Raw genomic sequence first — 67,332 nt, forward strand, 5'->3', positions numbered from 1 at the left:
GATTCCCCAGAGGAGAAAGGATAAAGCTGAGATGAAAATCAGGCCAGCGCTGAGGGCTAAGAATTCGAATGTCCAAGGTTAAATTCAACCTGCTAATTCCTGCCTCGCCTCCACTCAAGGACTGCCAAGAGGCAGTCCAGCAGCCCACCAGTGTGGACCACTGAGCCTCCATCTGTTGTTGACCAACACGATCCATTTGGCCTCAGGCCAGGAATTTGACACACGCTGCTTCCCAGGTGGCTCAGCAGTAAAGAATCTGCCTGCCAATGCAGGAGATTCCGGTTTGATCCCTGGGTGGGGAAGATCCCCTGGAGAAGGAAATGGCGACCCACTCCAGTATTCTTGCCTGGAAAATTCCAAGGAGAGAGGAACCTGGTGGGCTACAGTTCATGGGGTCACACAGAGTTGGACACGACTGAAGAGACTAAGCACAGCACACACACAGCTCAGCACCTCCCCAAAACCAGCTGGAAGGAAAGGGTCTTAGAGCTCTAGCAATGGGAGCTTCTCTTTGCAGTAACTTCCGTGATCTTGAAAATTAAACATGGCAACAACTGATGCTGAGGCTGAAACTCCAATACTTTGGCCACCTGACTCGAAGAGCTGATTTATTAGGAATGACCCTGATGATGGGAAAGAGCTGAAGGCAAAAGGAGAAGAGGGTGGCAGAGGATGAGATGGTTAGATAGCATCACCCACACAACGGACGTGAATTTGAGCAAACTCCGGGAGATAGTGATGGACAGGGAAGCCTGGTGTGCTGCAGTCCACTGGGCTATGAAGAGTTGGACCTGACTTATCGATTGAACAACAATGACATGGCAGGACCTGCAGCTCTGGTCTCCTGTTCTCAGCCCCCACAAAGTCAAAAGTGAGAGCGCAGTGCCTTGCCAAGGCCTTGAATGAGCTGTCAGCTCCTCAGGGGCAGCTGGAAGGTTATGAGGGCATCCTTTAATGACTGTTCGGGGATTCCCAAACCAGCTTGGTCCCTTACAGACCCTTCCCGGCCCTCCCGTGGTTGGGGCTGAGTAAAGAGTCTCAGCCAGGTTCCCCCTCCGGCCAAGCCTAAGCCTGGGGAAGAGAGTCAGAGACGCTGGGCTGGAAGGAGGATGGAAGGAAAACCCTTCTGTTGCATGTAAGATGCTGGGAGAGCGGCCTCAAGGGTCCCGAACAGCCTCTGGGGGCCTGTCTGGCCACTCTCCACAGCAGCCCAGGTGGAATCCAGGTGTGTCCACAGACAAATCACTCCCATCGTGGATGTGGCTGACAAGCTGCGGAGGGCTGCAAGCCTCTAGGAGATGGTAGAGTCTCACTAGAAGTTAGGCCACAGGGCATCCCACCCCTGGCCATCATCCTGGATGGGTCCAATGACACCTGATTCTTGCCATTCCTTCAGCTTCCCTCCACCAAAGGAATTCTACCTCCTTCCGCTTTGAGGGGCCCACATGCTCACCTTGCTGTCCTAGAGCCTTCAGGAGAGAATCCTTGCCAGCCCCCTCTGGCTCAGCTGTTTGCAGACAATCCCTGGTGTTGTTTGGCTTGTGGCTGTGTAACCCCAGTCTCTGCTTCCTCATCACATGCGCTCTCCCTGGGCTTGTGTTTCTATGTCCACGTTTCTCTCTTCTTACAAGGACACACTGGTCATCTTGGAGGCAGGGCCCACTTTAATCTAGGATGTTCTTACCGTCACTTGATCACATCTGCATAGACACTATTTCCAAAGCAGGCCACATCCTGGGGCTCCTTTTGAGACCAGAATTTTACGAGGATACTACTCAATCCTGTAAAAGAAGCCAGAACATCTAACTTTGCAGGTAGAGCCCACTTTTATTACATACCCCGTCGTCCTCCCCAGAGCACTCTGAAGTGACCAGGGGTCTCCCCTTTCCATTCCGTAAATCTGGTCCAACACAGACAGAGCTCAGCTTTCACATAAAGGGGATTTTCCAGAGTGACTGCAGGCAAGGACCTGTGTCAGCAGTGGCTACTGGCCAGGCCCGTGGAGGGTGACTGTGGGAAGCCTTTCAGGACTTCTTCCGGGTGAAAGGGTGCATTGGCGTAACTTCCGGCTCTCTGCACATCCCTCACTTTCCTTCCTGGATGGTGTGTGTGCCTGGAATGGGCATGGGCAGTGAGCGATCCCCTCTTTGGAGTGAGCTGTACCTCCCCAGCACACTCCAGGTGGCTCAGTGGTAAAGAACCTGCCTGCCCACTGCAGGAGCTGCAGGAGGCGTGAGTCGATCCCTGGTTCGGGGAGATCCCCTGGAGGAGGGCATGGCAACCCACTCGAGTATTCTTGCCTGGAGAATTCCATGGGCAGAGGAGACCGGTGGGCTACAGTCCACGGGATCACAAAGAGTTGGACACAACTGTAGTGACTTAGCACACACTCATATACCTCCGTGGGGTAGGCTAGGGACTGCCCAGATCCACCACGCACCCCTCTAAAGTTGGACTTCGGTATTAGAAAAACTTACTTGCTCACAGCTGGTCTTTATCAGTTATGAAGGTGGTCTCTGGGGTCCCTTACCTTTCATCTCATCTCTCAACTGGTTCAGAACGTGGGCAGGAAGGAACACGCCGTTTGTGGGGGAAACCCCAGACAGAGACACACACTGCTCAGTTCTGTGTGTGTGTGTGTTAGTCACTAAGTTGTGTCCAACTCTGTGTGACCCCATGGACTGTAGCCTGCCAGGCTCCTCAGTCCTTGGGATTCTCCAGGCAGGAATACTAGAGTGGGTTGCCATTCCCTTCTCCAGGGGAACTTCCCGACCCAGGGATCGAACCTGGGTGTCCTGCACTGGCAGGCAGATTCTTTACTGCCTGAGCCACCAAGGAAGCCCACTTTTAACATCAATCAACCTAGCACTTTACACACAGTCCACTCACATCAGTCCTTAACGTGCCAAAAACTATACCTGAGTCTGAAAAGCATAGGGCCCGACCCCAGGCAAGCTCGAAGGCTCCATAAAGGGCCCAGGAGGGAATTGATTTCCCCTCCTGTATTATTACTCCACAATAGCTGGTATGCACTCCAAAGAAGGCAACAAAGGAACCAGGCCACGTTGGGGAAAGGAGTTTAAGGGAAAATCTGCCAAATACCAGAAACTCTCAAAGGAGAGGAAGTAGCTGGCCACCCCCTGGGCTACAGTTCACCGTCACAGGGCCGGTTTCTATACACCAGGCTTCCACGATTATCTCTCTGCAGAAATGTACAAACACAGCCAGCATACTCTGTGCCCATGGAAAGACCTGGATCAATAGAAGTAACAGGAGAATGAAGGAAAGAGGAAAAAAAGATTTTATCAAACCTATTTGCTTTAAAGATGCCCTAAAGACCTGCACAAACACACCTGCTTCTTCAGCGCCCAGCAGGAACAGAGCAAACATCTCTCCTTTAAAAGAAAGGGCAGAGAAAGAGAGACACTGCAGCTTCAGAGCCGGTCTCCCGGGTTAGGCACTCCCATCTCAGCAAGTGAAAGCGAGAAACCTAACCTTCGGGTCATAACGTGTTAAACATGAGCCGTGATCACTGTAAAAACCCTGATCACTGAAGGCTTCTGAGTTAGTTCTACATCATACTGGGGACACTGTGGTGCTGGGGAGTGTTTAGCAACTGAACCTCTTGAGGAAAGCACCCAGATCTACAGCATCTGCCAATTTCTGTGGTGTAAATACCCCGCAGTAGCTGATTTCCAGCTCCCAGTGTGACTCGTGGAAGGGGGATTTGGAAATGCTGCCGATCCATGTAGACACAACAAACACAAACCACATCTCAGCACAGGGAACCAGAAAAAGTACTAAATGGTTAGGAAGTGATACGTTGTAAGGATTTATGACCTGTGTTTTAAATATCATTTATTTAATTGTAAGCATATACATTTTAATTTTTAATAGTGACTGTCTAACGATCAACTCACAAAAATCAACTCTAGTTGAAAGAAGACATTCAGCACATCACTGCCTAGGGACCTTTTTGGAAATACCAAGACTCCACCCCTACCCTATAAATGCTCAAGACCCTGGTGGGGACCACACAGAATTTTAAAAGCTCACTAAGGTGGTTCCAATGGGCATCCTCCACTGAGACATTCTGATGCATCTCTACAGAAAAGGAAACCGAGGTTCAGAGGTTTAAATGTCCTGGTTGATGCTTCACCAAGGTGGAGAATGACCATGACCATGAGTGAGGTGTCATGTCTTCCCCCAGGCCTTCCCACGACGGTTATATGCAGGGAGGAGAGGGGCGACAGAGGATGAGATGGTTGGATGTCATCATCGATTCAATGGACGTGAATTTGCGAAAACTCTTGAGATACTGAAGGACAGGGAAGCCTGGTATGCTGAAGTCCATGGGGTCACAAAGAGTCAGACATGACTGAGCGACTGAACAACAACGTGTGTATACATACATATGTGGCTTTCCCTGGTGGCTCAAGTGGTAAAGAGTCTGCCTGCAGTGCAGGATTTGCAGGTTCAGTCCTTAGGTTGGGAAGATCCCCTGGAGGAGGAAATGGCAACCAACTCCAGTATTCTTGCTTGGGAAATCCCAAGGACAGAGGAGCCTAGTGGCTACCATTCACGGGGTCACAAAGAGTCGGACACAACTGAAGTGACTGAGCATGTGCATGCATACATATATATGTGTGTGTATATATATATATGATTGAATATAGTTCCCTGTGCTATATGGGGGGAGCGGTGGCCCTTGTTGGTTATCTGTTTTATATATAGTAGTATATACAAGTTAATCCCAAACTCCTAATTTATCTCTTCCATCCTTTCCAGTTTGGTAACCATAAGTTTGTTTTCTATGTCTGTGACTCGGTTCAGTTCGGTTCAGTCGCTCAGTCGTGTCTGACTCTTTGCAACCCCACTGACTGCAGCACATCAGGTTTCCCTGTCCATCACCAACTCCTAGAGTTTGCTCAAACTCATGTCCATTGAGTCAGTGACGCCACCCAACCATCTCATCCTCTGTCGTCCCCTTCTCCTCCTGCCCTCAATCTTTCCCAGCAGTCAGGGTCTTTTCCAGTGAGTCAGTTCTTCACATCAGGTGGCCAAAGGACTGGAGCTTCAGTCTCAGCATCAGTGCCTCCAATGAACACCCAGGACTGATCTCCTTTAGGATGGACTGGTTGGATCTCCTTGCAGTCCAAGGGACTCTCAAGAGTCTTCTCCAACACCACAGTTCAAAAGCATCAATTCTTAGGCACTCAGGTTTCTTGATGGTCCAACTCTTTCATCCATACATGACCACTGGAAAAACCATAGCCTTGACTAGACAGACCTTTGTCAGCAAAGTACTGTCTCTGATTTTTAAAATGCTGTCTAGGTTAGTCAAAGCTTTTCTTCCAAGGAGTAAGTATCTTTTAATTTCATGGTTGCAGTCACCGTCTGCAGTGATTTTGGAGCCCCAAAAATAAAGTCTGTCACTGTTTCCATTTGTTTCCCCATCTATTTGTCATGAAGTGATGGGACCAGATGCCATGATCTTAGCTTTCTGAATGTTGAGTTTTAAGCCAACTTTTTCACTCTCCTCTTTCACTTTCATCAAAGGCTCTTTAGTTCCTCTTTACTTTCTGCCATAAGGATGGTGTCATCTGCATATCTGAGGTTATTGATATTTCTCCCGGCAATCTGGATTCCAGCTTGTGCTTCACCTAGCCGTGCATTTCGCATGATGTACTCTGCATATAAGTTAAATAAGCAGAGTGACAATATACAGCCTTGACATACTCCTTTCCCAACAGAGTGACTCTGTTACTATTTTGTAAATAAGTTCATTTGTATCACATTTTTAGACTCCAAATGTAATTAATGTCATGATATTTGTCTTTGTCTGACTTTGCTTAGTATGATCATCTCTAGGTCCATCCATATTGCTGCAAATGGCATTATTTCATTCCTTTTTATAGCTGAGTAGTGCAATATTTGAGTAATGCAATTTTTTGAAGTATTGAGCCTTATGTTAGGAGTCATGCAGAAAAATCTCACTTTTTAATTATTTAACAAGAGCAGAACTAAAGTTTATCTTTAGACTGCCTATAGATGACAGAGGATGAGATGTTGGATGGCATCAACGACTTGATGGACATGTGCTTGAGCAAGCTCCGGGAATTGATGATGGACAGGGAGGCCTGGCATGCTGCAGTCCATGGAGTCACAAAGAGTTGGACACAACCAAGCGACTGAACTGAACTGAACTGATTTGTAAAAAAAAGGGAGTTTAACAAAGCAATTCATAGGTAAGGAGACTAAAAGGAGACTTCAAGCATATTTTAAAACCAGCTCTGTATCTATCTTTATACAAACCATTTGTTAATAGCAAATGATTCTCATCTGCTCACCCACAGAGGGCTGGCTGAGTTTGTAATGTTCAGTTAGTGGTTAGTTTAAGTTATTCTTTTTACTGAAAAAAATGAAATTTACTCTGGCTAGCAAGATTATGGGTGATTTTTATTCATGATGATTTACTCTTCTGCATATTTTCCTGAATTCTCTTCAGCAAGCAGAATGTTGTAATGCCAGCATAGATTGATACTTTTAAAATGTTTTTATGATCAGGGGGAAGTTGACATTATTTTTAAAAGAAAGAAACTAAATCTACTCTGTTACTTTCTGCATCCAGGCTGTTCACCAATGCAGTCTGATTTCTCCCCCAAATACCCTAAAGAGAAGAGTGAGAGGTTTTAACTGAGCCTGCAGCTCCTTCAAACTTTCAGGACTTCTCCTGACTCTTCCTGGGGCGTTGACGAGAACCTCCCTGAACTCCTGTGGGGTCCCCATGGGACAGGACACGGTTACTGGCAACAGGTCCCAGGCCAGTTTCTCCCTCTCCTGCTGTGGGTTGAGAGAACGTCGCACTGTGAACTCCTCCAAAGAGACGAAACCTGAGTTTCAGTGGCAGTGGGTCCAGTTAAGCTGCTAAGAATGAGATCTGCTGATTCCAGCATCTTCCCTGGTCCATCCTGAGAGGACAGCCTTGCCTCATCCTGTCCCTGCAGAGGAAGGGGTTGGGGGTGGGGGGTGACAGGGCTGGGGAGCCAAGTGGTCAGGGCAGTGGATGCTGGCCTGGGCTCGAGGCTCCTGCGCTTTTCCTTAGAAAAGTGCACACCTTTTGTCACTTTCTCTTCCAGCTGGGCCAGGCTCCTTGAAAGCCATTTTCTCCCTACACCCTTAGCAGCTCTGGTCTCCGGAGCCACACAGATCTTAGCCCCCTTCTAAGCCTCACTGATTAAAGCCCAATTCTTTTTTTTTTTCCTAAAACTTTATTTTTTACTGCACTGAGCCTTCTTGCTCGTGTGTGGGCTTTCTTTAGTTGCGTCTCTAGCTGTGATGCGCGGGCTTCTCATTGAGGTGGCTTCTCCTGCGGCAGAGTACATCCTACAGGGCTCTGGGGCTTCAGCAGACACAGCCCACAGGCTCAGGAGCTGTGGCTCGCTGGCTTGAAGCCCGATTCTAAGCCTGGCTCCCTGATGCTGGATCTCCCTGTGGACACCACGTCCAGTGGCAGTTTTCTCACCAGGACACTTCCACACCCGCCCTCCTGACACACCTCACCCCACCCTGGGCAGGGGCAAATGGGGGCAAGGAGGGAGGGTGCTCCTGCAGACGGCTGTGGAAGAGTCACATCAGAGACCCCTCTCCTGTGTGCAGAGAAAAGGGAACCCTCTTACACTGTTGGTGGGAATGCAAACTAGTAGAGCCACTATGGAGAACAGTGTGGAGATTCCTTAAAAAACTGGAACTAGAACTGCCATACCACCCAGCAATCCCACTCCTGGGCATACACACCGAGGAAACCAGAATTGAAAGTGACACATGCACCCCAATGTTCATCGCAGCACTGTTTACAATAGCCAGGACATAGAAGCAACCTAGATGTCCATCGGCAGACGAATGGATAAGAAAGCTGTGGTACATATACACCATGGAATATTACTCAGCCATTAAAAAGAACACATTTGAATCAGTTCTAATGAGATGGATGAAACTGGAGCCTATTATACAGAGTGAAGTAAGTCAGAAAGAAAAACACCAACACAGTATATTAACGCATATATATGGAATTTAGAAAGATAGTAACAATGACCCTATATGCAAGACAGTGAAAGAGACACAGATGTAAAGAACAGACTTTTGGACTCTGGGGGAGAAGGCGAGGGTGGGATGATTTGAGAGAATAGCATTGAAACATGTATATTATCATATGTGAAATAGATCACCATCCAGGTTCGATGCATGAGACTGGGTGCTCAGGGCTAGAGCACTGGGATGACCCTGAGGGATGGGATGGAGAGGGAGGTAGGAGGGGGAGTCAGGATGGGGAACACATGTACACCCGTGGCTGATTCATGTCAATGTATGGCAAAAACCACTACAATACTGTAAAGTAATTAGTCTCCAATTAAAGTAAATAAAAGTAATTTTTTAAAAAAAGAAAGAAAAGCAAAAAGTAAAAAGAACGAGACCCCTCTCCTATCCCTATGGGATGTGTGTCCCGTGATCTCTCAGGACCTCAGTGGCCTCACTGGCCAGTTGGCGATGGTGATGTCCACCCACAGATCAGTGTGATCAGATTCGAGAAGCTACTGCATTGGCTAATGGTGCCAATGTCAGAGGCCCCACCAATGCCTGAAAGGGTCTCCACATCTCCTTCCCTGTGTACCCCTCCTCCGGGGTCCCCTCGGTCCCCACACAGGCGCCATCCGTCATGTCTCCCTGATATCGGTAGGGTTGCCAGATAAAAAAACAGGACATCTGGTTCAACTTGAATTTCAAATAGCAATTAACTTTCATGCAGTATTTTTATTTGCTAAGTCTGGCACCCTTAATTCTAGGAGAGAATGTGCTTCCTGGAGTAGGACACCAAGTCTGACTCATATGCCCTCCCAACCCTCTCTCCCTCTCCAGCCTGGCACAGCAGGAGGCGCTCACACACACTGGCCAACAGATATGAGACCCCAAAAGGGGCAGTCCTGCCCCCTGGAGGCTGTTTTGGAGATCGGCGGAGGCATTTTTGATTGGCACCATCAGGGAGCCACCACTTGATCACTTCCCAGGTGGTACTAGTGGTAAAGAACCAGTCTGCCAATGCAAGATACATCAGAGACTTGAACGCGGGTTCAGTCCCTGGGGTCGGGAAGATCCCCTGGAGGAGGGCATGGCAACCCACTCCAGTATTCTTTTCCTGGAGAATCCCCATGGACAGAGGAGCCTGGTGGGCTACAGTCCGTGGGGTCACAAAAGAATCGGACATGACCAAAGCGATTTAACATGCACACATCAGGGTGCAGGAGGCGTCAGGGGGAATGGCCCCCCCACCCCCACCAACATCTACGGGACAGGAGCCAGGGACCGTCAGGCTCAGCAAACAACCCTCAGCAAAAGTTGTCCCTGGCCCTACACACCATTCCTGCTTCTGAGTGTCTGAGCCTACCCGATGGGTAGGAGGATTAATTTAGTTCATATTGATAAAACACTAGAACATGGCGCATAGTAATGCTATGTATAGATGCAATTAAATATGCTGTTAATTTTTTAGAGGACAAAGGAGTAAAAGAGGGTCTGTGACTACCCAGAAGGGAGAAGCATGAGACGGGGGTGTGAGACCAGTACAGGATGCCCTTCAAGCAGAGGGCCCCAGCTCTGGAGGGTCACCAGGTCAGCAGCGTGTACCCCTCCCACGGAGAGCTGCAACCCTCTCTTTGCCTGAGGGGTCACCTCCTCCTTACCCACGCAGAAGGTAAAGCCCTCAGAGACCCCCCAGTCAGCCGTGGGTGGGAACTGTCCCCGTGGTCAACTGAGGCTCCTGGACGGACGAGGAGGAGCATGTTGGGAAGTAGTCTATGGCTGACTGTGCCTGGGGCATCTTCTGAGGACCCCTGAGTGGCTAGGGTTAAAAGGGCAGCACGTCTCTACCATCTGCCCTGGAGACACGGCAGCTCTGAGGGGTCTCAGACGTCAGGTGTCCCCCAAGGCAGCCCTGTGGCCCCTCTGGTAACTCTCAGCTCCATCCTGCTTGTCAAGGCAGGTCCACGGCTACCGGCCAGCCTCTCAGAGCCGGGGCGTCCTCCTCCCTCACAGTTCAGTGAGGGAATCTATCAGGCTCTCTGCTCTGGGCTTCTTCCTTCTCTACTTCCCCGGGAAATAAGGACGCCATTCTTTTTACCCATGCTCCTCAGGACACCTCACAGCCCCTGAAAACGCCTCATGTCTTTCCTTTTCAGGCGATGCCCCCTCTTCACTGCCTACAACAGGGAGCAAACTTTCTCTAAAGAGCCAGATAGTGACTATTTTAAGCATCATAGGCTATAAGCGGGGTCTCTGTCACAACTGTTGAATGGGTATGACTGTGTTCCAATAAAACTTTATTGATAAAAACACACAAGGGGCCAGATTTGACCAGGAGGTCATACTGCTGGCCTTTGAGGTAAAAGAATGTTTTACATTTTCAACAGAAGCTTTTCTGCTGGAATCCCTGAAAAACAGCACGGGCTTCCCTTCCATTTTCCTAGCTGAGTTGCTTGGGCTGTTCTTCATCTCTACACCCCCAAGGAAAGCAGGCAGGCCTCATATGCTTTGCCGGTCAGAGCAGCCTCCAAGTCTCAACAAGACTGACAAGACTTGTTCCTCTTTCCCTTCAAGTTCCTTGGAGCTCACCCTGCTACTTGTTCAAAACCCAGAACCTCCCTTAGCGAGTGCACTCCTCTCCATGTGTTTTATGAACGCTCAGGAATTGGCCCCATTTTGAGAGAGTTTTATTACTACCTCTTGCTGAGTGAATGCCAAGCCTGTCAAGATGCAGGGAGAGGAGATTCAGTTCCTTTTGTTTTATAGAAAAGAACAATCTCCTGGGCCCACAGGCTTTCTGGTTCCTTCTTCAGTAGCCTGAGCAGACCAGCTCCAGTGGCTAACACCAGCGACCAAAGGACCTATCCCTGGGACAGAACCCCGGGCCATCTGGAGATCTTGTTATGATAGAGGCAATTCCAAATACAAAGGATCCCCAGGGTTTTGTGAATGTATTTTCTGACCGTTAGACAAAACAGCAGTGTTTCAAAGCAGAAGAAACACGGGGTCTCTTCCTACATGATAGATTATGTTTCCAAGGAGAGTTTGGGTCTTGCTTTAATTTAATCCGAGGAACAAAGGTTTGAAGCCAATGCTTTTCCCTCAGAGCAAAAATTCTTTGGAACGGGACTTTAAAATCCCTTCAAGTGGCTTAGAGAGAGATTTTTTTCCCTGAGTTGAAGAACGTATTTGACATGTACTGAACATGCTGGATTTCCTGAGTAGGTGATGTACAGCCTAGCAGGCAAATAAGAAAAGTCTGGAAATGATGATTTGTAAAAGAACTCTGAAAACACAAGGAAGAAAGGGAGGAGAGAGCAGAGAGTGGGAGGGGAGGGAGGCAATTTTTCACTTCGTACCTTCCCATAGTCTTTGGGTTTCTGAACCACACAACTCTAGTACCCAGAACCCCCTACCACCCAAAAAAAGAAAAAAAAAAGCTAATTTTAAAATAGTATAAGAATGAGACTGTTCTTTGCCTCTGCAGTCCAGTCGGGATCCTGGGCCACACCTCCTTTGCCCTGGGCAGGGGTCTGCTGGTCCAAGCCTTGCTGGGCGTGGGGCTGAAGAGCAGCGCCCCCTGGAGGTGAGTTGTGTCCTAGCTCTGGTTTTAAGACGCGGCCTGGGCCTTACCCCAGTTCCAGTAAAAGATATCCAGCAATTTTCAGAAACATTTAAATTTCCTGATTTATTGCTAAATGAGTTCTTCTAAGAACGGCCAGTAGTTTCAGCAGGGCTGTGTGGCCATCAAGGAGGTCTTAGAGCCATGAGGACAGAAGCGAGGAACTTGGGAGTCTCCAGGCCTAGATTCCATCCATCACAAAATGAAGACATATCTCCAGTCTTGCTGACTTGTGAAGAGACGCCAGGGGATGCCCAGAAGTCCCTTAGTAGATCAGCTGCTGCCGTGGTTTACTTGCTCAGTCCTGTCCAACTCTTTGCCACCCCATGGACTGTAGCCCGGCCAGGCTCTCCTGTCCATGGGATTTCCCAGGTAAGAATCCTGGAGTGGGTTGCCACTTCCTTCTTTTAGAGGATCTTTCCAACTCAGGGATCGAACCCGTGTCTCCTGCCTTGGCAGGCGGGTTGTTTACCGCTGAGTCACCGGGGAAACCCCAGTCAATGGGCAGGCTCTCAGTGAAAGAAGCTAACACCAGCAGGGCCCTCGGAGGGAAGACCTCCGAGAAAAGAGCCCGCCCTACTGAAGGAGTCTTTTGGGCCTAGAAAAGAGAACAACAGTCTCAAAGACCTCTTGCTGAATCATCTAACTTTGGAGAAAACAAAACAGAATTTTAGTTCCACCCTGATGCTCCAGGCCAGTTGCATCTATCTGGGACTTATCAACCCCTGTCCAGAAACCTTCCACCCCCTACACTTGCCCAGAAGACTTATCTCCCCCTGTCTGGGAACTTTGCACTCCCTACACCTGCCCAGAAGACTTATCGCCCCCTGCCCAACTACAAATGTCATCTCAACAAAAGAATACTCAAAATATCCCGCCTGATTAACGTTTCCCTTATCGCTTCCACAAACCTCCCTGTAAGTATGAAGCCTCCCTGATCCCTCTTGGCGCTCAGCCTGGTTGTCAGGCCGACTGTCGCCCCTCCTTGCCTGAATAAAGGTAACCTACTTCTGTTGAGGTCGTCTTTCCTTTTCTGCCTCACCGGAACTATACCCTACACCCACCCCGCCCCCGCCCCACCATCACGTCCCAGTACTCAGCCTCTCCTGCTCGTGTGGCCCACAGGATGCTCGGTCCTCCAGCTTCCCAGCCGTCCCAGGCCCCGCCCCCTCTGGTCCCCCCATAGCCAACCCTCCACGTCTGTCCCCAGAACACCTGCATTCGGAGGCCCCGCCTTGGCCTCACTGGAGGTGGGAGGGGCTGAGAGGGTCAGGGTGGGCTCCCGGGCCCCCCCACACCCACACCCCCCCACACCCCCACACCCAGGGGCCCGCGGAGCCCAGCCCGGTCTCCAGATGACTCCAGCAGAAAACAACCACGGCCAACCGGTACTTAGGGAACAGAGAAGCCTTTGACCTAATTATTCCCCATCGGTGGCCTCCATCGATCACCTTCTCCCGATAATTGCCCGCTGCCCCAAGTCTCTCGTGGGATAAATGGGATAAATGGGGTGTGACGCTGAGAACCAGCAGTCCTCACTTTGCACACACTGGGCCTTTGTGGAAGAGAGTTTTGTTTACCGCCCTTAAAACGGAAGGAACACAACCAGGGACCAGGGGGTGCTGGGGAACAGGAGGCTCCTGAGCGCAGGAGCTGCTGCTATAAGCTGAGCAGGGCCGGGACCCCTGGGAGACTGCCGCCGCCTGGCCCAGACCCCACTCACTTGCTTGCTCACTGGTGTTTGCACACCTTATCCTTCCCTCCCTGACGCCAGTGTATCAGGACTTCCCCTTCTGGCCTGGCATGCAAGGCTCCTCCCCGCTCCTGCCCCTTAGCTCTCTGCTTCATCTCCCACCAGTCCCCCCAGTGGACGGCCGGCCCTGTTCTGGCTCCGTCCACTACTTCCCAACAGAACAGTGAATTGCCGCCTTGGCCCCTTTGCTTGGCCAGCGCGTCCCCACCCTGCCTTGCCTCCTCCCGCCCTGACACCCACACGCACTCTCTCCAGCTCTGAGTTGCCCCCTCTGGTGGGGGCAGGGGTGCTTGCCCGGCCCCCTCCAGGCCCTCTGAGCACACCTCCATCCCACAGTGCTGCACTGGAGTCCCCCCTTTTCTGTTTCTCCTGGGAACCCCGGGCCTTCGAGATCCCAGCATCGTGATCACATCACATGTGTGCAGAGTACATGCACATACATCTGGTGGCTGATGAAATAACTGGGCGACAGGTGCGTTCCCGTGACATTTACCCCACTGAGGCACTTACAGAGCAGGCCCAGGCCTTCCACGCTCCTCCCTCTAAACCCATTGAGACACCTCTGAGCCGTCTGGGGCTCCCAGAGCTAGCCTAGCAAGAGGCTTCAGCAGCAAACTGGAGCCTCACCCTGACCGAGTCTGATTGCTCTGTGCCAGGAATCCCGTGGATGGCTGACTCACAGAAGAACATCTTGAAAATCAAACCCAAACAGAATGGGTCGGGACTTAATGGAGACCTTTCTCATGGAACCCAACGGAGGACTCGCAAACTGATCTCTCCTCTCCTCACCTCTTCCCCATCATCCCTCCAAACTGAGCTGATTGGACATCCTGGCCCATGTGGATTCCCAGCCCCAGTGTGGGAGTCGATGAGCTTGGCTCGAGGAACCTTATAACGTGTGTGTTTATGACGTCTACGCTCCCCTAAATCTGTGGTTCTCAACCCGGCCAGGGTGATCTCTGCCCCCAGGGGACAATGTCTGGAAACTTCCGTGGTTATTCCCACCCGGGGGGAGGGGAGGAGACGTGCTCCTGGCGTTTAGTGTGTGGAGGTGGGGGTGCTGCTATACACGCCACAGTGCACAGAACAGCCCCCCTTTAAGAAGGACTCAGCCATAAATGTCCATCCTGCAGAGGGTGGACATCCTGCGAGAGTTCTGTAACACACGTAGGCACGATCACAGCGTGCGTCTTCTAGACGCCCCATCTGTCTGATTTGAACTCTGGGTTGACATCTTCTGCTGGTCTTCCTTGTCCAGGGAGCCACCAACATCATCCCAGAGGAAGAGAGAGCAGGAGGAAACTTCTAACTTGGAGAGAAGCCCAAAGGCGCAGACACCATAAAGGCAAGTGAATCGGGATGCAGGCGGTCTGGGTGCATTCCCGGGAGCCTCCTTTTGAAATTCAGAGCACTCCTTCAATCCAGCTCACAGGAAGGCTCCGGATGAAAGGTCGATGAGAGACGTGTAAAGAGAGCACTTTTGTTTCGAAGCTTACAGGGAAGGGCGGGGAATGTTCTGAATGGAGCCAAACCACACACACCTCTATTGGGCCGTGAAAAATGTGCACATCAACAGGACAAAATAATGCACGTGATTCAGCTTTTTAGGCGCACAGCACACAAGGCTTACCGAATGAAATGTGAAGGCTTATTTGTTTAGTGGAAATTCTCAAAGAATGGCTCTGCCTGTAGCAGCAAGTAAAACGTGTAGTGTAATTGTGCTGGAGTTTTTCAACACAGGATTTCTCTGTCTGACAATATTTGAACAGATGGTGTGTAGGGCAGCACCCATGACAGCAAGAGGCCCGAGCGGTTTTCAGCCTGAGACCCGGATCCAAGGTCTCCCACTGTTGGCTGATGTGCTTATAGACCTTGGAGAGCTCAGAGATCTTTCCTGCCTTCTGTGTCACCAAGACTCCACTGGTCTTATTTTTGCTGACACTTTCTCCTGTCCTTTACTGACTGTATCTATTAGGACTGCCTTCAGCGGAAAGTTACAGTGACCCTATCTAAGAGGGACTTGAGCTATAAAGACATTCTGTCATGTCACAAGTGAGAAGTAGAAAATACCAAGGTTGTTCTCGTGTGGCTCAGGCATGTCACTGAGGATTCTTTCTCTGCTTTGTTGTTGTTGCTGGAGTTTTGCTTATTGTTGTTGTGCAGTTGCTCAGTGTGTCCAACTCTTTGAGACCCCGTGGACTGCAGCACACCAGGCTTCCCTGTCCTTCACTCTCTCCCAGAGTTTGCTCAAACTCATATCCATTGAGTCAGTGATGCCATTCAACAATCTCATCCTCTGTCGTCCCCTTCTCCTCCTGACCTCAGTGTTTCCCAGCATTAGGGTCTTTCCCTATGAGTCAGGTCTTTGCATCAGGTGGCCAAAGTATTAGAGCTTCAGCATCAGTCCTTCCAATGAATATTCAGGACTGATTTCCTTTAGGATGAACTGGTTGAATCTCCGTGCTGTCCAAGGGGCTCTCAAGAGTCTTCTCCAACACCACAGTTCAAAAGCATCAATTCTTCAGTGCTCAGCCTTCTTTGTTCTCAATGATTTAGATTTTCATCCTTAAACACATCATCTTGTGGTCCCAAGATTTTGCTGCAGCTGTAAACACATCTCAAACAGGGAAGAAAATGTGGTCAAGGGCTTCCTGGGTGGTAGAGCAGTTAAGACTCCAACTGTGAATGCAGGAGACACAGGTTAGATAGCGCCCTGGTCTGGGGAAGATTCCACGTGCTGCAGAGCAACTAAACAGAGCACCACAACGACAGAGCCTGTGCTCTAGAGCTGGTGAGCTGCAACTACTGAAGCCTGCGTGCCCTAGAGGCTATGTTCTGCAACAAGAGAGGCCACTGCAATGAGAAGCCCAAGCTCTGAAATTGGAGAGTAGCCCCCACATGCCACAACTAGACAAATCCCACACACCACAATGAAGACCAAGTGCAACCAAAAATAAATAAAATAATTTTAAAAAAACAACTGGTCAACTCCCAGGGTGACCAGCCATCCCTTGTTGCCCAGGACTGGAGGCTTCTCTGGCAGACTGGGACACCTTGGCCCTCATTCATAGAGGGACATCTCCTCCAGGAATCCCAGCACACTGCCCTTGTGTCTTGGATCACACCCTCACTACTAGGCCAGGGCCTGGAAAGAGGTCCAGGACCCCTGGCATGCTTCACCCCTTCCCCGGGCTTGTCCACCATTTAGATAGACTTGGTGTTCTATTGGCCAGGAAGAAAGCAAGGACTCAAACATCTGCCAGAGTGCTCCTGAAAAAATGGAATTTCCCAATTAATTGTATCTTACCAACTGAGTGAAGTCCGATGGACTACTCTTTCATTCATTGATTCATTCATTGGGAAAGTATGGGTTTTATGACCAACCTAGATAGCATATTAAAAAGCAGAGACATTACTTTGCCAACAAAGGTCCATCTAGTCAAGGCTATGGTTTTTCCAGTAGTCATGTATGGATGTGAAAGTTAGATTATAAAGAAAGCTGAGCACCAAAGAATTGATCCTTTTGAACTCTGGTGTTGGAGGAGACCCTTGAGAGTCCCTTGGACTGCAAGGAGATCCAACCAGTCCATCCTAAAAGAAATCAGTCATGAATATTCATTGGAAAGACTGATGTTGAAGCTGAAATTCCAATCCTTTGGCCACCTGATGCGAAGAACTGACTCATTTGAAAAGACCCTGATTCTGGGAAAGATTGAAGGCAGGAGGAGAAGGGGACAACAGAGGACGAGATGGTTGGATGGCATTACTGACTCGATGGACATGAGTTTGAGTAAACTCCGGGAGCTGGTGATGGAGAGGGAGGCCTGGCGTGCTGCAGTCCACGTGGTCACAAAGAGTCGGACATGACTGAGCGACTGAACTGAGGAAGCAAAAGGACAAGGAGTTAACAGGATTTGACCAAGTGACTTATGAACATAACTAGTCTCCTGTGTTGGTCATCTTTCCCACTGTCCAGCATGGGACTCTCCGCTGCATCTTTCATTAACCATTTCTGGCTGGCAAACTGCCCTGTGGGCTTTCCTGGTGGCTCAGATGGTAAAGAATCTGCCTGCAAGGCAGGAGACCCGGTTCAGTCCCTGGGTCAGGAAGATCCCCTGGTGAAGGGAATGGCTATCCACTCCAGTATTCTTACCAGGGAAATCCTTCATGGACAGAGGAGCCTGGTGGGCTACAGTCCATGGGGTCACAAAGAGTCAGACACGACTGAGCAACTTTCACTCATCAACTACCTGCAGGAAGCAACAGAAACACTCCTGTCAACTGCTTCTTCAGGACCCAGCCCCCAGGAAAATGACTCACCCTGTGAGCTCTGACCCCAAAATGAATATAACTCTGTATATAGTAAACACCACCACACCGAGGGTAATCCTTAAAAATTCTTCAGAACAAGCCAAGCTAACAAGCACCCCCTACACATGCACTTTTTGAATTAAAATAATATAAAATCTAAATTCCTATTTCCCCTGAATATAGCAGAGGGGACTTGGTGAATCTGATCTCTGTAATACTCCAGCCAAGGAGGAAAAACTCTGATGACCTGATATTCTATCTGTCAAAGTGAAGGAAACGACACAGAGCTTTTAATCAATATTTATGTCACACTCACCAAAAGCTGTACTTGCTGAAGTAAAATATAACCCCTCTCTCTTTAAACACCTTTTACTTGTTATTCGGATAGGAAGTTATTCTTTCAGAATTAGCTACATCTGTCAACCCGACATTCCTGGCTGCCACATATAAAGTCCTTACCATTTCCCACCTTCTCAATAACCTTCTCTTTAGCTTAGATTTTATTTATTTTTGACAACTCCCTGGGGTTTCCTGACAGGAGAAATCTTTAAGATGGATGCAATATTGTTTTCCCATTCAGAGCTACACTATTTTTTTTATTGGTGTTTTCAACTCAGAAGAAGACAATGGGACAAATCCATGCCAAATGCAGTGAGTTTTTATTATTATTATTATTAGTGGTCCCACAGATCAACATTTACTTTAAACCTTAATGTTCCAACTTTTCTTGTCTCCTTTGTCAGTTTAAGAGGTGCCCGGCGTGTTCTCAAATGTGTTTTTGTTGGATCGGCGTAGTTTAGATCTCTTTGGCAGGAAAGCATGGGTGAAGCAGATGAAAATTCATCAGAGGTTATCTGTGCACAGTTCCACGCCCTTACTACCGTTGTTCGTTACATTGCCATAAATTGATCAGAATGAATCTGTCCCCTTTCTGCCACTGATCATGGTTTACAATCCATTATCAAAGATGGACAAGATGGTTAGCATCAGCGACTCAATGGACATGGATTTGAGTCAACTCAAAGACAGTGGAACTCAACTTCCAAGACAGAGGAGGCTGGCATGCTGCAGTCCGTGGGGTCACAAGAAAGAGCTGGACCCGACTTAAGAGACTTAACAGCAACAATCAAAGACAGGGTTTTGAGCTTTAGTCCTTGGCTGAAAAACACAAAGATTATCTCCTCCTGCCTCTGTCTTGTGACTAATCCAGTGTCTGTAGCTCTCCCATCTGCCAAGGATACCCCTCCCTGTTATACTTAAACCCTATCATTCAAGTGACACAGAACTATTAATAGTGAGGTTAGCCTTGGCGACTCTCCAACAGAATTTTGCCCCTAAAGCAATGGCAGGGTTGAGATTTTCCGTACTTTCCTGGGGAGAACCTTACAGAGAGGGTCACAATGTGTCTCTGGGGGAGGGTGGTCCTAAATCAGGAGGATGGTTTGTGTACAAGAGAAAGGAAGGGTTTGATGAATCTGGCCTCAGAAGCTCTGATGTCCACATACCTCTGGCCTTCCCTTTGGGGTTTTCTGGTTGTCTTCTGATCTAAGTGGAAATCAAAGAGGTAGAAACTGAGCTCTTGAAAGACTGAAAGCAAACGGATTGGGTGAGGTCTTAAATCAGCTTTTCCTTTTTCTTTTTTTTTTTTTTAAAGAAATTGCAAACCACACTTTGCCTGCTGCATAGACAGTTTTTTCTAGGTTCTTGGTTGAAGAACCGCCCAGGTCCTAACTAGCAGGCTCCCTGTGATATAGTCCAGATTTAACTTTAATATATATATTATTTATTGTACCCTGCCTTGTTCCAGAAGGAGTTTAAGGCAGCTAGCTGAAATACATAATCATGAAAAGCTGATTCAACTTATTTGGCAAAAGCCGTCCTGCTGTAAATGGGGGAAAAAAATTGAAATCCTTTTTCATTATAAAGTGAGTTATTTGAGATGATTACCTTATTTTACAACAAACAGACATTTCTAGTAATTGAACACAGTTAAGTATCTGTCCAAAAATTTCCTTTGTACCTTGTAAATTACGGCTAATACTGCTAATATATAGTGTTTTCGTTCCTTCTGAACCACCAGGAAATCTGATGTCATTGTATAGGCCATGCAGAAGCAATGTTTAGCACAGGCGAGGCTGGACAGTCACCAAATTTGAATTACCTGAGACCAGTGTTTTGCCTGTGCGACGAAGGGTCTTCAGCTCTGACCCCTTCCAGGGTTCTTCCCCTTGTTATTTCATTTTATTTCATTCAACATTGAAGGGCACAGCTTTCTAATTTTTTCCTTCCACGTGTTACTTAAAATACCACATTTCTGTGATTAATTAAAGTATTCCAATGTCATTCTTTTACATCAATTTAATAAATGAACTCTTGCCCGTTTTCGTAGCACAGAGCGGAGTCTGTGAAGTCTCTGGCTGGCTCTGGTGGGGCCCGTTGGCGGTCTGTGGCCGTGAGGTCAGTTCCACTCTTCTGGTCATTAGTGTCATTTCCTGAATCGATGAACAGATTCTGGAGAAAGAAGGAGAAGAGAGATGCTATGGCGTCGGGTGGAGACAGACACCTTGGCTCAGGTGTGGGCAGGGCAACATCTGGACTCATGGTCCCCTCCAAGTGTCTGGTGTTTGAGAGGACACACTGCCTGCCTGCCCTCCATTATTCCTGCCTTATTCCTGAACGGACAACACCAGGTAAGCCAGCCTTAAGGAAGAGGCGACAGGGGCGGTCAGCGGGGAGAGGAAGCTCTTTCCTGGGTGGGTGTTGGGCCCATTGGTGCTGAGGGTGGCAGGGGGTCTTAGAAGGTGGTTCCACCCAGGCTAACATCCAACCATATTCAGGCCGCCCTGAGGCTGCTGGAGCAGACTCCAGAGCCTGTATCATCTGAGGTTGAGGGGCTTTTATTATTATTTTTGCTTGTTTAGTAAAAGACAGAACAGGGGCCCCCTTGGCAGTCCAGCGGTTAAGACTCTGCACTTCCAAAGCAAGGGATGCAAGTTCACCCCTGGTCAGTGAACTAAGATCCCACATGCTGCAGGGCACATAAGAGTACATCAAGGAACAAAACAGAAAGAGGGAAGGACTCACAGGGGCCAACTTCTGTTTAGAGATCTCTCCTGGTATCTTGAGCTCCGTGGGGCAGGGCAGGTGTTGAGGGACTTTCAAACACAGGATCACTCTGCAGAGGGAACGCCATCACCCACGTTTTACAGATGAGGAAGCGAGACCCAGAGAAGCCGTTATGTTCTGAAGATCTGTTTGTTTTAATCAGCAGGCCATAAAGAAGGTTGAGCACTGAAGAATTGATGCTGTTGAGTGGTGCTGAAGAAGACTCTTGACAGTCCCTTGGACTGCAAGGATAACAAACCAGTCAATCCTAAAGGAAATTAACACTGAATTTTCATTGGAAGGACTGATGCTGAAGCTGAACCTCCAATACTTTGGCCACCTGATGCAAAGAGCCGACTCATTGGAAAAGACTCTGAAGCTGGGAAAGATTGAGTGAAAGGTGTACAGTCATGTCCAACTCTTTGTGACCCCATGGACTATACAATCCCTGGAATTCTCCAGGCCAGAATACTGGACTGGGTAACCTTCCCCTTCTCCAGGGGATCTTCCCAATGCAGGGATCAAACCCAGGTCTCCCGCATTGCAGGCAGATTCTTTACCAGTTGAGCCACAAGGGAAGCCCAAGAATACTGGAGTGGGTAGCCTATCCCTTCTCCAGCAGATCTTCCCAACCCAGGATTCGAACCAGGGTCTCCTGCACTGCAGGCAGATTCTTTTCCAACTGAGCTATGAGGGAAGCCCAAGAAAGTGAAAGTGGCTCAGTCGTGTCCAACTCTTTGTGACCCCATGGACTGTAGTCCATGTGTTCTCCAGGCCAGAATACTGGAGTGGGTAGCCTTTCCCTTCTCCAGGGGATCTTCCCATCCCAGGGATTGAACCCAAGTCTCCTGCAGAGCAGGCAGATGCTTCACCAGCTGAACCACAAGGGACACCCGGGAAAGACTGAAGGCAAAAGGAAAAGAGGGCTGTAGAGGCAGAGATGGTTGGATGGCATCACTGACTTGATGGACATGAGTTTGAGCAAACTCCAGGGGAGTTGGTGATGGACAGGGAAGCCTGGCGTGCTGCAGTCCACGGGGTCACAAAGAATCGGACACAACCTGCCAACTGAACAACAACAAAGCATGAAGACCCAGAAATGACTATCACAGAGGAAGGGGTTTATACTCACAGCTTCCGAGAAGCAGGAGGCATGGAACACTGTGCAGGGCGACCCAGGGATGCAGTGGATCAGTCATGGGCAGAGGGCGGGGGGAGAGAAGCTTGGTTCACAGCCTTTACTAGGGTTTTGCAGGGAGGCAAGGCAGGGCAGAGCAAGCAGTTTAGGACGGGTGAGTTTGAATAATTACAGCACGCTCTAGGCTGTAGGGCTGTCCCTGGTTGTCTGGCTCCTGACTCTAGGGTAATTTAGAGCGGGGGGAATATTGACATGGTCGGTGCCAAGTAGATGTAGGAGACGGTTAAGATGTGAACTCTGGATCGGACAGTTTCTCTGTCAAAGACAGGCTTGCAGGGGTGCTGTTTACTGTCTGTAAGAATTAGCTGGGGTTCCCTGGTGGCTCAGTGGTGAGGAATCCACCTGCCAATGCAGGAGACGCAGGCTTCATCAATGGGTTGGGAAGATTCCCTGGAGGAGGGCATGGCAACCCACTCCAGGATTCCTGCCCGGGAAATCCCATGGACAGAGGAGCCCGGCGGGCTACAGTCCATGGGGCCACATAAGAGTTGGACATGGTTTAGTGACTAAACAACAACAACAAAAAATTAGCTAGTGCTGGGAGGAGCAGTCTCTCCAGGTTCAAGTCCCCAAATGCCAGAGCATCAGGAATACAGAAAATAAGAAAATACAGTCAATACACAGGGTTTAACTGGATGCAGCTAATAAGCGACAGAGCCAGGGTTCAGACCCAGGCTGCCTGAGTCCAGGCCCTTCATTGGACTCAACCTGTGAGAAGTTTCTCATCTCCAACCCCAGCCAGCTGCTGCTGCTGCTTAATCTCCTCAGTTGTGTCCCACTTCTTGTGACCCCATGGACTGTAGCCCGCCAGGCTCCTCTGTCTGTGGGATTCTCTAGGCAAGAACAGTGGAGTGGGTTGCCTTTCCCTTCTCCAGGGGATCTTCCCCACTCAGGGACCGAACCCAGGTCTCCTGCATTGCAGGCAGATTCTTTACCGCTGAGCCACTAGAGAAGCCCTAGCCAGTGAACAGGAGCCAAGTAATCCTCGGGTCCTGCTCTTAGGAGCTTGTTTTGGTTACAGAGTAAAAGTCAGAAGGAAAACGCGAATGTAAGATGATATAATCTCCCCTGGAAAAGTCACTACAGCGAAGCAAATGGTATTTTAAATGCTTCAGGGACATTTCTGTTTTTAAGGAGGCTCATGATTCATTTTTTCCCCCTATAAATTATCAACAGTTTCCTTGGTTTCCTTTCTTCTTTAGACCCACCTTTGTCATGCATCTTTGGGCCAGGGAGTCAGACTTACTAAGAACATGTCTGTTTAGCCAATATTTACGTGTGTACCTGGAAAGTTTCTGAGGCAGAAGCGGCTGTCGGAGCTTGAGTTTCTGGAGGGTTCTCCCCCTTGTAGGAGAACCACCACCCCGGCTGTCTCTGTGCCACCATTCACATGTAGGTCCAGTGTCCCCACGACCGACACACACATGCACAGCTGTCTGCGGAGCAAACCAGAAACAAAGGAGAAGTGTATGGAGAGAAACAAATGAGGGAGAGAGGCCTAGGTCAGCCCCACCTGACAGATGTGTCACGGGATTCTCCAGGCCAGAATACTAGAGTGGGTAGCTGTTCCCTTCTCCAGGGCACCTTCCCAAGCCAGGGATCGAACCCAGGTCTCCCACATTGCAGGCAGATTCTTTACCAGCTGAGCCACAAGAGAAGCCCATTCATACCTCAGATTTATTTAAAATTCTCCAGTAGCTATATCAAAAAGATAAAAAGAGACAGCTGAAGAAATATTTAGAAATCTGTTCTATTTAAACCTGATGTATCTGAAGCATTATCATTTCAACTCGTAATCATGTCACTATTTAAGATGCATTTAAGATGCCTTTAACAAAAATTATTAATAAAATATTTAACATTACTCTTTTCTTATTAAGTCTTTAAACTGGGGTGTCTTTTACACTCACAGCATCTCTCAGTTCACACCAGCCACATTTCACATGCTGATTTCGCATCTCGTGCGGCTGGTGGCTTTCACCCTGGATACAGAACAACAAATACCAGGCCATTTGGTCTCGCGGTTTTCTCCACTGATGTATGGGCCCTGATTCAACACCTCCTTCAACTAGTCTGCAGGTTGTTTTCAACATTGTGATACATAAACAATCCTAGGTTTCGAAGATGTTCACGTATCTTCACTTGTCTTAAGGATTTCCTCGGGACAGATTACGGGGCAGGTTTTAAAAGACTGAGTCCTCACGCAGGTGACTCTGGGCCACACCCTCTGAGGGTTAAAACACCCACATCACAGTAAGAGTACAACCTGTATTCTTGGCTTGTCCAGACCTGCCAGACAGGACCCTCAAGCCTCCTCAAAGCTCCCCCCCAAACTCTCCACCTCGGGAGCAGGACGTGGGCCTCTAGGCCTCCCTGTGGCTCCATCTGGTTTCTTCTGCTCACTTTCTTCTTATGAGATGTCAGCGGGCCAGTTCCCCACGCCAAGGGCCCAACTCCCAGCCTCTGGGCTGATGGAGGAAGGGCAAAGTCATTCCTAGCTCTGCCACATGCAGGCCAAGTTCAGCAGTGCCTGGGCTCCCATGTCTCTGTCCACAGACACCAGAGCTTGGCAGGCCTAGAACATTCCAGAACCCACCCGCTAGGACAGCATTATTACACTCAGGCAGACTGGAATATCTGCCAGCTCTTAACTGTGGATGAAATTAAAAGATGATTACTCCTTGGAGGGAAAGTTATGACCAACCTAGACAGCATATTAAAAAGCAGAGACATTAGTTGGCCAACAAAGTCCATCTAGTCAAGACTATGGTTTTTCTAATAGTCATGTATGGATGTGAGAGTTGGACTGTAAAGAAAGTTGAGGGCTGAAGAGTTGATGCTTTTGAACTGTGGTGTTGGAGAAGACTCTTGAGAGTCCCTTGGACTGCAAGGAGATCCAACCAGTCCATCCTAAAGGAAATCAGTCCTGAGTGTTTATTGGAATGACTGATGCTGAAGCTGAAACTTCAATACTTTGGCCACCTGATGCAAAGAACTGACTCCTTGGAAAAGACCCTGAAGCTGGGAAAGATTGAAGGCAGGAGGAGAAGGGGATGACAGAGGATGAGATGGTTGATGGCATCACTGACTCAATGGACATGGGTTTGGGTGGACTCCCGGAGTTGGTGATGGACAGGGAGGCCTGGCGTGCTGTGGTTCATGGGGTCACAAAAAGTCGGACACGACTGACCGACTGAACTGAACTAACTGTGAGTGGTTTCCAAGGGAACCCACTCGGGCCTCCAGACCCCCAGCCTTCTGACTCAACCACCACGATCTTCAGAAATGCCTAAAACCCATCGACATCCTAGAGTAAGCCAGCTCAGGTTCTTGTTGCATCTCCCACCACAGACCATTGACCCTCTATCTATTGGCGGTGACAAAGGGCTACCTGGAGATTTTGTGGGAAGGAGTATCATGGGCATCTCTGTGTATCCAAGGCTGACGAGGATGGAGAGACTCAAGGGGACAACTCAGAGCTGGGGTCAGATGCACTTAAGAATGTGGGAATGTTAGAGCGGGAGGGAGACCTGAGCTGGTGTATTGGTCAGTGTTGCTGCACTGACAAACAGCCCCAAATTTTCCACGGCTATGACAGGAAAGACGTCTTTCTCACTACATTACTGGGCCCACTGCTGTGGCCCTGCTCTGCCCATCTTCTCATCTCAGGATACAGGCTCAAACAAAAGCTTCTTCTGTCTCTCAAGGCAGAGGAAGAGAGCAGGAGAGAGGGCAGCTGCTTCTATAGTGCTTCCTAAAAAGAGTTTGTGCCCACATGTGACTTAAGTCCCTGGATTCATGTTCCATTGGCTGAAAGATACCTTATGGATAAGCCCAAAGTCAGTGGGGCAGGGGGTCTAAACCTTTAACAGTGGAGGGAGAGTGATTAACTATGAACACCAAGTCTGAGTACCACAGACAGCACATCCCCAACTCTGTTACACACCTGGGGAAACTGATGCACGGTAAAAGAAAGTGGCTTGCCCAAGTCCACATGCCAGGTAAGAGCAGAACCAGGGCTAGCACTGAATCTCTGGCAATCAACCCAATGTTCTTGATACTACCCTCAGAGTTTCCAAGGGATATCAACAAGAGTCTTTATTGTGAAACATCTCAGAGCCTGTTAATATGCCACTGAGAATTATGACTCTGCCAGTCAAGGAAGTGGGTTCTAAGTTTTTCTGATTTTTTTTTTAACCTCAAAACCCACAGAACAAGCTGAAGGGCAGTTTGTAGCAGTGGCCCTACCGGGAAAACACTTTGGGACACAGAGCAACCCCACACCAGCTAATCAAGTGGACTTTAACTCACCATTAAGAACTTGAAATTTTATGCTGCTAAAAGGAATGTGTTAAAATAACATAACCTTCCTATAAATTCTTCAAAGCTTAGAAAGAGACACAGTTCTCACTTTTTAGAAGGTTCACATAGCTTTGTGAGGCCATCATTAATTTTGATTATTTTTTCCACTTTCTTTTTTCAGTTGTAGCTGAAAATGTAATAAATGTAATGAAACTGATCTTCATAAAGTCTTTGGTGGATGAATCATAGGTCCCTGGAAAATGTGTTTGCCTGTCTACAATGTCTTCTTTTTTTTCTTTGATAAAAACAACAAATGTTACATATCACTTCTCAACAATAAAAATATGTTTTAACAAAATGAAAACGTGTGCTTTGGTGTGATAATGACGACACATGTCATTCTCGAGACATCTCGAGGGGTCATAAATGGTCTCCAGTTGAGGCCATGGAACTATTCTGAAAAAGGCATGAGAATTAGATCATCTCAAATCATGAGAGTATTTTTTTCCACGAAGAATCTTTTGATCTGTAACATATGTGAAATTAAAATCAACGTCACACGGTTTTAGATTTCCCCAAAGCCTTCAGAAAGTAAAAGCCTATTCAAATGGCTCAAAAATAAAACTATGAGATACACTGCAGTCACCCTTTAAAATAACTTCCTGACACACTCAGATAGATAGTAACCCAGACCAGGAGGTGTTTCCCTGGCGGCTCAGCCAGCAAGAAATCCGCTTGCAACACAGGAGACCCAGGTTTGATCCCTGGGTTTGGAAGTCCACATGCCAGGTAACAGCAGAACCAGGGCTAGCATGGAATCTCTGGCAATCAACCCAGCACTCTTAATCCTACCCTCAGAGTTTTCCAAAAGAAGGAAATGGCAAGCCACTCCAGTATTCTTGCCTGGAGAATCCCATGGACAGAGGAGCCTGATGGGGGTACAGTCCACAGGGTCTCAAAGACTCAGACCTGACTGAGTGACTACATACACGCACGCAGGCTGGGAGGGTTGGCTCCTTTTTCCGAGGCTCTCAGGCAGGCAACCCCAAAGGTCACAAACTTTTGAAACACAAGAAGCCTGAAAGCCACCAACCTGCTCACTTGGGACCTGGGTCCTCTCTGATCTGTTCCTCTAGGTCACAGCATGGGTCCCAGAACAGTCACCTTCCTTGGGATAGATCGGATGGTACCAAACTGTCCAACCATTTATTTGGCTGTGCTGGGTCTTCATTATGGTGCATGGGTTTTTCCTAGTCCCCCGATCAGGGATCAAACCCATATCCCCTGCACTGGCAAGCAGGTTCTTAACCACTAGACCACCAAGGAAGTCCCCAGAGCTGTTTGTTAGGTGCAATCAAGACACAATTTTCCTTCCAACTCTTGGGGAAGGAGAAAGTGAGTCTAGTTCCTCTGTTCCATGACCATCCCTTCAAATACGTCAAGACTGTCATCTTCCTCCCAATCTTCTCTTCTCCGTGTCAAATACCTGCTGGTCCCAGGCTGCTCTAAGGCCCTTCAGCTGCTGGAGACAGACATTAGCCTAAAGGAGCCTCATGTGTCCAGGACTCCAGACAGGGCAGAGACAACCTAGGGCTGCTATATACCAGCAAGTGGGGACATGTGGCATCAGAGCCATGCGGGGCTGGAGGGCCTTTGTCTTCATCTCTCTGTGTCTCCATGACTGGGACCCATGCTGCTATGATGGGGCCTCCCCAGGGCCACACACTGACTGTGTGGGGATGTTCGTTCCTGCAACAACGCTGACTCATATACCACCAGCAAATAATATGTGTACAACTTAGATCACGAAGTGATCACATTCATAGATTTGCAAAATATTTCTATTATCATTCCAGGATGAAGTAGTTTGGCATTTTTACTGGTGGACTGAGCCAAATCTAGAATTTCAGGTTGTTCTCTGATAGTATTGAAAATGTGTTTAAAATAATTAAATCTTTTAGGCATGGTGTCAGAAGAAAAGTCCAGCCAAATTGTTGTCCTGTCAAAGAATAGACATCTACAAATAATATATGGGTTTCTTTTCTCCCCAGGGCTCCCTTCGCATCCCAGACAACCAGCTTCTACAACAGTTGAGAGAAGGAAGAAAAATCATTTGGAGAAGAGAGTTTGGTCAGCCCTCCATCTCTGTTGGGGCCTGCTTGGGGGATCTACCTAGTTTCATTCCATGATCTCTGTCCGCACATGCATACCTGGGTGAGCTGGAGGACTCTGCTAACCGCTGGGGTCTGCCCACCTTCCGGCCTCCTTGGGGACAGTGAGCCATTGTTTTTGTGAAGGAGAAAATGATGTTTAATGAGAGCACACACACCCTCAGGCTTCTCTGCCAGGGTCTCATCTTGAGGGACACAGTCAGGGTGGTGAAATGCAGTTGTCCTGGGCCCCCAGGAGCCCACCCACCTGAGGTCACAGCTCCCCCACGGCCCCCACTCCTGCAGGTGTCACCTCGGGTCCCCGGGTACACTGTCCTCCTGAAACTGGACTCCATGGGACACGACCGCAGGGTGCATTGGTAGCAACAAAAGCATAAGCCACTTATTTTTCCTCCCTTCCTCTGGAAGCAGAGTCAATTAGCTACCTAACCGACGACGTGCTGGAAATCGCAACACGCTGAAATGTCTCATGGATGATTATCAAGGTCTCAGCATCGGCTTTGTCAGGAGAACCCTGAACTTGCCAAGGGGACACCCAAGATGCCTACCTCCCTGCCCCACTCCACACATCCATTCTGTTTCCATAACAGTAAGTGTGATGAGGGAAAACATTTTGTATTCTATTACAAGTTAATCACTAAAGGGGCATTGCCTATAAGCTTAAATTGCATATAACGGCTGGTCTCTGGGAACCTGCCTCCCAGGTAATGAATATGAAATTTCAATTAAAAAATTAATTAATTAAAAAAAAAAAACCTTTGTTTAGCTGACAGAAAACCTCCTGACTAGGCCCCACCTGCAAATGCCTGCAGGGAGGAAGAAATTAACATATCCCCTTCAGAGGCTGATGGGGACCAGGAAGTGTTTGACTTTACACCTCCCTTTTAGTATAAAAGGAGCCCAAAGGCTAACTCAGGCAAGATGGTTCTTTGGGGGCCATGAGCTTGCCGTCTTCTCAGGCTGCTGCCTTTCCGAGTAAAGTCGTTATTCCTTGCTCCAACAACTCATCTCTGAATTAATGGCCTGTCGTGTGGCGACCAGCGCAAGCTCAGTGTCAGTAACACAAGGGCTGCAGACACCAGCACCGAGGGCTCAGAGTGGGTTTGGTCACGATTACATCTCTCACTGGTGCTTGTAAGCAGTGAGGACTCAGCATGTCGAGTGCGTAAGGACAGGCTACTGGCTAGGTTCCTATGTCCTGAGATAGGAAGGCTGGCCCAAAGACAAATACAGGGAGGAGGCTTCCCCGCCATCGTCCCCTGGGACCAGCCGTCAGGACGCTTTCGAAGCATCAACACATGTGTATGCAGGCGGGTTCTGAAGCTGTGCTCCCCAGAATCCTTGTGCCACTCAGGACCCCTGGCATCTATCAGGCCTTGCCTGAGGGTGGTCTCCAGTCCTAAGTGGACTGACGTCCCATCCCATCAGGAGGCCCACATGCAAGGAACACTGCTACCTGGACCCCATGGATGAGTTGCTTCAGCATGTTTGTGTATATAGTTACATCTTTAGACTTTATGGAGGTCATTACAAGAAGCAGCTGAATGAGAGCAGCTTCTGCATTTGGATGGATATTACTGTCCAGGGCGGGGCTCTGTTTGTTACCCAGTGAGCCCACTGAAGGTCCCAGGAAAGATTTAAATTTTTTAAGGAATATAATACCACAGGGGAAAGGCCTTCGTGAAGATTGCAGGCTCCCCTCCTTCTAATAATGAGTATCATGCAACCCAGTGGCTCCTAGGACGTTTAGAGCCATGTTCAAGGATAAGCCTCAGAAGGGTCTGCTTACTATATCTGCTTCCTTCTCCTTTGCAAGGTCTTGGGGGGTTTTGTTGTTGTTGCATTAACATTGCCGTATATAAACCTAAACCAAATAATGTTATTTGGTTTGTGCACAGCAGCTTCCAAGGTTTTTTGGAAGGAGATGGAGTATAAATACTTAGCCCTAGATATTACTAGCTCCATAAATAAGCTTAGTCCTGTACGTCTGTAAGAATCCCCTGAAGTTTCAGGTCTGGAGACACCATCACAGCAAAATGAGTGGTCCTCACTAATAAAAGTCTCTAAGACATTTGCAAATCATAGAAATGTGGGGAGAAGGAAGCCCTGTCACCTGAATGTAGGAACTCTGATTTTGTGGCTGGAGGCCAAACACCAGCAAGTCTCTTGAAAATGGCCATTTCCCCACCTAGTTCTGGGAAATGATGGAACAGGCTGAAGTACTTTCTCTAAGAAATATTTCCATTTTTTAAAATTAATTAATTTATTTTTTTATTGACCATGCCGTGCGGCATGTGGGATCCTAGTTCCCTGACCAGGGATCAAACCTGCGCTTTCTGCAGTAGAAGCAGAATCTTAACCACTGGACCCCCAGGGAAACCCCAAGAAACATTTTCTATAAGAGAATATGCCTACTTCATCCCTCCCCAAAATACTCATTTTTTGAAAATTCCTAGTTAGAAACTCTACATTGTCACCGATTGAAAATGAAAATTTCTCGAAGAAAAGACTGACAGATACAGGGAAGAAGCGAGTTGTTACCAGTGGCAAGGGGGAGAGGGGGAGGAGCAACACAAGGGTAAGGAGAAAAAAGGGTTATTACAGGATTATATGAGATCAGGTGTGTGAAACTTTTGAAAACTGTAAACCACTATAGAATTTAAAGAATCTTTCCTTCAATTAATAACTATTAAAAAAAATGACGAAACAAAAAATATTTCCAGAAGGCTACTAGCACACTAAAGCAGAAGTCTCTTGGGCGATTAGAACATTGTGGTTTCCCCTGTTTTCCGTAACGCCACCTAATAACCAGGGGCTTCCCTGGTGGCTCAGATGTAAAGAATCTGCCTGCAATGTGGGAGACCAGGGTTCAATCCCTGGGAGGGGGAAGGTCCCCTGGAGGAGGGCATGGCAACCCACTCCAGGATTCTTGCCTGGAGAATCCCATGGACAGAGGAGCCTGTGGGGCTATGGTCCATAGGGTTGCAGAGTCAGACAGGACTGAAGTGACTTAGCACACACCCAATACCTCACCCATCGTCAATCACATAAGGATCTGGGGAGAAGCCTAAAATTATCCCACCCCAACTGAAGATATTTTCAGTTAAAGACAGGAGGAGGCTCCAAGGACCCAATTCTTCATGGTGTTAAATGATCCTCGGTGTTCTACTAGACAACCACGGGTTCTAAGCTGCTCTGCCCTTAATTAGCTCTATGACCATGGAAATGTCCCTTTTCTTCTTGACCTCCATTTCCTTATCTTTGAAAACAGAGGCACGTCTTGGATGATCTTAACGTACTGCTTTATTCTGAGCCTGTTGCATCCTGGTGGAGCCAACCATTCCTAGAATCGCCAGCAAGCGCTTTCCTAAGGGGAGTAGTCAACAATGTCCACCAGGGGGCGCCTGGTTCACTGCAAGCGGTGGCCCTGGGGGTCAGGACACCCTGTGGGCAGATGCGGTGACCCCAGCTTTCCCATCCAGCCCTGGAAGGATTCCCAGGATGGGAATTCCCAGGATTCTAAGGATGGAAGGTCCTCCTAGGGGGTTAGGCTAGAACAGCATCATCTCCTCTACTAACCTGTTTGGCCAGCTGGTCTGGACATCTGTATTTCTGAAATTTCTGGCATTTGGTAATTTGGGGCCAGCTGCCTCTGTGAGAAGCTTTTCAGTTCATTCACTTCTGATCCACCAGAAGCCAAGAATCTAGGAGCTGGGTGAAGTTGGAAAAAAAAAAAAGCCACTTCTGTCTCTTACCCTCAATCCCTGGATGCTGAGACCTGGGCTCATGACCAGCGTTTAGAGGGGGTGGTGATTTAGAGGGATGGTCAAAGAGAGTCCTGGGCAATGGGAAGGGGGCAGGGGGCTGAGGACAGGTGTGTGCTGGTGCTGTTCTCCCAAGATGTCCTGAATGTCTCTCCACTCACGAAGGCTACACTCAATCCTGGATAAAATATGGTGCTTTGGCCTCTCTATCTGTCGCTGGAACTCAAGCCACATAGGAATTCTCCAAGTATAAATACAATCGGATACAAGATTCCCTGTCCTCTCAATGAAGTTTCTTGGATTCTTGGGGCTGCTGTTTCAGGCTCTTTAAGAACTTCCCCAGCTCTGTAGAATATGTTTGCTACAGATTGTTATTCCCTCAAAAAGACATGTTGAAATTTCAGCCACGGGTACCTGTGAATGTGATGTTATTTGGAAATTGAGTCATTGCAGATGTAACTGGTTATGTTAAGGCGAGGTTATTCAGGTGGGTTTTCAATCCAGTGCGCCTGCTCAGTCGTGTCTGACTCTTTGCGGCCCGATGGACTGTAGCCTGCCAGGTTCCTCTCTTCATGGAATTTTTTTCAGGCAGGAATAGTGGGGTGAGTAGCCATTTCCTTCCCCAGGGGATCATCCCAACCCAGGAATTGAAGCTGGGTCTCCTGCATGGCAGGCTGATTCTTTACCGTCTGAGCCACCAGAGAAGCCTTTGACTCTTAACTGAACAAAAGGTAGCCCTGCCCATTACTCCAAACTTCCTCCATGGACTGTTTCTCAGTCACCTCCTGCCCTTCCAACATTGCCAACCTTTTCTTCTCTCTTTCTTTCATTGCTTCTAAACAAAGACTGAAACAAATCACTAACCTTTATACATATTTTCTCTTCTTTCACTCTCAAAAATGGAAGTCTCTGGTCATACTGGGTTGACTGGTGGCCCTACCAAAATTCACATCCACCTGGAACCTAAGAATATGACCTTAGCTTTGAATAATGGTCTTTGCAGATGTAATTGGGTTTCCCAAGGGGCTCAGCAGTAAAGAATCTGCCTGCAATGCTGGAGACACAGGATACTCGGGTTCGACCCCTGGGTCAGGAAGATCCCCTGGAGGAGGGCATGGCAACCTACTCCAGTACTCTTGCCTGGAGAATCCCATGGGCAGAGGAGCCTGTCGGGCTACAGTCCATGGGGTCGCAGAGAGTCGGGTACGACTGAAGCGAGTGAGCACGCGGCACACGCGGGCGTTACCAAGGTAAGGATCTCAAGATGACATCATCCTCATCGTGGATGGAGGCGAGCCCGAGGTCCAGTGACAGGTGTCCCTGGGAGAGTCAGAAAGGGAAGGGGCACAAGGAGAGACGCGGGGGAGAAGCCACGTATAGACGGAGGTGAAGGCTGAAGCGATGCGTCCACAAGCCAAGGAGTGCCAGGGGCCACAGAGAGCTGGAAGAGGCAAGGAAGGACCCCTCCCTAAAGCCTTTAGGAGGAGCATGGGGGACTTCTTTGGTGGTCCAGTGGTTAAGAATCTGCCTTGCCATGCAGGGGACGCATGTTCCACCCCCGGTCAGGCAACGAAGATCCCAACATGCTGTGGAGCAGCTAAGCCTGAGAGCCACAACTAGAGAATCCCTGCACCGCAATGAAAGGTCCGGATTCTGCAACTAAGACCTGATGCCGCCAAATACATAAATAATTTTTGTAAAAAAAAAAAGGACTGTGGCTTATAGACACCTGAATTTCAGACTTCTGGTCTCCGTAACCACGAGTGGATAAATTTCTGTTGTGTTAACGCACAGTGGCTTGTGGCCATCTGTGCAGCCGCCCCAGGAACCTGATATGATACAAGAGATCTACAGTTGTTGCTCCAAGGTAGACCACTTCCCTTCCTGAAACACTTGTCAACCTTGGCTGCAGAGACTCTATCCCAGCTCTTTTTCTTCCAGCACTAAACAAACACTTCAGTTCAGTTCAGCTCAGTTGCTCAGTCATGTCCGACTCTTTGCGACCCCATGAATCGCAGCACACCAGGCCTCCCTGTCCATCACCAACTCCAAACAAGCACTTACCAAGTGCCTACTCTGTGCCAGGCACACTGCTGGGCCCAGGGCTGCAGCTGCAGTGACGGGGGGTCCCTGCCCCAGGGAGCTTAGGTTCTTCTACCAGCGCACCTCTCCTCCTTTGGTCCTCCTCCCACTAACCAGGGGGTCTTCCCTGCTCCCTCTGCCCCGCGAAGCTTCTATCATAGGAACACCCCCCAAATCTGCAACTCTATCTTCTACCTGTGTCTCCTAGCTTCCAGACCAGACCTGCCTTGTTCGGCGGCTCCGTGACTCCTCCTGGGGCCTCTGGAGATGGCAAATGCCCGCTTCCCTTTAAGCGGCTCTATCCCCATCTATATAACCTGGTTCTTCCGCAGAGTGCCCCGCGGCCTACAGGCAGGTGCCTTGACACTCCTCCTGATGTCCCCAAACCCAGTCCTGGCCCAGGACTGCCCTGCTCCTTCCCTCCCCTCCAGCCCACCCCTGGCTCACCCCTTATTTCCCCGGGTCCTCTGTGTGTCCCTCACGCAGACTAGGATTCTGAAAGCCTCACTATCACAGGCGGGCCTCCCATCAAAGACCCCTGATGGCCCTGGCCTGACTCCGGAATACCGTCTGGCTCCTTGGCGGGGCAGCCACAGCCCTCCTTAATGGGAGCCCAGCACACCTGCTCCTGCGGGCTTCCACCAACCTGGACCCTTCACATCCTTAAACGCTCCCAGCCCTGTCCTCCCTCCAGCCTCCCTGCCCGGCACTCTCAAGCTTCTCTTAATCTAGCCCTTCCAACCACTGGCCCAGCCTCAAGCTCGCCTCCACAGGGAATGGCGCTCTCCTTCCCCGGGATGCAGGCGTGGTCCTGGAGCAGACTCTGACCTGTTACCTGGGCCACGTCCCGTCTCCCACCTCCACATTCTCTGACCTGAACCTGGCGGGAACCACAGCAGAGCACCAGGGCCACACCACCACCCACCCCTCCCAGCCGCCCCTACAGGAGTGAGCCCAGCGACCAGCCTCAAGGTGGACCAGAGTCCCACCAAGAGCCGTGGAATCAGGATGGGCAAGTTCAGCTCTTGGGGCACATTTTATCCTCCTGCAAGTGAAGCAAGATTCTCTTGAAGAAATATGGGTGCACTGGTAAAGACCCCTCGCTTCCACTGCAGGGGGGCGCATGTTCAATCCCTGGTCTGAGAACGGAGCTCCTGCACATCTCACCCTGTGGCCAAAAAAGAGAGAGGAGATGGAAAGAAGGTGACAAGCTCAGTGTGAGGATGAGAACTGTCCCCAGCAGACAATTTCCCACCCTCATCACCAGGGCTGTCAAAGACTGCACCCCTCCCCCGCCCCCAAAGCCCCCTGCTATGGGCTGAAATTCACATGTTGAGGTCCTAACCCCCCGACCTCAGACTATGACTGTATTTGGACACAGAGTCATTGCAACTACACAGATGTCATTAATTAAGATGAGGTCATCCTAGAGTACAGGGGCCCTTAATCCAAAATGACTGATGTCTATAAAAAGGGGAAATAGGACAGAGACACACAGAGAGGGCAGACCACGTGAGGATGGAGGAAGAAGACCAACATCTACCAGCCAAAGAGAAGGGCCTCAGAAGACGCCCACCCTGCTGACATCCTGAGTTCAGACTTTTATCCTCCAGAACTGCGAGGCCTTTCTGTTACTGAAGCCACCCAGTTATGGAGGGACATTTACCAAATGTCCTTCCAACCCTCTGTCTTAAAAGTGCTGCATTTGCCCCCAGGACCCTCAACTAGGGACATGCTTAATTCCTAAAGGGCAGTTACACAGCCCCAGCAGGGGCTAATTACCCGTCTTTTCATGGTGGGTTGGGGAAGGCAGGAGTGGAATAGCCCTGTTTCCCCCTCTTCCTTTGTCCTCCCCTTTTGTTCTGGGGTCTCTTGGGCATTTCTCCATTCAGCCAACACTAAGGGAAGGCCTGCCGTATACCAACAAGGCCTGCTGTATACAAACATATACAACTGGCCCATGTGTTACACCCTGACGTGAACACCAGTGCACCCTGGGAACCTCACCGTGACACCCATATGCCTGGCTAGCCAGTGGGCGCGTTTCCTCTGGACCCTGAGTCCAGCCCTGGAGGAGCAGTTGCCCAGGAGAACACAGGTCTTCTTGGGTGCACAGCATTATGTACAAATATTCCCACTTTATGCAGTTCTTCAAAGGAAAAGAGGAGACTCCCCACCCCTTCTCTTGGGAAATTGCATCTCACAGAAGCAAAGAATGGACACCACTTTCCCCTAAGGGTGGACTGGTGGTTCTTCCTGGGAGGCTCCTGGGCCCCAGCAATGGTGGGAGGCTCTGGTTGTGGGTCTTCACCCCGGAGACCAGGCAGAGAGTGTGGGCTGGGACGACTGAGCCCTGGACCGTGGGCAGGGCAGGGGGTTAGGGCCGGACAGAAGGCCAGCCTGGGAGCAGGGCCAGGGAGGGAGGGGTCCAGACGAGCAGAGAGAGCTCAGCCCACCACCGTGAAGGCCTGGGGAGTCCCAGCAGGGACCCAGGAGGAGAGGAAAAAGTGAAGTTGCTCAGTCATGTCTGACTCTATTGCAACCCTATGGACTGTAGCCTACCAGGCTCCTCAGTCCATGGAATTTTCCAGGCAAGAATACTGGAGTCGGTTGCCATTTCGTCCTCCAGGGGATCTTCCCAACCTAGGGATTGAACCTGGGTCTCCCACACTGCAGGCAGATGCTTCTAGAAGCAGGCAGCTGGGCTGGGAGACAGCCACGACAGGTTAGGCCCGCAGTTTAGGAAGGAAACATCAGACCTAGGTGGAGAGGGGGTGTGTGAGGGTGAGCAAGGCCAGGTCTCCCCAGGATAGACTGGGAAGTCCCCCAGCATGGGGGCAGTGGCCCCAAGAGCAGGACCTCAGCTTTGCCTCCCAGCCCAGATCATAGAAAGGAACCGTGTCTCTGAAAATAAGAGGAAAACCCAAGTTTCCAGAAGCAGACTGGCAGAAGCTGTGATTTGAGAAGCCAGGCTCCTGAATGGAGGGCAAATGCTCCTGCCTAAGGTCAGGACCCAACTAGGACACGTGGGGATCAGGGGAGGGGTGGGGAGGATGGGGGAGGGAAGGGCAGGTGCATCGAGATTGGAGGGAGGAGGATTGGGGGACCACGCCAGCCCAAGGGCCATGCTTTTGGAAGCCAAGCATCCTGATGGTCTTTGCACTGTCCCCCAAATCCACCGACCTGCCCCAGACACTTTGATGACTTAGCACCAGCTCTCAGACTGTCTCTTCCACCTGGGCAACAGTCTTCCGAGGCTCACAGGGTTTGGAAAGCACTCTTAACTGCCTAAGACTCTCAGGTTGCAGGACTGGTCAGCAGTCAACCCCCAGCCAACACAAGGCCAGCCTGGAGCGTGGCGGCCCCGATCAGGAAGAGGTTTTACTTGGTCTCCCATCTGAGGTCTTGGGAGAGGTGGAAAGGAGTGGGTGGTTGAGCAGGTGACACTGAAAGGTGACCTGCGTTGATGTTTGAGTTGTGAAAACCCATTAACCAGAAGAATAATGTTTAGCCTTCTGCTGCTGTTGATAAGAACAGGTGCTTGAAAGTCACACCTTCTACCATTTGCTGAGCTGAAATAAAAAGAGTGTCTTTGTTCCATCAATAAGCAGATAAATTTGGGTTTTCATCCTTCAGTGAATCTGATCAACCTACATAATCATGCATCTTTCCCTGTAACTCTAAAACCAGAAAAAAAAGAAGAGAAGCCAATTGTGATGTTTAAAAGGAAAAGGAATTGGCAGGAGTTGCCTGCATTTGTGCAGTGTCTGCCTCCTCTTTCCCCTCCCCACCGTCCACTAGTCTGTCTTGGAGAAGTGCCAGCAAGGGTCCTTCGTGGATGAGAAATTTCGTGACCCCATAGACAACAGACAGAATGAGTGCGGTGAGTAGGAATGACTGCCTTTTAGTAAGTCTGAGAAGCAGAAGCTGACCAGAGAAATGACCTCTTCCACCTCTGGAGCCGGCTGTCTGAGGGACTGAGCAGCCAGACCAACGTTCCCCGGGACGTGAAGGCTGATCCTCCATGGTGAGAGACTCGCGGAGAATCCACGATGCCCGGACGTGCCCCCTCCTCCAGCAGGTTCCACAAGCGAGGGGAACCCTCTTTGGTTCAGTCCCCCGGATCCTGCAGGCCAGGCTTTGCATGAGACACAGACACAGGTGATGAGGATGCTCTGGTGGGAATCCCCCCAATCATCGGTGCCTGCGTTGTTTTAAATTTTTTTCCCCCCAAGAAAGCCAGAAGCTAACCAGCAGGGCAGAAGACCTGACATCTTAGTCCCAGAAGCTGACCCTGACCAACGCCTGCGGGAGAAGCTCCCCGCTGTTATCTCAGGCTGTCCTTGACTCTTCATCCCTGGGATCCCTGAACCCCACCTGTGTGGATGGAATGTTCTGGAAGAATAGGAACTTGGGGGCCTCCCTGGGGGCCCAGTGGTTAAGATTTAGCCTTCTTCTGGTGCAAGGGGTGCAGCTTCCATCCCTGGTGGGGGAGCGAAGATCCCACGTGCCTCACAGTCAAAAAAACAAAACTTAAAACAGAAGCGAGAGCTCTTTTTGCTGCATCTACTGCGAGAATGAAGACCATTGTCAGTAATCAGACTGTCGACATCCCAGAAAATGTCGACATTACCTTGAAGGGACGGACAGTTATTGTGAAGGGCCCCAGAGGCACCCTGCGGAGGGACTTCAATCATATCAATGTAGAACTCAGTCTCCTTGGAAAGAAAAAGAAGAGGCTCCGTGTTGACAAATGGTGGGGAAACAGAAAGGAACTGGCCACCGTTCGCACAATCTGTAGTCACGTACAGAACATGATCAAGGGTATTACACTGGGCTTCCATTACAAGATGAGGTCGGTGTATGCCCACTTCCCCATCAACGTTGTTATTCAGGAGAATGGTTCTCTTGTGGAAATCCGAAATTTTGGGGGTGAAAAATACATACGCAGGATTCAAATGAGGCCAGGGGTTGCCTGTTCAGTATCTCAAGCCCAGAAAGATGAGTTGATTCTTGAAGGAAATGACATTGAACTTGTGTCAAATTCAGCTGCTTTGATTCAGCAAGCCACCACAGTTAAAAACAAGGATATCAGAAAATTTTTGGATGGTATCTATGTTTCTGAAAAAGGAACAGTTCAGCAGGCTGATGAATAAGATCTCAGTGATCCTGCTGCAGAAACAAGATAGCAGATGGTTCTATGGACTCAGTTGTGATATTTTAAAGAAACAATAAAAACTTCTAATTTGGAAAAAAAAAAAAAACAACCAGAAGCGAGAGTGCAACAAATACCATAAAGACTTTAAAAATTGTCCAAGATTCAGGATGGGGAACACATGTACGCCCATGGCTGATTCATGTCAATGTATGGCAAAAACCACTACAATATTGTAAAGTAATTAGCCTCCAATTAAAATAAATAAATTTTTTTAAATTGTCCAAGAATCTTAAAAAAACAGACAGAACTTGCTCCTTCCCCAACCCACTCTGCTCAGGGCCTGCGCATAGCACTGCCCTGCACAACGTGTCCCAAGGCAGATTCATGGGGCTGTGCGAAGCTCTTGTCCCAAAGCTGCCAGGGAAGGGCTTGGCTTCCTGACCCGCTTTCAGGGCCCACAGCCCCTCAGAAAGTTCCAGGTGGGGTCCTGGTGGGGGGGAGCAAGCCAGGCTGCTGGGCCTGGGTGACCACTTAGCGACACCTTTGGGTGCTGGGGCAGGGGGCGCAGGGTCAGCCAGGAGCCCCCTGGAAGGAGAATGCAGTTTCCTCTGGCCCTCAGCTCATCCACCCCACCTCGGGCCTCTATGGAGCCTCAGGGGGGTCCATCTGCCCCCCTACCCCACACCTCACATCCCACCTGAGCTCCCTGACCCAGGCCGGCCCTGGGGGAGGGCAGGAACCCTGCTTGGACACATAAAGGCCCGCAGACTACTCCCAGGGAAAGAGGCCTGGGGCAGGTCGCTGACCCTCTCCAAGTTCCCCATCTCCTGCCTGATAAAGAACACCAGAGCCACCTCTGTCATGGTAAAAATCAGAGGGCTGGAGCACGGGACAGCTCTTAGAAAAGAAAGAAATTGAAGTCGCTCAGTCGTGTCCGACTCTTAGTGACCCCATGGACTGTAGCCCACCAGGCTCCTCTGTCCATGGGATTTTCCAAGCAAGAGTACTGGAGTGGGTTGCCATTTCCTTCTCCAGGGGATCTTCCTGACCCAGGAATCGAACCTGGGTCTCCTGCATTGCAGGCAGACGCTTCACCCTTTGAGCCACCAGGGAAGGATCCCAGCTCTTAGGGCAGGGAACAAACAAAAGGCTTCCCTCCCCAAAGGCAGAAGAGGGCTCTTGGCTTTACTGCTTCTCAAGCCTGGGTGCTCCAGCCTTGCCCTTGGAATGCGAAAGAGAGCAGCAGTTAAGGAATTGGGGAGTATATGAATGCATTATGTATATTTTATTTTATAATTATGCATATATTAGCACATATATGTGGAATCTAGAAAAACGGTGCAGATGAACCCATCTGGAAAGAAGTAGAGACACAGACATAAAGAGTGCAATTTCCGGCACTATGGAGTAGCTGTAATGACTTTGGACCCGTTTCATAACTTCTATGCCTCAGATTCCTTGTGTATAAAGTGGGATTATAATGTGTTAGTAGTAAGCCAACTCAGGGTAATTGTGAGGAGGAAATTTGTTCAGGAAAAGTGTTCAGAAGAATACCTGGCATTTTCCCCCCCGAATTTTTGGCACGTATTGTACACCCTCAACAGCCACCAGCACTCCATGTGATGCAGCTTGTGGGTGAAGTTCAGAGGGTGTGGGCTGGGGCAGCTCCTTCCCTTCACATCTCTGACGGCAACCATCCCCTTGGCCCTTCACGAGTCCATGTCCAGGAGATAGCAGGAGGAGTTCGAGGTTCCCCTTTTCAAAGATCTTAGAAAGGACTTGGAGCATGCGTTGAGCAGTCAGCAAAGGGGAGAGGCAGAGCGCTCAGACTACCCAGGGTCTGAGGTCTGGGGCAGATGGATGTCCATCTGTGGATGGAAACCATGGTGAGCTTTAGCAGCTGGTTTGAGACGCTGGCAGTTGCTACTAAACTAGCATAAGCAGAGCAAAATGTTTTCTAAAAGCAAGTAGAAACGTTTCCCGGGAGAATCTGGGGTTTCATTCGGACAGACAGGTTGTGAGCACTTCTTGGAGGAAGATCAAGATGTCGTGATGGACCCACTCCACCAGCCCCCCAGACCTCACAGCTGGCCACCACTGCATTGGCGCGAGCTTACAACAGTGCCTGGCATTTTGTAAGCTCTCAATAACTGCTAGTTATGATTGCCATTGTTTTACTGGAGCAGACCCTGAAGTAATTTTTCTAGATAGATTCCATCGAAGGTAAAACTTGGAGTCTTTTCATGTATGAAATGTCATTATTTTGCCTTCTCATTTGATTGACAGGTTGTGAGATATAAAGTTCTATGTTTGAAGTCACTTCCCTCAGTAATTCAAAATGCTTTCCCTTAAAGGCATCATCTTACTGTTTTCTCCCACCCAAGTACTAAGCAGGCCCTACCCTGTTTAGCTTCCGAGATCAGACGAGATCAGGGACATTCAGGGTGATCTGCCCATGGACTGTCTTGCTATTCTCTAATATCCAGTGTTGCTAATGAGAAATTTCATGCAAATATGATTCTTGTACTTTTGTAAAAAACTGTTCCTTGCATTTGTGAGTTTTTAAGGTCTCCTTTTTATGTTTGGTGTTTGGAAAATTCACAAGGATGTGTCTAAGGGTAAAATTTGACCTCTTCAACTTGCCTGATATTTGTCAAACACTTTAGCTGAGCCTGTGTTTCTCTTTAGCTCTGATAGACTTAAGTTCTGATAAATTTCCTTCTATTATTTTTTAATGAATATTTCTTCCCTTCAATTTTCTTTTTTTGTACTTTTGGAGCTGTCATCTGATAAAATACTGGACTTACTGCAAACTGGTATAGCCAATATGAGGAACAGTGTGGAGATTCCTTAAAAAACTAGAAATAGAACTGCCTTATGATCCAGCAATCCCACTGCTGGGCATACACACTGAGGAAACCAGAACTGAAAGAGACACGTGTACCCCAATGTTCATTGTAGCACTGTTCACAATAGCCAGAACATGGAAGCAACCTAGATGCCCATCAGCAGACAAATGGATAAGAAAGCTGTGGTACACATACACAATGGAATATTACTCAGCCATTAAAAAGAAGGCATTTGAATCAGTTCTAAAGAGGTGGATGAAACTGGAGCCTATTAAAGAGTGAAGTAAGTCAGGAAGAGAAATACACCAGTACGGTATACTAACGCACATATATGGAATTTAGAAAGATGGTAACGATAACCCTGTATGTGAGACAGCAAGAGAGACACAGATGTAAAGAACAGACTTTTGGACTATATGGGAGAAGGCAAAGGTGGGATGATTTGAGAGAATAGCATTGAAACGTGTGTATTACCATATGTGAACTAGCTGACCAGTGCAAGTTCAATGCATGAAGCAGGGCACTCAAAGCCAGTGTTCTAGGACCACCCAGAGGGATGGGGTGGGGAGAGGGGTGGGAGGGGGATTTCAGGATGGGGGGACACACATGTACCTGTGGGCAATTCATGTCGATGTATGGCAAAAACCACCACATTATTGTAAAGAAATTATCTTCCCATTAAAATAAATTAATTAATTTTTAAAAAAATACTGGACTTACTGAATGGATCCTCTATGTAATCTACAATTTCTTTCTTAATTTCCATCTTTTTATTCTGGAAGATTACCTTTGCTCTTTCTTCCAAGTCTTTTATTACAGGTTTTATTTTGATAATAATGGTTTTCACTTTCAAGAACTCTTCTTTATTCTTTAAGTGCTCCTTTTTCAGAGCAACTGTTCTCATTTTACAATGTGATACCTTAAAGAATTCCTCTAATATACCTATTGGAAGGTTGAATAGAAATTTTATTTTGAGTTCTTTGTTGCCTAGTTTATTTTTTCTCTGGCATTAGTTTTTTTGTTTTTGTTTTTGTTTTTGTTTTTGTTTTTGTTTTATCATCTAGGTCCTCCTGTTTGGTGTCTTTTTCCTTTTAAAGTATGGTGCTCCTCAGTTACGCTCCATATTTATACACCAAAAGAGCTGATTAGTACAGGTAGCTCTTTTCTCTGTTCTTGTGTAGGTCTGATCTGCGGCCTGGATGGGCTAGGTGGGAACTGGGAAGCAAGTGTTCTCTCTTCTGTCATATCCGTCACCTCTCCCCTTCTCCCCACAGAGACCACCCCCTCTTTCCCTCTGCTGGATTCTTCTCCCCCCGGAGCCCCCAGAAGCTAGCCCATCCAGCAACTGAGCAAGTCCACACCTACAGTGTGAGCCAGCCTAAACGATCACCCGAAAGGGCTTTGGCGTCACTGGACCAGCTCCCACGGATTCCCCTTGGTGCCAGGTTATCTCATTTCCCAGGTGCCCAGTAGATACGTGTTGCCTGTCCAGTTGAATATCAGCGTTTTGTGGATGGGGTACGAGAAGCCCCGAAGTTAACGCACCCAAGCAGCCCAGAGCAGCCCGTACAGCCTGCTGGCGTCTACACATCCCCCTCTAGAGGTGCCGCGGTCTTCCTCTCCAGTACAAGGAGTCCACTCGGGACAGCGCCCCCTGGAGAACCACTATGGCGCTGCCAGACGGTGGCGCAGTGGTAAAGAATCTGCCTGCCAATGCGTATGCAGGAGACCCCGGTTCGACCCCTGGGTCAGGAAGATCCCCTGGAGGAGGAAATGGCAACCCACTCCAGTATTCTTGCCTGGAAAATTCCATGGACAGGGGAGCCTGGCGGTTCCTACAGTCCAGTGAGGTGCAAGAGTCAGACACGCCTGAGTGACTGAGCACGCACACAGCACAGACCACTGCGGGGTCACCCACAAGCATCACAGTGGGTCCTGGGTTTTGAGACTTAAAGCACTGATATGGAATTTAATAAGACTCATCATCCTACATTCATGCCTGAAGCTGAAATGGTATTTTCATTTCTTTCTTCCTTTTCTGTGTAATGGGATCTCAACAAACTGAGAGTTGGAGATAGAACTATTCCTAGGAGCCAGAAAACTATTTCCAGCAGCCACCACATTCCTGTGATTGACATGTAAGATACTTGGATATATTTTCCTCTCTGAGGGGGCTGCAGGGGGAACTGAGTACAGGTTAGTGACAATCAATGAACTAATTCACTATCAACTTTACTGTAGAATTACATTTCAAGCTGAACTCAGAGAGCAAGAGAAAGGATGCAGCTCCAAAACAATTTTCCAGCAAATGCGTTTTTTTTTTTTAACCCATTGGTTTCAACGGCAATGGTAAACCAAGGATATTTTGAACTCTGTGTAACCAAAGAATTCAAAGTTGATCTTCAAGTCTTGTCCCACTTGACTAGTTCTCCAACTAAACTAGTTAACACCAGAGACTGAACCAAGAGTGAGAGCTGTATCTGTGCCTTGCCTCGTTCTTTGTTCTGATTAAAAACACAAATATCTATACTCAACCCCCAACCCCCTTATTATTAATTCATAGTATCCATTTAACCACTACCGATAAGTTTTCCCACTCATTTTTTAAAACACAAGTTCAATTTAATTGTTCCAGGCTAAACATATTTGGCTCTCAGTTTCTCCTAGAAATTGGAAGTTGAAGAATCCCTTTGTTTCTCCAAACGAGTTACTGTAATAATAATAATGATAAATTAGCACTACTGTATTACTTTCCTCAGTCAGTTCTGTTGCTCAGTCGTGTCTGACTCTTTGGGACCCCATGAACCGCAGCACACCAGGCCTCCCTGTCCATCACCAACTCCCAGAGTTTACTTAACTCAAGTCCATTGAGTCGGTGATGCCATCCAACCATCTCATCCACTATCGTCCCATCCCCTTCTCCTCCTGCCTTCAATCCTTCCCAGCATCAGAGTCTATTCCAGTGAGTCAGTTCTTCCCAGCAAGTGGCCAAAGTACTGGGGTTTCAGCTTCAACATCAGTCCTTGCAGTGAATATTCAGGAATGATCTCCTTTAGGATGGACTGGTTGGATCTCCTTGCAGTCCAAAGGACTCTCAAGAGTCTTCTCCAACACCACAGTTCAAAAGCATCAATTCTTCGACACTCAGCTTTCTTTATAGTCCAACTCTCACATCCATACGTGGACTACTGGAAAAACCATACTTTTGACTAGATGGACCTTTATTGGCAAAGTAATGTCTCAGCTTTTTAATATGTTATGTAGGAATATTACTTTCCTAGAGCTTCCGTCACAAAGTACAACAAGTTGAGTGACTTAAAACAGCAGAAATTTATTCTCTCATGGTTTTAGGGGCCAGAAATCCAGAATTAAGTTGTGGGCGGGACTGACTCTTTCTTGGGGACTCAGAGGGAACGCTTGCTCATGCCTCTCTCCTCATTTCTGCTGGTTCCTGGCAATCCTTGGAATGCCCTGGCTTGTAGCAACATAGCTCCCATCACTGTTGCTATAGTCACATGACTGTCTTCCCTCCACATGTCTGTGCCTTTACATGGTGGCTTCTGCTGTATGTGTCTGTCCATTCTCTTCTTCCTATAACTTGCATCTTAATTACATCTGCAAAGACCCTATTTCCAAATAAGGTCACATTTCCAGGTACCAGGGGTCAGGACTTGATCTGCTGGGTGGACCCAACTCACAACAACTGCCTACGAAGTCCCACGAACATTGGTGTGGTTACCCTGCAGGAGGTGGGGATCCAGGGCTATCAGATAAAAACATCTTAGATCTTGATTCCAGGTTCTCAGTCTGTGACTATACATACTGTTTCTGCTGCTGCTGCTGCTGCTAAGTGGCTTCAGTCGTGTCCAACTCTGTGCGACCCCATAGATGGCAGCCCACCAGGCTCCCCCTTCCCTGGGATTCTCCAGGCAAGCACATTGGAGTGGGTTGCCATTTCCTTCTCCAATGCATGAAGGTGAAAAGTGAAGTGAAGTCGCTCAGCCGTGTCTGACTCTTAGCGACCCTATGGACTGCAGCCCACCAGGCTCCTCTGTCCCTGGGATTTTCCAGGCAAGAGTACTGGAGTGGGGTGCCATTGCCTTCTCCATACTGTTTCTAACCATGATGTAAGATCCTGAAGGAACTCAATCCTGAATATTTATTGGAGGGACTGATGTTGAGGCTGAAGCTCCAATACTTTGGTCACCTGATGCAAAAAGCTGACTCATTGGAAAAGGCCCTGATGCTGGGAAAGACTGAAGGCAGGAGGAGAATGGGATGACGGAGGATGAGATAATGGGATGACATTGCCAACTCCATGGACATGAGTTTGAGCAAACTTCGGGAGTTGATGATGGACAGGGAGGCCTGGCATGCTGCAGTCCATGGGGTCACAGAGAGTCAGACACAACTGAATGACTGAACAACAACAAGATCCTAAAGATGGGTTATGCTGAAATCTGCGAAAGACCTCTAACTCTAGGACTGAGAAAATCCCAGGAATCCAAGCTCTCAGTCCTGGTCCTGAAAACAGCTCATCTTCTGGGCCATGCGGGTGTGTGGAGATGGCTCTGATGGTCTCCTGGCCATGGAACCAGCCCTGCAGACTTCTTCCACAGCCTACAGAGTCATGTGTGATATGTCGTGCTGCGCTGAGCATCTAACAAACGGCAGGATGTGGCTTTGCATGGTAGTTTGAAATGATCAAAAAAATACACATTTACCAAAATGTGAGCTGAACTAGGCCATCCGGATGCTGGGTGTCAATGCACCATGGATCAGTGTTTAACAGCCGGGGCCATTGGTTTCACAGAACTGATTCCAATGTTTCCAACAGTACAAGCAATGCAGGAAAAAGTGGCACATGGATTGGCTTATAGAAAAACATTTAATGGAGAGGTAAAGAAAAAAAAAATGGGGTGGGGGGGAGAAAAAGGCTAAAAGGAAAAATAAATGTACAAGTGAAACTCTTTAAGTCTCACAAATCTGCAGGGATTTGTAACTCAGGAAAACCCTAAAGTGAAACACAAATCAAAAAGTGACCAAGAGCCATAATCCACATTCCTAAATAAGTTGTCTTTTCCGGTAATGAAAAAAGAATAAGACTGTAAATATAAAATATCTCTCTCCATCGTTATGGCTTCTTTCATTTCTTTCTTAAAATATTACAAAGCAAACAAATCCTGCATTCTAATCCATTATGAACCAGTTCCATATCTAATCAACTTGAAGCCAAAGCCATATGGGCTGTGCAAACATAAAAAAAAAAAGTAATTCTAAGATAAGCAAAACAGGAAATTGGAGGTTGATGCTGCTGAAACTGATATCCGAGTGGTAATCTGAGCGGTGAAGTCACTAAACCCTTCCTGCACCATAAACAGAGTTTCTCGGGGTGTGTTTCATTTTCCTTCCCTTGAGATTTGGCGGTGGGTTACACCAGTTAGTGAAAATCATCGTCTTTCGCTTTCTTACCCCCACGGCGGCAGAATGTGTCGGGGGCACCAGGCGTGGCCATCTGCTCGGCTGAACGCTGTGTGGTCCACACTTCAGCCGAAGCCAAGGGAACAGGCAGATGGATCCACCTTGGTTTCCCAGTGTCTGCGAAAGCCAGTCTGCCCATCTAGACCAGGCTTCTCAACCACCGCGCTCATCACACTTTAGCCCGGATTCGTCTGTCATGGCCTGGCTGTCCTGAGCCTTGTTAAATCTACCCACTACCCTCTACCCACTAGATGCCGTTAGCAATTCCTTCAGTCGTAATGATCAAAAATATTTCCAGCCATGGCCAGATGAGCCCCTGGGGAGCTGGGGGCGTGGTGGGGGGGGGGGCACATGGGCAGCTGAGAACCATTTATTTAAAGGAACCTTTGCTGGAAAGAGCTCAAATCATGCATTTCAGGAAGTGTTACTTCATAAGACTTCACAGAAGGAATTAGCTATATGATGCTTTGAACTTGAATGTCACCTTCTGCTTAAGATCTCCTCTGACTGCCCTATTTACACTCACCTACTATTTCTGTTCGATCTCTGGGTCGGGAAGATCCCCTGGAGAAGGAAATGGCCATCCACTTCTGTAATCTTGCCTGAAGAATCCCATGAACCAAGGAGCCTGGTGGGGTTACAGTCCAGGGCGTCGCAAAAGAGTCAGACACAACATAGCAACTAAATAACAGCTACAACTATTTCTGTTGCTTACTTTTCCTATTTAGTTTGATATTCTTTCTCACCTGCTAGAATACATGCAATTCTGGGCACACAGTGGTTGCTCAAAAATCAGTGGTTCAATAAATGAATGGATGAAGGCCATTCCACATGGTGTAAACAATGATGAGATGTGTTCCCCATGTAACCAGCATCACCAGCGTGTTGGGTGAAGCGGCTCTAGGGTTTGTTGAGCCAGTGGGGCCACAGACCCTGGGGTCTTCCTTCTCACCAGACACATGGGTGCCCTGGGGGGACAGTCTGCGATGCACCCACGGCATCCCCAGCAGGAGCGCCATTTGTCACTCTGGGATGAGCCACAGTTTTTATTCCACTTCGGCTTCGGCACTGCAGAGGGTGGGGCTTGTCACAGGACACCCCTGCTTGGGTCACTGATGTCCTTACAGCGGAGGGCCTGTCAAGGGTCTCAGAGGGCAACGTGGGGCTGTGAGCTCACCCCACCAGGCTGTCCCTGCCCTGCCCTGCTGGTCAGGGTGAGAATGCCCACCCCTCACCGTTCCCCTGCAACGGGAACAGCTCACAGAGCTAATCCCCAGCCTGCCAGATCCAGGAAAACACTGATACAGCCGGTCAGGAAGTCACATGCCTCCTTCTGTCAGCACTTATCGAGCACCTACTGTGTGCCAGCCCCTGATACACTGATACAGTCAGGAAGCCACATGCCTCCTTCTGTCAGCACTTATTGACCACCTACTATGTGCCAGCCCCTGATACCCTGAAATGGCCAGTCAGAAAGTCACATTCTTCTTTTGTCAGCACTTATTAAGCACCAGCTGTGTGCCAGCCCCTGCTAGAGGTGCTGAGCAAACAGCCCTGCCCACCCAACAGGAGGCTTGTGGGAATTTGATTTATCTGGGGGATTTTGATAGCTTCAGAGTCCTGGTCACAGAGCAAAAATCAATAATGATCTTAAATTAAATTGCATGTATGTGCGTAAGAACAGGGGCTTCCCTGGTGGCTCAGCGGGTAAAAAATGAGAACAAGAGAGGAAAAAAGAGGGGACAGCAGTGATAGAATTAGCTCCTGCCGTGCCCAATGAACGAAAGTGGAAGTGTCAGCCACTCAGCCGTGTCCGACTCTCTGCAACTCCATGGACTGTAACCCGCCAGGCTCCTCTGTCCATGGGATTCTCCAGACAAGAATACTGGAGTGGGTGGCCATGCCCTTCTCCAGGGTATCTTCCCGACCTAGAATTGAACCCAGGTCTCCAGCACTGCAGGCAGATTTTTTACCATCTGAGCCACCAGGGAAGCCCCGCCATGCCCAGTAGGACCATTAAAAAGCAAACCTCCATCCCTAGTTTATCCAACAATCATTCCCAACATTTCATCAGGAAGAGTAAACAACTCCTTTCCCTCTTAAGAGTCAGTACAGTATTGTTTTTCAATGTTTCAAATCCATAAACAAACAGCCCCAATTATAGAATACCATTTCACTCAAAAATTATCCATCTTATCTGAAACGCCCATTTATGCTTCTTGGTAAAAAAAAAAAAAACCCAAGAAAACCAAAACACTAGAGAAGATTTTGTGACCATTCCTTCAAACCTGAGAGGACAGAGGGGCCTCAGCTTTCAACTTATCTTGTTGGAAGGGACTCCAGACATGGGTATGGGTGTCACGGAGCACAGGAGAGAAGGTGGCTGGGAAGAGGAGTGTCCTGATGGAAATTCTCAGCAGGACATTGAAAAGTTCAGGAAAATCCTGAGCTGTCAAAGCAAGATAGGTTTAATAATAGCCTCACAAGTTAGAAAGATCCCCTGCAGACCGGAATGGAGACCCACTCCAATATTTTTGCCTGGAGAATCCCACAGACAGAGGAGCCTGGCAGGCCACAGTCCATGAGGTCGAAGAGAGTCAGACAGGACTGAGTGACTAACACTTTCACTTACAAGCAGCCCCAAGTGAGAAGAAATGCTCTCTCCCAATGAGAGAGACTCCATTAAAAAAGAATTTGTTTTATTTTATTTCTTTATTTTTGGCTGTGTTGGGTCTTTGTTGCCGCACGCAGGCTTTTCTCTAGTTGCAGCCAGTGGGGACTACTCTTTAGTTGTGGTGAGCGGGCTTTTCATTTTAGGGGCTTCTCTTGCTGGGGAGCACACGCTCTACATGCATGGGTTTCAGAGGTCACAGCATGCTGGCTCTAGAGGGCAGGCTCAGGAGCTGTGGCACACGGCCTGGCGTCCCGTGCATTGGCAAGTGGATTCCTATCCACTGCATCCCACCAGGAAAATCCACTTTTAAAAAATATTTATTTTGTATTTGAAGTACAGTTGATTAAGGATGCTGCGTTAGTTTCAGGTGGACGGCACAGTGGTCCAGTTATACAGTATGCACGCATCTATTCTTTTTCAAACTCTTTTCCCATTCCGGTACAGAACATTGAGTAGCATTCCCTCTGCCATATAGTAGGTCCTTGTTGGTGATCTATTTTAAATATAGCTGTGTATATATACACCGCATCCCTAACTCCCTAACTACCCTTCCCCCAGCACCACTCTCCCCTGGTAACCATAAGTTCATTCTCTCAGTCTGGAAATCTGTTTTGTAATTAAGTTCATTTATATCATTTTTTATAAAGATTCTGCATATAAGCAATATCAGATGATGTTTGTCTTTCTCTTTCTCCACTTAGTGTGATAGTCTTCAGGTCCATCCATGTTGCTACAAATGGCATGATTTCATTCTTTTTTGTGGCTGAGTAATATTCCATTGTGTTAGTATATGTGAGAGACTCCATGTATGTAATTCCATAACAAATGTCTGTTTGAGAGTTTCCCAAATCATTTTCTTTAGGAGCCCACCCCAAGAATGCTAATTGAATTACCTTTTCCTTAACCTGCCAGAATTCCAGCCCCGGACTTATGTCTCTGTTCACTGTTTGCTTAATTCCAGGGACCGAAACGCCATACCCAGCCGTGGATACAAGTTCCGAATGCCTGCAGCACAAACCTCACTGAATCGCAGTTTGACGCTTGCTCCTGACACACCCTTGTATGCCACTGCAGATGCTTCTTGGCTACTCTGCCCCGTTGTGGTTCCAAGGTAGAGGTGGAAGGGAATTTCAACACGCCATTCCGTCACATCCTGGCCAGAGAGCCACCTTTTGCCGTGTGCACAAAATCAGCCAAAAGCCAGTGCCAACAAGACTACCCAGTCACAAATGACCAAGGGAACAGACTCAAAGTAACTTCATAAAAAAGAAACCACACATGCTCCATAAACGTAAGTGGAATATTATACAGCCGTGAAAATGAAAGGTACACAGTGGTACCCGCTACCATGCTGATGAATCTTGAAGTCAAGAAGCCAGATGCAAAAGACCTCATATGGTATGATGGCATTCATATGAAATATCCAGAACAGGTAAATATATAGAAATGGAAAGTGGTGGGGGGGCGGCTGGGGAGAGAGGAGAACATGGTGCAACAGCTTAATCGGTTTCCTTTGGGGATGAGGAAAGTGTTGTGCAAATAAATACAAGAGTGGTTGCACAGGATTATGAATGTGCTAAATGCCACTGAGTTTTTCATTTTAAAATGGTTAATATTAAGTTATGTGAATTTTGCCTCAATAAACATACATACACTTATTACTGGCAACCTGAAAAGAGGCTGTAATTTTAACCTTTTGATGTCACCTGGATGTTTTCTGTAAGTTGTATGTATGTCTTAATAACGAAATTCCTTCCATTATATACATAAGACACATTCCTGGATTTTGAATATATGTATACTTAATATATATTGGCCTCACTGAGTGGCATATGTAATCTTATTTCCCTGACCAGGGATTGAACCCAGCCCCACTGAAGGGAAAGTCTCAAGTCCTAACCACTGGACCTCCAAGGAACTCCAGGTACTTTTTTTTTAAAAAGAGTAACATCTGATGTAGGGGCTCAGTTTTCAATTCTCTATCTACAGTGGGGTCTTGACAAGTCTTGATAAGAATAATTTGATCAAGAGGGAAAAAAGAACACAATTCCAGAACACACCTTCTTCCTCATCTTCCAGAGAGGAGAGAGGAGCTCTCCTCTCTAAGACAAACATCATCAACTCAGCAATGGGGGTGTTGAGGTAAGAACACTTATTTGGGGAGTGTTTCCACCACGCCTGTTCCCCCGGTGCACGGATGTCCCTTTAGCAGCACGTGGTTGTGACAACAGACTTTGCTGATTGCCTAGCACATCTGTGTTAGGGCTCAGGTCTCGTTTCAGTGCTTGACAAATGACACGGGACGTCAGATGTCACAAGGCATTAAGTAAAACCCAACAGAGACAGATATTGGAACCGTGTTTATTTGGAAGTGCCAGCGACCACTTAATTGCAATTTTGTAGCAACAAACTATTGGTTGAGAGTTATGTTTATCAAACAGGTTCTTTGTTTCTGCCATTTCCAGGTGCTTGAGCCTCAAGTACCAAAGCTGTTCCTCTGAGGCTGGAGTCATTTCTCACTCGGGCTGGGGGCTGATGGCGTTTGGTGAGCATCTCGTCACAGGTCCTGCCAACGGACCCTGCTTTGTCTCACTGCTGTCCCAGGCTCCCGCCCTTCATTGTTGCCAAGGAAGCTCGTGGATCATCCCCCCGTTTTAGATGGGGGGCCACCACCGACTGTCCGCCCTCGATTATCCCAAAGCCGACTTCCCCAGTTTGGGATTCCTCCTGGGTTCTTGCTTCCTTGCCCTCCTACTCCTCTACCCCTGTCCTCTACCCCTTCTGCCATGGGATCGGGCGAGTCTGCCAAAGGGAGAGAAAAATCCAGAGAAGCCCGCTCTACTGCTTTCCATCCAGGAACAGGAGAGCTGCGAACAGGGAGGGAGGCGACATAATTTGCAGGGTTCAGTGCAAAATGAGAATGCAGGGACACTTATTCAAAAATTGTTGAGAATTTCAAGATGGCGCTAGGAGAGCTTCAGAGCAAGGGCAGGCCCTGCTAAGCACAGGGCCCTTGGGACCAAGCACAGCTCTAGGCCCCTGTTGCTGGTGAGGCAGTGCAAGGGAAAGGAAGGTCAATACACGAGAAACTCTAGGTATCCAAGCCCCATCCTGAGTTAAGGGGACCCGAGTTCCAGGAACAGTACCCCAAACTGGGTAGATTGGAATAAACCGAGATGGGACTTCCCAGGGGAGAAGATGGGAAACAGAACAGCCCCTGACCTTGAGTCGCCCAACAGCCCCACTGCCCAGCCTCCCGGCACAGCAAGTCCAGCAGAGACAACCTCCCCCATTCTCTGACAAACAAAACTCCCAAGAGACACTAATGGACCCAGCTTCAGGCAGGGGCCTATCCCTGAACCAGTTACTATGGCCAGGAGACCAGGTACTCTGAATGGTCAAGCCTGGGTCATGTGCTCCACCCCTGTGGCCTGGAGAGGGTGGGGCACCTTGATTGGCAGCTCCAACAGAAATCACAGGGAATAAGGGGTGGTTTCCAAAGGCAAAGTGTATGCTGCAACCAGAAGGGTTGCAATGGGAAGGTGTGTTTAATGAAAAAAAAAAAGACAAACAAAGTCAGCCACAACAACTCAAGCTAAGTTATACAAAAAGGAAATTTAAGTGCATGAAAAATTGGGAATCCTAGAATAGGGTTAGCCTCAGAGAGTCCAGGAACTCACATGTAACACCAGAACTCCTATCTATCTGGCTAACTACTCATCCATCCATCCATCCATCCACCCATCTGTCCATCTGTCTTTCTCACGGTCTTGTTTCTACCTATGTATTACTAAGGCACAAGGCTCTGAAGCCAAACTATTGAGGTTCAAGTCCAGATTCCATAACTTCTAGGTGTGTGGCCTTTGGGCAATTTACTTAAACCCTCTGAACCTCAGTTTCTCCATCTGCAAAATGGGTATAATAAACTATCTCATGAGACTGATGTGGGGATTAATGGAGTTATTCTTGTAAAGCACTGAGAACAGCACCTGAAAAAGTGAAAGTCGCTCAGTCTGAGGACTATAGCCCATCAGGCTCCTCTGTCCGTAGGATTCTCCAGGCAAGAATACTGGAGTGGGTTGCCATTCCCTCCTCCAGGGGATCTTCCCAACCCTTTCTTTCACCTATGACTTTTTAATTCATTTACTTATCCAGCTTTTATAGGCATTTGTATCCAGATTTGTTCCATATCAGCTTTGTCCACCATGTTGCTGAAACCAGACATGCAGGTAGACACTCAGCAGGACAATTGTCAAAATTCTGAAAACCAGAGAAATGCACCATTGAGCTGACATCTCACGGAAAGTGAGCAGTCATGGTTAGGCTGCCTGCCAGCCCTATTATTCTGCAACTATTTGAAAGATAATATGGAGGACATTACAGGTGCCACCCATCTTTTCCTTTTCCACCTGGCTTTTCCATCTGGCTTACTGTTCATTCAGTCGCATAGTCATGTCTGACTCCTTGCAACCTCATGGACTGCAATACACCAGGCTTCCCTGTCTTTCACTATCTCCTGGAGTTTCCTCAACTTCATGTCTGTTGAGGTGGTGATGCCATCCAAGCATCTCATCCTCTGTGGCTTATGAGTTGGCCCTCATCAACTAAGAGAAAAGAACAGCCAAAGGACGCTGTCATTAGTGACAATACAGATTGCCACTCTAGACAGCATCGATTCACTGAGCCCCAGACTGCAGTAAGTGCCTTGTACACATGACCTCATTTGACATTCATTATAATTCTGTAGGGCGGCAACAGTGTTATGGGTCACACGTGACAAATGTTGAACCTGTGTGATCCAGAGAAGTAAGCTCACAGCTAGTAAACAGGTGTGATGGGACTAAACTCAGGTCATTCAGGCTTTATAGTGTTCAATAAAGAAGCATGGCAAAGTGGATGGAAAATGCTAGATCTCTTTTGGTTTAAATTTCCTTGGAGTCACAGGCACCATGTTGTGAGAACCCAGCGTGGTCCTCCCCTATTCCCTCTCCACCTCCTCTTTCTAGCACAGAACTATATTAACATTTCTGGAGGCTTTCCTTGACTCACTCTCATCCCTACCTCACCTCCATTTACCAGCTTCTTTTCCCTGCCCTAGAGTCAAGTTGCTGAAGCCCGAAACGCCCATGCTCTGGTTCAGGAGTTAAATGGCTCATCACTAGAAAGTCCACAAGGTGATGAATATCAGTAATGCCCTCTCCTTTCCCCCAGTCTCCCACCCCTCCCCCAAGTCCAAGTCTAGCACAAGGGCTAACTCTGGATTCTGGGTCTGCATTGGAAGGTAAGTTGGGCCTTGGGGTATGCCCTCTCCCCAGGTCCACACATGAGTTTGCCTCTGCCTCTTGGCACAAACACAGGACTCAGTTTGCCTTCCAGAGACCACAGTCCCAGAGAGAGGCCAGGGTCAGAATCAGATTCCACCACCAGCAGTAGAAAGTCAGCCATCTAGAGCCCAACCAGCTCTAGATCTCTAGGGTGATCCCAAGAGCACCCATCCATGAATCAGGGAATTGGATGAAGGAGGGGAGAGGATACCCAAAAAAGTCTTCACACCAAAGCTTTCAACACCCCAGACTGAAACCATCTGTGCACATATCTTTCTGCTGGCCCCTCCATCCCTGCTCCCTCCTCAGACCCACTCAGCCTTCTCTTTTCCAATAACTTTCCTCTTTCCTAGATCAGTTTGATGAAAGTGAAAGAGGAGAGGGGAAAAGTTGACTTAAAGCTCAACATTCAGAAAACTAAGATCATGGCATCCGGTCCCATCACTTCATGGCAAATCGATGGGGAAACAATAGAAACAGTGTCAGACTTTATTTTGGGGGGCTCCAAAATCACTGCAGATGGTGATTGCAGTAAGGAAATTAAAAGACGCTTGCTCCTTGGAAGGAAAGTTATGACCCACCTAGATAGTGTATTAAAAAGTAGAGATATTACTTTGTCAACAAAGGCCCATCTAGTCAAGGCCATGGTTTTTCCAGTGGTCATGTATGGATGTGAGAGTTGGACTATAAAGAAAGCTGAGTGCCAAAGAATTGATGCTTTTGAACTGTGGTGTTGGAGAAGACTCTTGAGAGTCCCTTGGACTGCAAGGAGATCCAGCCAGTCCATCCTAAAGGAGATCAGTCCTGGGTGTTCATTGGAAGGACTGATGTTGAAGCTGAAGCTCCAATCCTTTGGCCACCTGATGTGAAGAGCTGACTCATTTGAAAAGACCCTGATGCTGGGAAAGATTGAGGGCAGGAGGAGAGGGGGACGACAGAGGATGAGATGGTTGGATGGCATCACCGACTCAATGGACATGAGTTTGGGTGAACTCCAGGAGTTGATGATGGACAGGGAGGCCTGGAGTGCTGCAGTTCATGGGGTCGCAAAGAGTCGGACACGACTGAGCGACTGAGCTGAACTGAACTGAGATCAGTTTTCCTCTCCAAAGCTTTATCCCTCCCTATTTGATGTCCCAGAGCTGGATCTAAAAGAAAGATGTGCAGACATTTCTTCTCGACCTCAGCCTCAGCATTGCCATTCCACACCATGCCCCCTGCTGGCCCCCCGCCAACACACATACACCGGACAATTGACAAAGGTAGGCATCTTTGTTTGTTATCTGGTGGAGACCAATGACATTTGAAAAGGTTATTGCTCTTACAGTAAACTGTGTAGTCCAGGGACAGTCACCTTGTGAGCTTCTTTATTCATGAATCCTCAGGATGGATGGGTGACAGTTCCTCCTTCTGAGCCTTTCTTATATATATTTACAGTAGTTTCTGAAGTACATCCTTAATCAAAGGGGCCATGACTCATTGACACATCTTTGGAATATTACTGAGTAACTCATTAAAATGTTAATAGCTTCTGTCCGGATATATTGATCTTGATGTCAACTCTTCTTGGAATAATAAATAAAGTTGAGTCTTTAAATTTTATCTTTCAACCATGCTGAGTGATCAGTGAGCAAAGGAGTTTCTGAGGGGAAATATGTAAACTTGGAGACCTCCAGGTGGACTAGGATCAAATAAAGAGGGATCTTCAAGTGCTGTGATGAAAAATCTCATGGCACAAGGAGTCAAGCTCCAACCCAGAGTAAGGGAAAATACCCCAAATCCACCACGGACCATGGTTTTTTTCCCAAGATGTTTCTAAGTAAACCAGTCAACAAGGATGATTTGGGTGGACTTCCCTGATGGTCCAATGGTTAAGAATCCATCTTGAAATGCAGGGGACACAGGCTCAACCTCTGATCCAGGAACTAATCTCCCACATGCTGCAGGGCAAAAGGCCTGTGCTCTGCAACCGAAGATTCTACATGATGCAACGAAGAGTCTGTGTGCGCCAATTAAGACCCAATTCAGCCAAATAAATAAATAAATAAATATTTTTTTAAAACCCAAGAATGATTTTATATCAACAACCTGTGCCAGGCTCCTCTGTCTATGGGATTTTCCAGGCAAGAATACTGGAGTACTTGAGTAGCCATTCCCTTCTCTAGGAGATCTTCCTGACCCTGGGATTGAACCTGGGTCTCCTGCCCTGCAGGCAAATTCTTTACCATCTAAGAGACCAGAGAAGCCCCAGATAAATAAAATTGAGACGGAAAAAAAACAAAACACAAGGATGATTTTGGATCAACAGCCTGGCAAATATCTCCTGGATTCCCCAAGTGTTCTCAATGATGGAGGCCTGGGCAACTTGCAGACTGAGAGCCAGCAATCCAAGAGCCATCCTCGGTTTCCCAAGACCAAAGTCCAAGGAGGGCGTGCCCGGGTCCTCTGGTGGCCTACTCATTGTTCTCTAGCTCTCCCACCCTCCTCTTTCTACCTTTTTGATCTTTGAACATGCCACATTCATCACACACTCCTACCCTCGCTCTGCCTTCTGCCTGGGAAGGCTCTTTGGGTCTCAGGTGTTCTCAAGGCTGTGGAAGGCTGGATCCTTCCTGCCAGTCAGCTCTCAACCCACCTGTCCCTCCTGGAGATGCTTCCTGGGTTTCCCATCCTCCAACACGCCCCTCATCTGCAATCTAAACCTTCCCTAATGAGATCTCGCTAGTTTTAAATGCCACATCCCTCTCTGAAGTCATCCTTGTTCTTGGTCCACTTGATTTTGCATGTCTCCTCCCAGGAGAGTGAATAGGGACTCTGTGTCTACCTTATCCGTCACTGCAACCCCAGCATTTCGTTTGGGCCAGGAACATAGTAAGCCCTCAGTCAATACTGGTTGAATAAATGAGGAGTTCCCTAAAACAAGGAAGCGATCCTGGGATGCCCAGAGGGCAATTAAGCTGAAAGGGGCTCCACTAAGGAAAGCAGGAGAGAGGCTGGGAAGGGACCAATGTGGAAAAATCCACAGGAGATGTTTCCTACTCAGAGGATAGGGAGGAGGAAGGGATTTGTTTGGAATGCACACCAAAAACTCCAATGGAAAAAAAAAAAAAAAAAAACCAACTCCAATGACTACTTGGAGCTCAAGTCAAGAGGGAAAAATCCTTCACATGGCTCCGTGACCTGGGGCCTGAGTGCCATGGCTTAAAGACCTGCTTGAACCTTAAGTCAATGTTTCCAGAACAAACACCCACAACCCAAAGTGGCCAGGACCACTGACACATCACCCTGCTCTCTCAGGCTGGGGCAAGTTCTGTTAGGGACATTATTATCATTTCTGACGATCCCGCCATCCCAGCCCTGGCCGCTCTGATACCCATCAATGGGCCCATTCAGATGGAGCTCTGTTTTGCATATTATTCTTAATAAACATTCATAGTACAAGCCATAATGGCCCTTTCAAGGCTGCTGCTTTGAATGCGTGTTAACAACAGAGTGTCTTTGTGTACTTACATGTAAAAATACACTGGCCACCCTGTTGATATGCGGCATATATATTTATAAATATTTATCACCGAGTCACGGCTGACATTTTCAAAAGGCTGCATTTGAACTAGGACCTTGGTTTTTTTTCTGTCTCCTGAGCCGAGAGGCCAGACAAGGTTAATTAATCCAATTTTGCCTAATAATGTGCGGGTAATGATCTCCATGCCCTGGTTTTATTTGTCAAGGGGGAGGGGCCCCAAGGAAGGAGGGGTTTCCCAACTCCAGGCTTGATCTCCAGCCAGCTTGGGGTGATGGAGACATGCCCCCGACACCTTCTGGGGAAGCAAGAAAGAGAAGAAGCCAGTTGCACATAAAATCCAGGGCCCTGGATGCGGGTTATTCCCCGGGGAAGGGATAAAGTGGCCTAATGAGTTTCTCTCCCGATTCTGTCCCCGGCTTCTGTCCCCGAGCCCCTGGGAGATTCTGATGACTCAGACATGACATTCCAAACGCTCTCAGAAGGACTGGGCTGAAACTCCTTGCTCTTTGTATTGTGGTTGATATGAGAACACTTGCACCCCTGTCTAGGTCAAAACATGTATTGGCTCTGATAAGGATTGGCCGACAGAAATACCTGTTTTTAGAGAAAAAAAAACCAAAAAACGGGGGAGGTAGGGAGGTGGAGTGGTGGTGTAAATGCTTTGACCTCCTGCGCCGGGCTGGTTCACAAACCACCGGGCACTGAAGACCCTTCTGCAAATCTGACGTCTCTCCATTTCCCCCAGAAGGGCTTCCTGTCGTGTGCATTTTGATCCCTGTTCAGATTCATCTCCTAACTCTTGAAGCTGAGCAGCATCTAAGATGGGACACCATCTCGCAAGAAGGTCTTCAAAGTGTGTCTAAATCCCCTGAAGGCCTGCTCATCTCTACTCAACTCCAGTTGGGGTCTCGGTTTTGCCTGGGTACTGCAGGTGCCTCTCTCTTCCCCGTGATGTCCCACTGGGGTCTCAAGAATCCTCTTTGCCCACCCCTGCTCTCCATCCTCAGGTGGCCTCCCAGGTCTCAGAACAGACCTCACAGATGACGGCTCCAAGCTCATTCTGCCTTGTCACCTCTGGGCTTCCCCTGTCCAGCTCTATGGGTTCAGGAAGCTTCCCCATCCCCACACAACCCTCTACCCACACTCACCTCCATCAAGCAAACCTGGGCTGCCAAATCCCAACACAACAGTCCCACTTAACCCCGACTGAACAAAACCTAAGAAGAGCAGTGATCTATCAATACTTTAAAAAAAACTCAAACGCAGGCACCAGATTAGATTTTAAATCATCTGTTCTTTGGATCACCTCTGTGCCACGGAGTTTCACTCTTCATGAGGCTTAATTAACAGATGTCTTAACACACCCTCACAAATGGCGTGACTGCCCAGCAGGTATTCACCCCACCCGTGTTCTCTTTCTTATGCTGTAGAGCCAGGAAAACAGCAATGGACTTGAAGTCAGAAACCTGGGGGGGAAATCCCAACTTTGCTTCCTAAAAGCTGCTTGACCATGACCATGAGCACATTACCTAACCTGTATGACACAGTTATAAACTTATTCCACAGGATCATGGTGAGTTCTGAATAAGACAACTTAAGGAAGCATCCAGAGGGACTTCCCTGGCAGTCCAGTGGTTAAGATTCTGCTTTTCCAATGCAGGGAGCGCAGGTTTGATCCCTGGTTGTGGAACTAAGATCCCACAAGCACAGTGGCCCATTTAAAAAAGAAAAGAAAGCACCCAGGATGGAGCCAGGCCATAGTAAGTTCCCAGTTCTCAATAAAACATTGAAGAGATCACTGATGGAGGAAGTCAAATCTAGAAATGCCTTTATTTCTGTTACTTAAAATCAGGCTCACTAACACCTCAAGAGCTGCAGCAGCTAAACCTTCAAACTCATAAAGCTGGTGGTGGTGTTCAATCAGTTGTGTCCGACTCTTTGCGGCCCCGTGGACTGCAGCACGCCAGGCCTCCCTGTCCTTCACCATCTCCCAGAGTTTACTCAAACCCATGCCCATTGAGTCGATGATGCCATCCAACCAGCTCATCCTCTGCCACCCCTTCTCTTCCTGCCCTCAATTGTTCCCAGCATCAGGGTCTCTTCCAATGAGGTGACTCTTCGCATCAGGTGGCCAAAGTATCGGAGCTTCAGCCTTATGGACTCAGCAAAAACAAAAGAGGTGACAGGCACACCGCAGGGCCTAAGGGCTGACTCCTCTCTGACAGAGAAGGAGTTGCATGTGGCAACTGATTGTAGAGGGGTGTTAGCTCCCGAAGGGGTGGACAGAGACCAAGGGGAAGCAGGAGATGGGAAGAGGCAGAGAGATGATAAGCGGCTTCTCTCTTCATCCAGGGGACTGCGCTGAGAAACAGTGACATCCCACAGAGCTGAAAAGCACATGGGCTGACCCACTACAGTAAGTCCCCTACATAAGAGCCTTTCAAGTTGCATACTTTTGAAGATGCGAATGTGCGTTCCATCGGCGTCAGGCATGAGTGACATTGCAGCTCACCCTCTGCCTCCAAGAGCTGACCATCCTTCAGCTCTGCCATCTCCACCTCCACCCCCTCCCCCAGTCAGTCACTCTCCTTGCCCCTTCACTCAGCACCAGCCCCTGTGTGCCAGCTGATGCACTGTACTTTCCAAGGTACTATACTGTAAGAGTTAAACACTTTCTTCATTTTTTGTGTGGAATGTTCATTGGAAGAACTGATGTTGAAGCTGAAACTCCAATACTTTGGCCACCTGATGCGAAGAACTGACTCATTGGAAAAGACCCTGATGCTGGGAAAGATTGAAGGCGAGAGGAGAAGGGGGCAACAGAGGATGAGATGGTTGGATGGCATCACTGACTCAATGGACATGAGTTTGAGTAAACTCTGGGAGTTGGTGATGGACAGGGAGGCCTAGTGTGCTGCAGTCCATGAGGTCGCAAAGAGTCGGACATGACTGAGCGACTGAACTAAACTGAACTGTTTTTATGTATTATTTGTAGAGTGAAGTACTATATAGCCAACTGTATTAGTTGGGTACCTAGGCTAACTTTGTTGGACTTAAACAATCATGCTCTTGGAATGGAACTTGTTTGTATGCAGGGGACTTACCATGGTTCTGTCTTCACATTGCCACCTTGCTTCCCACCCTCCTTGAGTCCGCTCCCCCTTCCCTCACTCACTGCCCACAGATTGCACCTCCCCCAAAAAAAGCATTAATACTGAATCTTGGCTTTAGGCTCAATTTCTGAGGGAAATTGGACCAAGACAGGTTATTCTAAAGAGGCACAAGCTGAAGAGCAGGAGGAAGGGCTCCTGAATTGAGACTGTGAAAGAGACAGAGGCTGAGACTGTTCATGAGTCCATTCAGTTGATTTCATTAAACTGCCTGGTTCACATGGTGCGATGGACTGAATGTCTGTATTTGTCCCCCTGCCACCTCCAAACTCATCTGCTAAAAGCCCCATCTCCAATCTGGAAGTACTGGGAAGGAGGACTTCAAGGAAGTAATTAGGTCATGAGGGTGGAGCCGTCATGAATAGGATTAGTGCCCTTTTAAGAAGAGTCACAGGGGCTTCCCTCGTGGTCCAGTGGTTAAGAATCTGCACTGCAGTGCAATGCAGGGGCGTGGGTTTGATCCCTGGTCAGAGAACTAAGATCCTACATGGCTTGGAGCAACTAAGCCCTTGCATCATAATTACTGAGCCAGAGAGCCACCGCTAGTGTCTGTGCACCGCAAATGAAAGATCTCGCATGATGCAACTAAGAACCAACGCAGCAAACAAACAAGTATATTCACAAAAGAGCTTGCTTTCACTCTCTTTCTGCCTCATGAGGACACAGCAAGAAGGGTGCCTTCTCCAGTTCAGGAAATGGACTCTCACAAGGAACCCAGCTGCCCAGCACTTCTGGCCTCCTGAGCTGTGAGAAGTAAATTTCTGTTGTTCAAGTTTGGGAGCCCAAGCTGACTAAGACACACAGTCATACCAGTACTCCTTGAAGTCCATGTCCTCAGAAAAGCAGGGGCACCAGGCCATGGGCCCCACGGGCCAGCTCACCTTGCTGGGCTCTGGATGGCCCCAAGGGGATGGTCCAGGAAACCCTGCTCCCAGCCCCTCTGTCTGAGGCTGAATCTTCTTTAGCCACTCAAGCTCATCCAAAAAACCCAATCAAGGGCAAAACATCAGACATTTTCTCTTCTTAGCCTTGCGTTATTTTTACTTATTTTTTTTATTGGAGTATAATTGTTTTACAATGTTATGTTAGCTTCTGCTGTACAATGAAGTGAATCAGCTATTTGCATACATATATCTCCTCCCTGTAAAGCCTCCCTGCCTCCCTCCCCACCCATCTAGGTCATCACAGATCACTGAACTGAGCTCCCTGTGCTAGGGCTTGTACTATTTTCAAATAATTAATACAGATGTGGTCACAAGCAAAAGAGTTTTACTCTCATGCTGTGATGAAAATGTGGTCAGATCAAGGTCAATGAGTCAGGTGGACAGGCAGAAGGCCTCCCCTTTGGACACACCTACTCTCTCTCTCTCTCAATCTCTTTTTCTCTGAAGTAGGCTGATCCACAACAGGGATTTCATCTTAATTTTGTCCCTGGAAGAATTCGCAGGATCACAAGCCCAGCTGTGCTCCTTCTTGGCCAGGCCCCATTCACCATCCCACAGAAAGAGGGAAGGGCATGGCTCCTTTTAAAAGACCCCAGTTGAGGCCTCTCCTAAGTAAACTTGGGCTTCCCAGGGGGCACTAGTGGTAAAGAATCTGCCCACAGTGCAGGAGACAGGGGGTTGATGATCCCTGGGTCAGGAAGATCTCCTAGAGAAGGAAATGGCAACCCATTCCAGTATTCTTGCCCGGGAAATCCCATGGACAGAGGAAACCTGGCGGGCTACAGTTCATGGGGTAGAGAGTCAGACACAACCGAACATCTGAACACAATAAGTAAACTAGCAATTAAATCCAGAAGCCAGTAGATCATTCCTTGAACAATAAAAACAGTAGCACATACCTTAGATATAGCACCACACCTTTCTCAAAATTCTTTTCCAGGTATTGTTCAGTTTGACTGTAACTACAGAAGCCACAAACCTACATAGCAGTTTTGTACTGAGTTGAACCATATGACCAGTTTTTAATTAAAAAATGGTTGAATGTGTTTCAAATACACTGAACAGTGTATTGACAGCCAATGTCAAAATTCTTTCTATTTGACAGCCAACGTCAAAATTCTGTGTATTTGACAGCCAATGTCAAAATTCTGTAAGAGAAAGCAACATTAGTAAGCAAGAGGCCTTGAGAAGGTAAGGGCTAGAAAAAGAGATGCAGAAAAGGAAGAGAAATGGGCATTAAATTAAACGGTACCAACAATGACCTCTTTTCTTAGTAATAAGAGTTCAGTGTGGTTTTGAGGTTTGAAATTTAATCTGTATTCCTTCAACCAAATAATCTTATTCCTACAATTAACACATTTTAAAGTGGGTATTTAACAAGTACTTGGTGACTGATGAATGGACACGAAGGTCAACATCGGGAAGAGGGCTACCGGTACCCCAAAATGAAAGGGTTGAGAGTAAAAACATGGCTTGTTTGTCTAAGCGATGGTGGGGCTTAAGCAATCGTGGTTTCTAATGCAGAATAATTTGTCAGGTGACCTTGAATGAGACTGTTAACCCTCTTCTTGTTGCTGTGAGAAAGGGGGATAATACTTATTCCATACAGGGCAGTGCTGAAGGGGTAAACATGATTGATCACTGCAAGTTCGGGGAAGGAAGACGGTGTAATAAATACTAATTATAATAACCATTCCTGGCTTGTAAGAAAAATGCCTCTTTTTAAAAAAGGAAGGAAGGAAAGAAAAATTCCACACAAAGAGGGTCTCATGGGGAAGTCATAGGGTGTCATGGCCTTATGCTCTTCAGAATAAATCTAAAGGGTAAAAGGCTTGGTTACAGTTCACAACAGTCAGAGAAAGTGGAAAATATTCTTTTAAAAAATTCTTCCATAAATGCACTTCACGTTTTGGTGATCAAATTTGCACAATTTTAGATTAATATATCAGATTATATTAATTGCAATTAATTAATTATTCATAAGCACACATCTTCATAAATGCTAAATAAAAAAATTCAAAATGTAAATTTCATAAATTTGCCTCCTGCAATAACTCAGCTATACATGAGTGTGTGTGTGTGTGTTCAGTTGCTCAGTTGCATCTGACTCTTTGTGACCCCATGGACTGTAGGCCACCAGGCTCCTCTTGTACATGGAATTTTCCAGGCAAAATACTGGAGTGGGTTGCCATGTCCCACTCCAGGGAATCTTCCTGACTCAGGGATTGAACCTGCATCTCCTGCATGGCAGGCTGATTCTTTGGCACTACACCACCCAGGAAGCCCCTCAACTATACGTCGTGGTGCATATTTCATCAGCACCCCCTGGGCCTCTTGTAGATGGTGGTATTCTCTTTTTTTTTTTCTTTCAATTTTTATTGGACTATAGTTGCTTTATAATGCTGTTATTTTCTGCCATACAGCCAAGTGAACCAGCCATACATTATCTTTAGTGAATTTCTTCATGCAACCGTGGCTTCCAATCATACATCCTCCAACATCCCATAGTGCAATCTCAAAACAAATGGGAACAACACCTGAATTTTCAAGATGAATTTTCCAACCCTTTAGTTTCTCCCCTCTCAGCTTTCTGGGTCCTCCCTGTTTCTCCCCAACGCTGCACATAGTTTAGAGGGCTTCCAGCCCAAACAGAACACGCTCCACAGGGAAGGGGGCTGATTGGTTTAGTTTGCGGACAGCCCCGTAAGGGGTGGTAATCGACACTTTAACGTATGACATGTTGCGTTCCTTCATCTCGCAGCTGTAATTGAATACACATGAACCCCAACCCCTGCACTGGTGACCCTGGAGTGTGCCACACACCTGGAAGTAGTGAGGTTCAATTAATGTGTCACCGCCACTAATAGCAGCTACCAGTGAGAACCACCAGCAGCCAGGGCACAAAGCCGAGGGCAGGGCGGGTAAACCCCAGGAGTGCCCCTCCCCAGCTGAGCTGCCCTGCACCAGCTCTTAAAACCTGGTTTTCCCAGGAAAACGATTTGCTTTTAATTACTCCAATTAATTTTACCTAATGGCTTTGCTCATCGCTCACTCAAAGAGTTATTTTGGGGCCAACATACCAAGTCAATGGAAAGCAAATGACAATGGCCCAAGTATATTTCCATGATAACACTTTTTAATAAAGAAACAGATGAGAGATTGAATATGATTTGAAAGGCGGGACTCAAGCTGAGGAAATGCAGAATCAGCATGACGAATTCCACCCCTTCTTTCTTTGGGTCCTTCCCTGAGTATTCGCACAGTGCTTATGATGGTCCAGGGACCCCGCAGGGATTAGGGCAGAGGGGTCTCTGCCTCCCCAGAACCCAGGGCCTTGGGGTGAGTCAGAGCAGTTACATGGGACCCTGGGGCCAGGAGGCAGCGGAGAGGAAGTTGGTACTAGTGGCCCCCTGGCTGTAGGCCTGGGGGTGCTCTGGGAGGAAGCGACACCTAAGCTCAAGGAGTTGGAATTCACCAGGGAAGGGGGAAGGGAGAGAAGAGTTTTTCAGGGCAAAACCCCACGTGTGCAGACAGAGGAGGCCAGAGAGAAATTGAAATAACATGGGGTGGCTTCCCAGGTGGTGCTAGTGGTAAAGAACCCACCTGCCAATGCAGGGGACATGGAGATCCCCTGGAGGAGGGCAGGGCAACCCACTCCAGTTTTCTTGCCTGGAGAATCCCCATGGACAGAGGAGCCTGGCGGGCTATAGTCCATGGGGTCACAAAGAGTTAGACAAGACTGAGCAACTTATCAAGCACGCATGCACCGGTGACGAAGAAGGGACCAAGCTGAGGGTAGGGGGTGGGGGTCTTTGCTAGAAGAAG

At 48.1% G+C, this 67,332-nt stretch overlaps 1 protein-coding gene across 1 annotated transcript; it reads left to right on the top strand.

Moving 5' to 3' along the window:
• Window positions 1-38,936: 38,936 nt before the first annotated feature.
• On the top strand, window positions 38,937-39,601 carry LOC122445110 (60S ribosomal protein L9-like). Its single transcript, XM_043474098.1, has one exon. It carries the CDS (start codon window positions 38,962-38,964, stop codon window positions 39,538-39,540), a length of 579 nt encoding a protein of 192 aa, XP_043330033.1. The 5' UTR covers window positions 38,937-38,961; the 3' UTR covers window positions 39,541-39,601.
• Window positions 39,602-67,332: the final 27,731 nt, after the last annotated feature.

The sequence above is a fragment of the Cervus canadensis genome, chromosome 7, assembly GCF_019320065.1.
Source record: "Cervus canadensis isolate Bull #8, Minnesota chromosome 7, ASM1932006v1, whole genome shotgun sequence".
Taxonomy (NCBI): domain Eukaryota; kingdom Metazoa; phylum Chordata; class Mammalia; order Artiodactyla; family Cervidae; genus Cervus; species Cervus canadensis.

Bases quoted from the DNA above. Each gene is read 5' to 3' on its own strand.
- LOC122445110 (XM_043474098.1), top strand. From the start codon at position 38,962: ATGAAGACCATTGTCAGTAATCAGACTGTCGACATCCCAGAAAATGTC.